The sequence below is a fragment of the Cetorhinus maximus genome, unplaced genomic scaffold (genome assembly GCF_964194155.1).
Source record: "Cetorhinus maximus unplaced genomic scaffold, sCetMax3.hap1.1 HAP1_SCAFFOLD_44, whole genome shotgun sequence".
Lineage (NCBI taxonomy): Eukaryota > Metazoa > Chordata > Chondrichthyes > Lamniformes > Cetorhinidae > Cetorhinus > Cetorhinus maximus.
The window spans coordinates 3040113-3112201 of record NW_027596099.1 but is presented as its reverse complement, the minus strand read 5'-3'; positions in this window follow the sequence as shown (position 1 = coordinate 3112201).

Genomic DNA, 72089 nt, shown 5'->3' with positions numbered 1-72089 from the left:
TTTTTTTTTGAGTGCTCACCTGTTGAAGCACCGGGAGGATCAACCACGATGATCGTTAGGTAGACAAACGGTCTGCCGCATTGACAGACAGATAAAATGGACAGAGATTGACATGTGGACAGATTGATTGGAACAGAGAGATAACATGCGAGAGAGAGAGCGAGACAATGCGAGTGAGAAAGAGAGCGAGTGAGTGAAAGAGCAAGATATATATATGTATATATATATATATATATATATATATAGAGAGAGAGAGAGAGAGAGAGAGAGAGAGAGAGAGAGAGAGAGAGAGAGAGAGAGAGAGAGATAGATAGATAGATAGATAGATAGATAGATAGATAGATAGATAGATAGATAGATAGATAGATAGATAGATAGATAGATAGATAGATAGATAGATAGATAGATAGATAGATAGATAGATAGATAGATAGATAGATAGATAGATAGATAGATAGATAGATAGATAGATAGATAGATAGATAGATAGATAGAAAAAAAATAAAGATTGATAGATAGGACTATAGTCAGGAAGCTATGAACATGATGGGATGCTATACATCGGCTTCATGCAACAAATATCCGTCAACGGATGCTAGGTAATGGCAACTGTGAGGCTGAAAGAGGTGCTTGTGATGGACACAAAAGAAAAGAAACGAAATTAACTTGCACATGCGAGTATTGCGCTCGCATAGAACTGGATATTTCGCCTGACAAATCCCCTTTAATATGGAATCAGAAATAACGACCTAGAATCAGTTCCCTGCCATTCTCTCCAGGTCGCAAATAATACATTTTGAGATGCAACAGTTGCCTCGCGACAGGAACAAAAGTGTCACCAAGTTTCCTGGAAGAGAGAATAACCAGAAAAAAAGCCAGAAATGTTTCACGAGACCTGGAGACAAGGGAACAGTTTGCCTCGAACTGTCCTAAAATCCTCCATACTTTGCGGCATTTAACATGTAAACTGATAATTGGCCTGGACAACACATTCAGTCACAAAAATGTATCTAAATCCTATTATCAAAAATTGCTCGAACAATCACAAACATAAAGTGAACAATGTTTGCACGCAATGCACTGGTAGTTCTGAGTGAGTGCACTCTGATCAATAAACGAAGTCAAGTGAACCCAAATATACGGATGCAAATGAGACTTAGCTCCACACTCAATATTGGGATGTAGCAACCCAGTCGGAGCTGCGGCTGGTTGCTCCCTATGCGTTACAAGCCTCAAAACTGGGTTTTTGAAAACGGGAACAGCCTGATAGCCACGGCCGGGAGCTTCAGTTTCCAGATGGAGTTAGATGCGGAAGCTGGAGGTCGAGCCAGTGAGTGATCGAGATTGGGGGAAGACAAGGAACGCGGCTTTCAAGAACTTGAGGCGGGTGCGGTGTTGGGAGATGAGGACATGGTTTAGGAACGAGGGCAAACTGAAGTCATGCAGGAGGAAACGATGGATTAAATGCAAGAGGAAGAGATTTTCTCTTTCAAAAGGAGATAAATCTGCACAGGGTAATGGAAAATGATAAATACAAATCAAGAGCAGAATTAGAGAATCCGGCTCCTCGAGCCACTCTCGCCAATCAATAACATTATGGCTCATCTGATTGTGGACGCAACTACGCATTCCGCCCAGCTCCAATAACATTTGACACCCTTGGCACTGAAGAATCTATCTGTCTCTGCCTGAAAAATACCCAATCAGCCTCGCGCCACAGCACTTGCGGGAAGAGAGTTCCAAAGCCGTTCATCCCTATGACTGAAATAAATCGCTTCCACCTCACCTTTAAACGGGAAACCCACAACTTGAAAACTGTTTCCCCTTTGCTCCAACCTCTCCGGCAAGGGAAACATTCTCATTGAATCCAATATGGACAATCCCTCAGGATCCAACCTATTTCAATGAAAGCACCTCTCATTTTCCAGACTCCAATGGATAAAGTTTAGCCAATCTTTCCGAATAGGATAACACCCAAACCACCACCACCCTCCACCAACTCAGCATCCCAGGTATCTGCAGAGTGAACGCTATATCAACTGATTCTAATTAATTGATATCCTTTCTTAAAGTTGGAGACCAAAACTCTGCACAATACTTTAGATGTGATATCGGCAACGTTCTGCTCAACTGTAGTAAAACATCACTACTTCAATAACGTTAGAGTTCCTAATAAATTAGGGTATTAGCAAATAAAAATGAGGAGAATGTTAAGATTGGCATGCACATGTTGTCAGATTTACCGCTAGTAGTTGACCTGGAATTGATACTTAATGCAAAGGGGTTTAAGAACTTCCCGTTTAGTTTTAAACAGTTGAATACGGTTACGCTTGATTGTTAAATTGCACATTACGATCAATATCAACAAAGAAGGATTTACAATTAAGCTTTACTTTCTTCCAACTTCACACGAACGATGCCCTCTATCTGGTTGTGTAGCATTGCCACGAACATATTGACAGAGATGCTGAACAGACCTTGTATATTAAAATTGGGAATCTGGGAGAAGCTGCGGATCTCAAGTATCAGCAGAATTATATTAAATTGCACTCTTTAAGCTCATGCCCCGGCATGTTCCTCATTCCACCATAGTGTCCGACGCGGGATTAACACGGATAAAATGACGAGTGCAGGTAGCAGTACAAGAGCAGCAGCAAATATAACACACAGTGGGAAAGGTCGTGAATCTTCAACACACCGTTACCTGCATTTTAAACAACGGAAGTAAACTGCAGCAATACGAACATCTCCCACAAACAGTGCACCGAATCTAAACCTTGAACTCCTGTCTCATCCAGCGGTTAATGATAGTGCCAGTAAGACAACATTAAGCAGGAGGAGGCTTCAAAAGTATTCCCATTGGCCATGGGAGCCAAATGACATCAGTACAATAGACAAGGATGAAACAATTGTAGCTCGTGTGTGTCAGGATTCTGAATGATTCATCCCTCTAATGTCCCTGACACCACAGACGACAGACTGAATATAAAAACAAAATATTGCTCATAATGGAAATCTGAAAGAAACACAGGTTAGGCTGGAAAACCTGAACAGGTTTGGCAGAATCTGCGGAGAGATGTTTCCATCAGGTTGTAGAAAATGTGATTTACTTGATATAATCGCAAGAAATGGCTCAAAGGACTGGACACAGCAAAAGCTGTAGAGGTGACACAATCCCGGCAGTTTTACTGAAGATTTGTGCTCTATAGCCACCCGAAAGCGCAGACCACAAGCTTCATCGCAGATACACCAAAATCACCAGCTACCGAACATGTGGAAAATATGCCCAAGTGTCTGCTATACGCAAATAGCATGAGAAATATAACCTTGGCAAATAACGGTCCATCAATCTAGCCTGGGACATCAGCAATACAATGGAAGTTGTCATTTTGGTATTAAGCGGCAGTTGCATAACACCACCAGTTCATTGATGCCCGGATGGTGTTCTGCCAGAGCTATTCGGCTAATGGCTTCATTGTAGCTTTATGAGTATCACATACAAAATGGCTGAACTCATGAGCTGCGGCTGACAATGACGTCTCTTGGTATCAACGCAACATTTGTCCCTGAGCGACAGAAAGGGAGCTCCGATGTTACTATCACCGTACAGAATACTTGGATCTTCATGATAGCAAAAGAAAGAATCTGAACGTCAATATTTATCTTTAAAAAAATATATATATTGCAACGATCGAACCAAACTCAACATAATTCAAAAATTAATAGGTCAATGGTACTTCAGGTGAGATGTAGATTTCAATGTTGGATAGTTACAAGAACAGAAGATATTGGAACATGTGGTATATCAAATGCCCCTGTCAGCCTGCACCGCCATTTATTACTAGGGTGGCTTATCTTGGGGTTAGATTCCATTCCCTGCCCTTTCCAGGCACCAATTTTGTGAAACTTCTCTCTACCACCTCCGAAGATAGTGTAACTTCTCTTCAATGTGAAGACAAAAACTCTGTACAATACTCCAGGTGTCGTCACACCAAAACATTATGCAGACCACTTAAGTTTTCTTCATCCATCTACTCCAATTCCCGATGCATCAAATACACCCACTGCTCTCAGTGTGTAAGTTATAACTCCACTTTTAGAGCGTTTCACATCAATCCCTATTTCTCCAGTGTAGACCAAATAGCTTTAGTCAGTACTGGTCGGCCTGGGGTCCCTTCAGACAACAGGCATATTGCATCCGATTTCCAGCAGCAATCCAAATGCGAAATCCCCTTCTCAATTGTCACTGTTCTATCCAGAATCCACCTAGCTTGTTCTCCCTATCTGGTTCTGTTACGAATTCTCACCTTGACTTCCTTTAATCCACCGATTCAAAGTTCCTGTCATGTTTTCAAACAATTATCCCCACGGCTTCATGCTGAGATATGTGTTTGTTGTCTGGAATTGTGTCCTTGTTCCAGCAGCAGGGCACGAGCTGCAATTAAAATCCCAATTCGATTAATTTGCAGTTTTAGCTTCCACCGCCTTGTAACTTGAGCCTGAGTTTAACATCTCAGAACTGTAATGACATCATAATGATGAATTCAATTGTTCTTCCTTCTAAAAGACTTTCATACTTTCACTTAGGATTTAAAGTGTCCTTTACAAAATTAAAATGCAGGCGTTGCAATAAAGCACCAAGTTTTATTTCCAAATAGTGGTTTAGCATTTGCGTGTGCCAGGCTGTGTGTTAATTGGATTAAGACCAAGAACTCTCGGTGCTTTGATGTATAATAGTGTTGAGAAGTAAACAGAGGCAGAGGTAAATTTGCATTTTTCTTGAATGGAGCATTCAAGAGGGGAGTGGACTCTTTCACCTAGCTAGGAGAAACCAATCAATGTTTATATTACTAATACATTTGGTGCATTGAAATGGGTTTTATTGTTGGAAGAGATCATGCCCAAAGCGCCTGGTAATTCACTAGCGCCTGGTAATTCACTGAGATTTTACATTCAAAGAGACGGGTTGTGTATAATAGAAGGGAACTTGGGTGTGAAAGGTAGAGGCAGCTAACATCAAAGCAGTTGTAAGCCTCCAACAGTCTGCAATGGAAAGAGATTGAAAGGAAACTCGTGTTGAATTTGTAAGGAGAAAATGCTTTACCTGGTGTCTGCTTAAGTCTATTAGATATTGCTGCCTTAGTGGAGAATTCCTTGGTATTTTTCAAAAATGTGAGGATGATAGTAATTTCTAGTGTTTAATCTATTGCAAAGTAATAAATGTCTCATTTAGTTTGATAGCGGACCTGTACAGAAGCGGTGGTTTTAAACCTGAATTTAGAGCAAGAACTCAAAACATACGAATTGAAAATACAGGTTATGATAGTGTTTAAATTTCCCCTCCAGGACTTTAACTAGCTCAGCTTTTAAATAACGTTGAATCATAACACATATTAAGTTAAAAACCTGATGTTCGTATTCCGTTAACCTAAACTAAAAGGTTAGTTAGAATTGGCCAATCTGCTTGCTGGTGAACCTCTTTTTAAACTTGTCACAGCTCGCGGAACAGTGAGGCTTGTTATTACTGCGCTATTCCTAGTATTTCGAGACAATATTTAATGACCTAGAGTCTACTGTTGTTTTATTTTTGGAACACAGAATTCCAAATAGCGACGGCCCCCTGAGAAAAGAAATACACCCTATTCTCTGGTTTGGAAGGTAGACTCTTAAACATGCAACATTTCCCCTAGTTTTAGATCCCCCACTAAATAATCATCCTCTCAACATCTACCCTGAAAAAAATGCCCTAGAGCCTGATAGGCTTCAAGAATATCTCTTCCCACCCACCCTTCCAAATTCTAATTTCTAGTTTCCTGTTAAGCCACCCTATAGATATGATGCAATGTTACCATAAAACCATGACGATGTAACATGTGTAATAACCTTTTTTTTAACGTGCACACGTATCGGATACATTTTGTGATTCAAAATAAAATTGCATCTAATAGTCCTTCTTTCCTCATCCTGCTTGTTACATCCTGAAATAACTGGAATAAATTTGTGCACGATTGTTATTTCAGAAAATCATTTTCACTCTGTCTGATTGGATCATAAATTCCTACATTTTCTGCTATCAGTTCCTTAAAAATGCCTTCCTGCTGGGGTATAGAACAAGGGAACAAACAGAAATAAAAAAATTCATCCGCCTCGGTAACTGCTCAAACTGGGCGCAGAACGATTTCTGTGGGCACCACAAGAAGGGACCTTGCACTGAGAGAAAAAAAAAATCAGACGAAAAAAATCAAGATTAACGATAAATTAATTGTAAATGTAACAAATAACATTTTATTTGAAAAGAATGAAACGTTTAAGACATTTAGAATTTCGTCGCTCGCTAAAGTCAAGAGTTCAGTAATTTTTTCCAATATGTCTTTTCGGCCGTGCAGACCTCCGGGCCACTTTTCCAGCGGACAGTTAAATGTTAATGGCACTATTGTGGGCCTTGAGGTACATGTCACCTAGGCCTGTTAAAGTCTCCCATAAAAATCGTCAGAGAACTCGATGGATTTATATAATTCATGATTATTTTAAAGTAAACAAACAACTTGCTACTTATTCCAGATATGTAACCTTAAAAGTAAAGCCTGGTTGACTTTTAGTATTCGTTTCCTTTGTATTTCAACTTTGGACTCATCCAGGCCTGTGAAGCACAGACTTCCATAATGTTCTTTCCAATGTTTATGGTCAGTGTTACAATTTAGGCAGATTGAATGTTTAGCACTACCAGGTTGATAATTATTTATTAAGTCTGTAAGGTTCCACAAGCTGGAATAATATAACGATCAGCATTTCTGTTTTTAGTGTTGGTCACCAGAAGTGACTAGCGTTGACTGCGCGGGGTTGGATAATTATACTTTGCCCTCTCCGTTCATCGGCGGTGACCATCACAGCCAAGACCTGCTTTTGTTGCGGATCTTTAATTGCACGAGAGAAGCGGGTGCTGAGCAGTCCCTCGGTTCAAGCTGGGTGGTCAGTTCGAATTCATCCTTATTCGACATTTCTGCAGCGTGCTTTTAAAGCTGATTATTTGCTCGGCCATTTCAAAGGACAGATAAGACTCAACCACGTTACCGTGCGACTGGAATAACTTGTTAGCCGGGATTTTTAAAGACAATCCAATTGTTCCATTGTCACAATTAGTGGGGATATTATGCCAGGATTTTCTTTCAATATTTCGTTTAATTGGAAGCTTTCTGGGCTTATCAAAACTTTCATGTTTCTGAGAGTGTCGAAATGTGCGAGTACTCTCCGAGTCAACTCCACTGCTTCATTTATGAATTGTTACCTGCCTTTCACTGCCTGGAGAACGGTACGGCCTGACACCGAGCATCAGCTCCCTGTGTCTGCAGACATTTCTGTGTTATGCTCTCCAAACAGAGCCATAAGGCCTCCCGTGGTGTAGTCCTTCTCTGTGTTTGTAAATACTTCAGTTCCCTTGGTTAGAATTGGCTTTATCCCGTCTTTTTGAATTGACCACTGGGTCAGGGCAAACTTCCTTCTTTAAAAACTCCAGTCCCGAGAATACTGCGCAGGAAATATGGATGAGTTGGATTCGGGAACATAGAAAAACGTGAAGGCGATGTTATTAACGTGAAAACAAACGAGACAAAACGAGAGAGAGAGAAATGAGAAAGAGAGAGAGAGAGAGAGAGAGTGAGATGAGATAAGTGTCTGTGGGAAAACGAGAGAGAAAGAGAAATAAAGAGAGGCCGAGAGAGAGAGAAGCTGCTGATTTTTTTTTTACCAGACTTTAACTAACGTGATTAAGTCTCTGCTCGGCAAACATCTGAAGAGTTTTTGCGCTGTATTGTAAACAAAGGCTCAAACCCCTCTCCTGCCCTCTCCATTTCACTCTCCTTTCACTGAGGGTATGTGTTGGTGAATTTAAAAATAACGATGCTATCAATGCTGTCTGTCTAAATCAGTCACCTCCTGGCAGATTAATGTTCCCATCCGCGCTCCTCCTCGCATTGATCAGAGCAACAAGATTAAAACAATAATTAGATTTAGACAAAAATAAGCAGAGGGTAATAGGCATCTATTTAAATACACTGACTCCTGTCAGCTTCACTGGGGGAGTGGAAAGTGTGAAATAATCACTCTTACCACTAAAGGTTAAATAAAGATCCAGCCCACATAGGTATTCACATTAAACAAGATGGATGGAATATCGCGCTTTTTAACTTTTGAAGCAAAAACAAGCAAATGCTGTTGGGAAAGCTGTTTTTTCTGCTTGTTTACTGATCCCTCCCATCTCTTTTTTTCTCTGAAAGGCGAGCATTGTTTTTAGAAAAAACATGGTGTTCTTATTCGGACTTTCTGTACTTTGAGCCCTCACCTGGATCTGATAACCTGTGACACCTCCAGTTCTTGCTTCACTAAAAGTCAATAACATTTGAGCAAACAGACAGGAGGCGAGGGAGACAATCTCATATTTGGCTCGTTGGTCATTTGCGAAAAAAAGTCACAATTACGTCTGTGACGTCTGTTCATGGCATTCCCTTCCCTAACTCTGTAATTTCATCCTCCCCCCGCAAGTCACCATGATAACTGTGGTCGCCTAATTCCGGCTGCATGAACCTCCCCGACTCTGATTTTCCACCATTGCTGAACTTGCCTTCAGTTGCCTACAGTCCAGGATCTGGAATTCCCCCCCCCCAGCACCGCTCCAAATCACTGCCTCCCTTTCCTCCTTTAAGATAATTCTTCAAACCGACCCGTTTGTCTAAATCTTTGATCTGTTGTCAAACTGTGTTGTGTGGAGCTAATGTGAAGCAGCCTCGGCCACGTGATTGTGTTAAATGTGTAATATGAATATGAGTTGTTGTTGTCGCTTTGCCATATAATGCTCTCTGCAGCATCTTTGGTTGTTTTACAATGTTTATATTCGATACTAATACGTGCGGGTTTCCATTGCCTGCATTTCGGACTCTGCGTCATGTTATATGTGCGGTTGTCAGGATTACTGCATGAATCCCGTAATCCCCTACCTCCATCACTCATCCGACAATGTGACAGGAGATCCTGTGCCGATCTTGACAGAGGTAAAACCATGATGGGGCCTGAGATCTCCCTGCTCCATGTTTGGTGCTCAGTGAGAATTTCTTTGTCGAATTTCCATAAACAGTGAAATAAATGTTACAGAGTCCTGACTACTTAGAGATTAAATAACCATCAAGGAGGTTTATAAAGCAGTTTGTCAGTTGTCAGTTTGTCAGTTGAAGTTAGCAAAATGCTGAAACGTAGGAACAATATCCATTATTATAGGCATTCGACTGACTATTTAAGACGTTGAACATATATGTATGAGAGATAGAGAGAATGAGAGAGAGCGAAAGAGCGAGAGAGATAGAGAGAGAGAGAGAGAGAGAGAAAATTTATTATGTCCGTCACCGCCATGGCCTTGCCCTCCACCGAGAAGCGGTTCATGGCGCTCCCTCCAGAGAGAAATTTGGTCATTCCCGGTCGTCTGGTGTGAATCTCATACTCCCCCAGTGTGGCCGGAATATATTCCCCTACTCGCTGCTTTCTTTGGGTACCACTCTACGTTCATCCAATGGAACTTCTGCAACTGCCCCTCCCCCGGTGTTCATGGTATATAACTACTCCTCCCTGCTTTTCTAGTAATATATCCCCAAAGCCCCCAGTTGTAGCTGATATACATCCTCTTCGCGGATTTACCTGGCATATTACACCCATTCCCGGGTCAAACCGAACAAAGCACCCCCCGTCCATTGCACCTGGTATATTCCCATACTCCGCCACCCCCAGCCCCCGCAGCGTACCTGGTATACATCTCCTTCTTCCCTGGAAAATCGTGTTTCTCGTTGCCTGCCCTGCAGCACGTAATATATATTTACCCCTCCGCCAGTTTACCTTTTATATCAACACACCCATTGCATCACGTATAGCCTACTCCCCCACTTTGTGCACGAAAAAAAAACCATGCCCGACGTCTGCTCTATCTCTCGATCTGTTCTGCAATCAGACTTAACCCACTGTACAAGTATATGTACACATCCCATTATTCCCATTATACCTCTCCCTGTGTACATGGCTTTCCTCCCTAACCACACCTGCACCAGTATGCTGGCTCACGATCCCCCTCTCCTGGTGCTGCTGGTATATATCACGCTCCACGGATTGTGCTTCGTGATCTCTTTCCTCTACTACTTTCTACCTGATATATCGCCCCATCTTACCTGTTTACGTGACATATCAGTCGGTCCATCTGGAGAACCTCCTTATTTTGAGCATTTGTTGTATCCACACTTTTCCACTCTACATTAGAAATCAAAAGCCTCATCTGGTCTGTCAGGTACATCAGCCATCAGCCAGGAAATCATTTTGTATCATCCCATGTTTGCTTGTCAACCAATATAAGATATGCCCCATTATACCATTAGCACCACTATGCTCGTTGCTTGTACCTGACATATCAAAACCAAACCCCTGTCGTCAATGTAATTTTTTTACATCCTGCAATGTACTTGGCGCAAAACTCAACCACCCCCACCCCGGTGCGCCCGTTAGTCATGGAGACAGCTTTTGGGCAGTCAGGTGTTGTGGCAATGGATGAGCACGTTTGTGGCGACCAGTGACATTCACAAATCAGTCAGGACCCACCACTGCTGTGGAAGCGAGAGGACACGTGAATGTTTGGTGACTGTAGTGGCAGGTTTTGCCACCTGCACTGTCATCATAGTTACTAGCCCAGATCCTCATCTGGTCTCCAAAAAGAGAGGGCCGCTCCACCCTATCACCATTGCAAGGCAACCAACACCCACTCTATCATTATTGTTACAGGTGCCTCCGATGATCTTTTCCCAAAGTGCAAGAGCAAATTCCAGGCTAGAAATGTCGAATAAACTCAGCAAATCTGGGAAACACTCAGTGAGTAAGTTATGTGCCGTGTTCTGTACTTGTGGAAGAATAAAATACATTTACAGGGAAACTACGGATTAAACGGTTAAAAACCATACTGGAATACTACAGCACAGTTCCCTCTTTTGTTCTAGCAGGCACACCTGCAGCTGCCAGCTAATTGAGCAGAAAAGGAGAAAAGGAGTATCATAAACATGCTTCCTAAAATGCTTGAGACAAGGCTAGGATGTCTGCCCCAACACAAAGTGACAGGATCAAGCAATGGTCATCTGTTCTCTAGAGTGTCCACCCCCTAGCACTAAAGATAAGGTCAAGCATCTTTATCTATTCTCTGTCGCACTTTTTATCACCAGATGGACTCCCACAATATCCTGTGTAGTCATAAACTAGAATAGACTAATTGTGTGTTGCATGCCAAAGATAATGATTCTCAATGTAATTAATTATTGAAGGTTAGGCTGTTTTATCACCTTCAAGCTCTTTGATATGTTACACTTTTACTATAACTTTGTGTGTACTCTGATGCCTCCTCAGAGTGTCAGCTAGCTACCTTGTATGCTATTGGGCTCTCCGTGATATCTTGATTAATAAAGGCTTCCGAGACAAACCTCCTGGATCTGAGTGTTCACTCCGATTTCTGCGACAAATTGGCGACGAGGGTGGGATCCGACTGAAGTCCAGTAGCCTCTTAAGTTGAAGAGGTGTTTGAAATCCTGGGCAGTCGGATCTCTAAAAAAAAGAACCCTCGCGGAACAAAGAGAGGAATACCTCTCCCAAGTTAGGGAGAGTGCGAACTGCATCCTAGCTGAAAGGGGATTGCAGTGAATTAGCGTCCCAGATGAGAAGGGGACGGCGAGTAAAAGGGTAGCTACGGATCAAAGAGACTTGAGTGACCCAAAGAATCGGAGGACTTGTTAAGGAACTCTTAAACACCGGTGAGCGCATAGGGTAGGAAACGCGCCGCGCTGCGAATTGTGTTTCCTTTTCAGAAAAATGGGAGGTCTCAGCAGCAGAGCGGCATATGCCGCCTCCCTGGTTCCACGTGGTTCCGAAAACAAACCAAAGCCAGAGCCCAAGTCAGGAACTTTGAAGATGGGCAAGAAAACGGAAAAAAAACATATGAAAATGGTAACCAGGGCTCGACAAAAGGTAAGAGGCCCGCTCGTCCCTCCGGGGTCGCCAGCCGACATTGTTGTAAAAGAGACGGGTGATGACAGGTATGCGGTGCCTTTTAGCAGTGACTTATATGGCTGGACACAAGGGGACTGGCTGTATGGTAGGAATTTTAAAATACCCCTCATCCAGGCCTGGTGGGATGGAGTGGCTAATGGGGCCAGGGATCCTACTTGGGATTTTGATTATATGATGGGGTGTTTTGAAATATGGATGGAGGTAAAAAAAGTAGTAGTAGTATACCCAGGGGTTCGAGTGCCCTGGAGGTGAAAAGTAAGTAATTTCTGTGATTTCTTTTCTGTCCATTACGGTCCTGAAATTGTCCATTATGTGTCTGATTGGGTTAAACGGACTCAAAGTAAAGGAGAGAGCTTCCCAACAGCTGGAACTTCTAATCGGGACAAATTGAGCACTTATAACATGTTTTTAGGGAAGTAGATAGTCCGATACTGAATTTTCTGTAACTTAAAAAAAAATGAATTGTTCCATGTTACAAGAGCTGTTTGTGCTGAGGAGAGAGAGAGAGAGAGAGAGAGGGAACCGCTAGGGGGTTAATGAGCAATTTACAAGCAGCAGCAGAGAAAATGTGAGCTTTCGTCAGTTTGAAGGTCCCTATAGGTGGAGCCTTCAAGATCCCTTTATTCTCCCACTGCTACTCGAAGCTTCGTTTAGATTTAAGTTCAATATTATAGGAGTATCGATACATACCTTTATATATGTGTTTTTTTGTGCGCAATGAAGCATTTGTATGTGAGCTTTAATGTGTTTTCTTCTCTGAATTGTCTTTTGTGTGTGTAGTTGAGCACTTTAGAGTCGAAAGCCCCAAATTAGATTAAAGGAAAAGTTTATTCAAATATTCCAAAGTTTTGAGTATAAGGTTTGAGTTGAGATTTCTGGCAAAAATCGTAATTTGAAGTTAGTGTAAAGATAAAACAGGGCGTGCCTTTGTTTGAGATGAACCAACCCTTGTACCACCCCCTTGCAGACTAGTAGGGAATAACCCTCATCATCAGCTTCCAAGCTGAATGGGATTAATACATAAGAGTTAGTATTCTAAAATTCTGAGAAAAAGAAATTGCTTGAAATTCAGAAGGATCCTAGGAAAACGAAAAGACATAAACATAAGATCTAGATGGTTCCAATGGATAAAAAGGGGTTTCTTAAGAAGAGGCGAATTAAATATTGAAGGAAATTTGCTTTCCAAAAGCACTGGAATTTGAATTTGGGTCAATCTTGAGATGTAAAGTGCAGTGTAATTTAAGAGGTTACCTTTGAATCACTAGGATGCTATCTAAGATAAAAAATGGGTCGATAAATATACTTAAATTATAACTTGGATACAAATCATTAAACATGAAAAAGAGGTTGTTTTAATTTTGATAGTGTAAATTACAATTCTTACAAAGTTTAAAAATTTGCGGTTTGGTTCTTGATAAAGTTCTCAAAGGGAATTTTCATTTTAAAAGTTCTGACACCAATTGGCACTAATTCAAATGCTGCAAGCTTTTGTGTTTGTAAGTCTGTTCCCAAAAATATGAAGCTAAGCTCAAGACCTTGGCAAAGTTTGGCAGAAATCCAATTTTTGGCCGAGTTAATGAATCTGGGATAATTCTAAAAGAAAAGGGTCAGACACAATTTAGTCGGTTTCTTTTAAGACAATAAAATCTTTGAGAAGAAGAAAAGGAATCAAAACATGTCAATACCTCATTTCTGTTTTTAAAACTGTTATGAAAATATTTTAAAGTCTCTCCAGGCAACATGAACAAGATAAGATAATCTGGCCATCAACTTAGGCATTAGAACTGCAGAGGGGGAGATATGCAAAGTTCTAGAGACAGAGATCCCCGTTTAAATGGAATAGTTAATATGGCCTAAAGAGTAAGGAAACATTTTAAACAATCAAGCCAATAGAGAAACTGAACTCCAGAGAACCTAAGGATGATCATGGTCAGGAAAGAAAACTTAGAGGTAAAGGGAAAGCTGGAAAAATGCTAAATAGATGTATTACTGACTATATTCATGTGCCTGCAAGCTACAAAAAGTAAAACCATAGGATTAACACCTTGATGACAGGCAGAGTTAAGTGGTTCCCAGAGAGAACCATCACTGGAAGTGAAAATACTGAGCCATTGAAAGATAAGATAAGAAGGTGCATTGTAGAGTTGTTTATGGAATTGAAGTCTGACATGAGACAGCTGCAGGAGGGAGTAAACTGGAAGGACAATACCCAAATGTATTCAGATCAGGGAACTCATTTCACAGGGAGAGTCATTAAAGAAATGTGTAATCTTATGGAGATTAAACAGAAATTCCATATTCCTTACCACCCTCAGAGTCCAGGGATGGTGGAAAGGATGAACTGAACTTAAAAAAAAAAAATCAATCAAGAGAGAGGCAACAGCCCAATATTCTAATGAACTGTGGGCTACCCCAAGCAGGACCGCCAGGTACACCCCATTTGAAATGATAACAGGAAGGGCCATGCATTTACCTGAAGGTATTATAGTAGGAGATGAAGGGCCACAGAAAGGAAAAATACAGGACAATGTAAGGGAATTAAGTAGGCAATTACATGAGTGGAGAGAGGAAGTCAGAGACCGACAGGTGATTAAGGATATGGAAACAGGCAAATCCAAAGAGCAGCAATGGACCATATCAGGTAATTATGGAGGTGATACATGCACACTTGTAGATATGAGAACGGGAAGTAAATGAAGGCATTACACACAGTTAAAGATACATGACAATTGACCAAGCGGTAACCCAGTGAACGGGAGCCAATTTTAATGTCTCCACAGATTTACGATCCTGGTCGTGGGCCTATCAGTACTGGCAACAAGGTCGGGGAACATCACTGCCCATCCTGCACAGCAGGAGGAACCTTGGTACAGCATGGACAGTGCCGATTGACTCGCAACGGGGAATGATAAATCTATCAGTAGGAGAACAAGTGCTTTCAAATTGTAGTAAGGTTTTGCTTCAGATAGAGCATGGGAGGTCCGCCAATACCCAGCCACACCCCACCTCTACTTTCACAGTCTGAGTAGAGATAATTGAAGCCCCTCAAACCACACCAACTAATCCATCTTGTCCGACTATGCATTCAGGACCGACGAATGGTTTGGTACTGGTTAATCAGAAGTATTGTATGATAATGTACACCATGAGCTGGTACCCATAGTCTTGAATGTATCCGGTTTCGTCATCCCCAATAGTGCTCAACCCATACCCAAGCACTCTATAGGGCTCTGACGCGCCAGTTGATGACTGAAGCAGTTCAGTTCAGTGGCGAGATGCGATCAGGCTTGTGAGGGAACTGCGTTAAGCGCAGCCTCATAAATGATGCCACTATGATATTCAATATAGGGACATCATTGGTTAACCCAAAGTCTGGCTACCGTGCTCGAAAGTCATGCGGGGACTATCAATAAATTAATTGAAATAGGGAACAATATTTCAGACAAAGGCGAGCAGAAATGATGTATGCAACACCTATGGATCTTGGGCACTGGAATAAGCCCGAGAAAATTTAAGACAGACTAAAGAAGGGGTAGTCCCTTCATGGGTAACTAATGAGCATCTATTGAATCTGTTACGACAAAAGAATCATGACTTGACCGGTTGCCAGCTCAGGGGTTTAACACGTGTGTGTAGAATGAATGTTGAATGTATAGTGAATATTAATATGCTAATAGGCATTGTATTAGTAATACCTGTCATACCTATGTCAATGACATAACCCAGGAATGACGCCCACAGTGACTGCTGGTACGGGACCCCAGCCATGGGGCCCATTTGTATACCTACAAATGGACTTTATACAAATGCCTAAATGTATGGAATATAATTATGTTTTAGTTCAAGTATGTTTGTTCTCGCGATGGGGGGAGGCGTATCCCACCCGAAGAAATTATGCTGTTGTTGTTGTAAAATTGCAGTTCATTTTACTGCTAAAGTGATAAAGGAACTGTGGAAGGCCTTACAATGCAACCATCACCTTTCTTGCCCATACCACTCCCAGTCTACTGGAGCGGTAGAAAGACAAAATTGTATTCTGAAAAACAAACTAAATTATGTGAAGAAACTGGTTTGAAATGGCCTGAAGGTCTACCCTTGGCGCTCATGGCTATGCACTCTCACCCTAAACGTACCACCTCCCTCTCTCCTTATGAAGTTGTAAGGGGATTTCCTATGCGCCTCCCAGTGACCCCACCCTTGTCTGCAAGGGAAATGGACATCCACGCTATGGATGAGGAAATGATTACATACTGTATAGTGCTCACTAAATCTCTGAAGTGCTTGCATATACAGGTAGTAGAAGCTCAGAAAAAGCCCACCATTGAAGACTGCCATCAATACCAGCCCGGGGACCTAGTCCCAGTGAAGACCTTCAAGAGAAAGAACTGTTTGGAACCTCGATGGGAAGGGTCTTTCCAAGTGCTGCTCACCACCCATATGGCCGTGAATGTTGATGGACGCCCTTGTGGATCCTCGCATCGCACGTCAAGTGAACGCTGACCTTGGACGGAAGGGCTTGTGCAAGAAATTTAACTGAGCCGTCAGAATGCTGACTCCGATTTGGATCCTGTGCTGCGTGGTCCTTGCGGGAGCATGGAATACCAATTCTGCGGTTCAACGAATGCAGGCCGTAGCCTCGCAAGTTCATCAGACTAAATGTTGGATTTTTACTCATTTTCCTCTATGCAAAACAGCGGCTGAATTGCATGAGAGGGTGGAAAGTACCCTATCTTGTGCTGCTAATAACTCGAACGGCCTTGAAGGTTAAAGAGAAGGAAGACTGGGTCAACGCCACTCGTTGTTAAATACATTGTCCGGCAACAATATAGCAGCTGTTACCAAGTGATCTAACTTGTATTATGTATTGAAACGGAAAGTTTGAGTAATTTTTGTCAAAAAGATTCTTGGTGGTCTGTAATACTAGGCTGGTTCTCCGGTTGGGGAAGTTGGCTGCTATACGTTTTAATTGGGTTGGTCATACCATGTGTTATAGGGTGTTGTGCATGTGTTGCTCTGCGAATTTGCTGTTCCGAGGTTATTAACAGTGTCTCTACTGGATTAGGAGGAGCTCCAGGTTGTCCCTCAATTGACATGCACTGGCCCCAGCGAAATACACTGGTGGGGAGAAAAAGTTTACCCTGCCAGGGCTCAGCCTTTTCCTTATGGTTATGAGCCAACTTATGATGATGAAGATACTATTCCTCATTGGTATTAATCTGAAAGATTAACAAGGAGGGAATGTGGAAGAATAAAATATATCTACAGGACAACTAAGGGTTAAACAGTTAAAACCGTAGTGGAATACTACAGCACAGTTCCCTCTTTTGATCTAGCAGGCACACCTGCAGCTGCCAGCTAATTGAGCAGGAAAGGAGAAAAGGAGTATCATAAACAAGCTTCCTAGAATCTTTGAGACAAGGCGAGAATGTCTGCCCCCAACACAAAGAGACAGGATCAAGCATTGGTCATCTGTTCTGTAGATTGTACACCCCCAAGCACTAAAGATAAGGTCAAGCATGGTTATCTATTCTCTGTCTCACGTTTCTATTACCAGATGGGCTTCCCCCAATATCCTGTATAGTCATAAATTAGAATATACTAATTGTGTGTTGCATGCCAAAGACAATGATTCTCAATGTATTTAATTATTGAAGGTTAGACAGTCTTATCACCTTCAAGCTCTTTGATATGTACGACTTTTACTATAAATATGTGTGTACTCTGATGCTTCCTCAGAGAGTCAGCTAGCTCCATTGTATGCCACTGGGCTCTCCGTGATATCACGATTTAATAAACGCTTCTGAGACAAACCTCCTGGGTCTGAGTGTTCACTCCGTTTTCCGCGACAATACCTGAGATTGGTTTCTGTTGAGGAGTTGCTAAGAGTAGTTTCTGAGAGGAGTTCCTGAGAGTAGATCCTGATAGGGAATCCTGAGACGGGTTCCTGAGTGTAGTTGGTGAGTGGTGTTCTTGAGAGGGGATCCTGGGGGGTGTTTCTGACAGGGATTCCTGAGAGATGCTCCTGATAGGGGCTCCTGAGAAGTTTTCCCGAGAGAAGTTGCTGAGAGTGGTTCCTGAGAGTCATTACTCAGCGGAGGTAATGAGAGGAGTTGCTAATATGAGTTGCTGAGAGAAGTTACAGAGGGAGTAACAGAGTTGAGTTACTGAAAATCATTCCTGAGTTGGGTTCCTGTGAGAGGTTCCTGACAGGGGTTCCTGTGAGGGGTTACTAAGAGGGGTTCCCAAGAGGAGTTCCTGACTGTCGTCCCTGACAGGAGATCGTGAGAGGGTTTCATGTGAGGGGTTCCTGCGAGGAGTTGCTGAGTAGTGTTTCTGAGAGGGGTTCCTGATAGAAGATCCAGAGAACTGTTTCTGAGAGGAGTTCCTCAGAGTGTTCGCTTAGTGAGAAGAAACATAGTTGTTCCTGAGAGCTGTTCCTCAGAGGGTTTACTGAGAGAAGTTACTGGGAGGAGCTCAAGAGTGATGTTCCTGAATGGAATTCCTGAGAGTGGTTTCTGTGAGGAGTTACTGAGATGGGATGCTGAGCGGAGTTCCTGAGAGAAGTTATGAGAGGAGGTAGGGAGGGTAGTAACAGAAGGGTTCCTGAGACTGATTACTGAGAGGCGTCGCTGAGGGAGTTGTTCCTAAGAGAAGCCCAAGAGTGAAGATGCTGAGCGGAATTCCTGAGAGTGGTTTCTTAGAGGAGCTTCTGAGAGGGGTTCCTGAGAGGAGTTCCTGAGTGGAGTTCTTAATGGCGATCTTGTGAGGCTTTTTGAGAGGGGTTCCTGAGAGAAGTTCAATAGAGAACTTGCTGAGAGGAATTCCTGAGTGGTTTTCGTGAGAGGAGTTCCTGAGATTTGTTCCCGAGTGGAGTCAGTGAGAGCTGTTCCACTGAGGGGTTCCTGAGAGGAAATCCTGAGAGAGGTTCATGAGAGGGGTCCCTGAGAGTAGCTACTGAGAGGACTTCCTGAGAAGAGTCCCCAAGAGGGGATGCTGAGTGGTGATCATGAGAGGTGTTACAGAGTGAGTTTCAGCAGCGAGTTACTCAGAGACGCTCCTGAGTGGGGCTCCTAAGAGTAGATCATGCGGGTGTGTCCTGAGAGGAGTTGCTGAGTGGAGTTCCTAAAGGAGATTATGAGAGAAGTTCTGAAAGGGGTTTCTGAGAAAAGTTCAAGAGAGAAGTTCCTGAGAGGAATTCCTGAGTGGGGTTCCTGAGAGGAGTTCTTGAGAGTTGTTCCCGAGAGGCATTACTGAGAGCAGTTCCTGTGAGGGGTTCCTGAGAGGAGATTCTGAGAGAGGTTATTGACTGGTGTCCCTGAGAGGTGCTGCTGAGAGGACTTCCTGAGGGGAGTCCCCAAGTGGGTTTGCTGAAAGTTGATCCTGAGAGTAGTTACAGAGTAAGTTACAGCGGTGAGTTACTGAGAGGCGTTCCTGAGTGGGGATCCTAAGAGGAGTTCATGAGGGGGGTTCCTGGGAGGAGTTCCTGACAGGAGCTCCTGAGAGTGGTTTCTAAGTGGAGTTACGGAGAGGGGGTCCTGAGAGGAATTCCTGAGAGTTGATCCTGATAGGAGTTAGTAAGAGATGTTTCTGACAGGGGTGCCTGATAGCAGTTGTTGAGCGGAGTTTTTGAGGGCGTTTCCTGAGGGGCGTTCAGTGGAGGGGTTCTTGAGATGGGTTACTGAGAGAAGTCCTTGAGAGAGTTCCTAAGAGGAGCTTCTGAATGCGGTTCCTGGGAGGAGTTTTTGAGAGGAGTTCCAGAAAGGAGTACCTGAGATGGGTTCCTGAGAGGAGTTTATGAATGTGGTTCCTTAGAGGAGATCCCTAGAGCTGTTCCTGAGATGGGTACCTCAGAGGAGTTACTGAGCCCAGTTACTGAGAGGAGTTCCTGAGTACAGCTACTGAGAGGAGTTCCTGAGTTGAGTTCTTGGGAGGGGTTGCTGAGATCATAAGACAATAATACATAGGAGCAGAAGTTTGGCCATTTGGCACATAGAATCTGCTCCGCCATTCAATCATGACTGAGAAAATTCTCAACCCCATTCTTGCGCCTTCTCCCTGTAACCTTTGATCCTCTTACCTGTCAAGAACGTATCTATCTATGTCTTACACACACTCAATGACCTGGCCTGCTCAGACTTCTGTGGCAACGAATTTCATAGATTCACCACTCACTGTCTAAAGACCTTTCTCCTCATCTCTGTAAGATGTTCCTGAGGGGAGTTCCTGAGAGGGGTTCCTGAGAGGAGTTTCTGAGCGTGGTTCCTGAGAGGAGTTCCTGAGAGGGGTTCCGGAAAGGAGTCCCTGAAAGGTGTTCCTGAAAGGAGTTTCAGGGGGAAGTCCCTCAGATGAGTTCCTGAGAGGGGTTCTTGAGTGGAGTTCCTCAAATGAGTTCCTGAGAGAAGTTCCTCAAAGGAGCTCCTGAGAGATGTTACTACGAGGGGCTCCTGAGGGGGTTTCCTGAGAGGAGGTACTGAGAGGAATTCCTGAGAGGGGTTCCTGAGATGAGTTACTGAGACGAGTTGCTGAGAGGAGCTCCTGAGAACAGTTACAGATTTAGTTGCAGAGGTGAGTTACTGAGAGGCGTTCCTGAGTGGGGTTCCTGAGAGGAGATCGTGAAAGGGATTCATCTGAAGGGTACCTGAGAGGAGTTCCTGAGTGGTGTTCCTGAAAGGATTTACTGAGGGTTGTTTCTGACAGGGGTTCCTGTTAGGAGATCCAGAGAGCAGTTACTGAGAGGAGTTCCTGAGAGTGGTTCCTTATAGGTGATACTGAGAGGAGTTCCTGAGACGTGTTCATCAGAGCGTTTACTGAGAGAAGATACTGGGAGGAGTTTGTTAGAATAGACCCTGAGAGGCGTTATGAGCAGAGTTATAGAGGATATTAACTGAGAAAGTTTCCTGAGAGGTGGTCCTGAGCGCGCCCCTGAGATTAATTCCTCATTGTGGTTCCTGAGAGGGATTCCTGTGTGGAGTTACTCAGCAATGATCCGGCGATTGGATCCTGAGATGATTCCCTTACAGGACGTCCTGAGTGTAGTTCTTGAGAGGAGTTCCTGACAGAGGTTCCTGAAAGAGATTTGCTGAGGGTAGTACGGGAGAGGGGTTCCATAGAGGAGATAATGCGAAGAGTACTTGAGAGGGATTCCTGAGATGTGTTCCTGAGAAGAAATCCTGAGAGGGGTTCCTGACAGGGTTTCCTAAGAGAAGTTACTGAGTGGTGTTCCAGAGAGGAGTTCCGGAGAGGGGTTCCTGACAGGTGTTCCGAAGAGGAGTTCGTGAGAGGGGCTCCTGAAAAGAGTTGCTGAGATGGGATCCTGAGAGGGTTTCTTGAGATGGGTTCCTGAGTGGAGTTCCTCCGAGGAAATCCTGAGGGTGGTTCCTGAGATGAGTCGCTGAGGTATGTTCCTAAGGGGGCTTCCTGAGTGGGGTCACTGAATGCAATTCCTGAGAGGATTCCTGAGAGGAGACACTGTGAGCGCTTCATGAGATGCGTTTAACAGAGGAGTTCCTGAGCGCGGATCCTAAGAGAAATTACTGAATGAGTTCCTGACAGGGCATCCTTCGAGAGGATCCTGGGGAGGATTCCTGTGAGGGGGTCCTGAGAATGCTTCCTGAGAGGGGCTCCTGAGAGCATATCCTGAGAGGCATTCCTGAGCGGAGTTACTGAGGCTGGTTCCAGAGATGAGTTCCTGAGAGGAGTTCCTGAAAAGATTTCCTGAGCGGTGTTCCGTAGAGTTGTTACCGAGAGGAGTTCCTGAGCGTAGTTCCTGAGAGAAGTTCCTGAGAGGAGTTCCTGAGAGATGTTCCTGAAAGGAGTCCCTGAGAAGATAGATGGCTGCATAGATGACTATGATGTGGGTAGGATTAGTACGTTTGCGGATGATACAAAGATTGGCCTGGTGGTCAACAGTGGGGTCGAGTGCCTTGGTTTACCGGAAGATATACACGGGATGGTCTAAGGGCCAGAGAATTGGCAGATGGAATTTAATCCTCAATAATGTGAGGTGATACACTTTGGAAGGAACAATTTGACAAGGAAGTAATCTATGAACGGCATGATACGAGGAAGTTCCTGAGAGGAGTTCCGGAGAGGAGTTTCTGAGACGATTTCCTGAGAGGAAGTGAGTGTGTCTGCTTGCGCTCTTGCATCCATCAGCATACAATAATGTCCAGCCTCTGTCCGGATGATTCTGTTAAAAATCAACTGTAAACATAATATTGTCACCCTATGACCTCTGATGCAACAGAGCCATAGAATCATAAATTTGAGGAAGACGCCATGTGGCCCAGCTTGTCCGTTTCGACGCTTTACCAGACCTATCTAATCAACCCTTCGCTCCTCCCCTCCATTAACTGTTCAATTGTCCACTGCAAGTGCTCATCCAATTCTATTTTCACAGTTAATTGATTAATTACATTCGCCAGCCTTTCAGGAAGAACATTCCAGATTTATTTGTACGAAGAACTCTTCAAACGCCCCATGCCTCTTTGTCAATCACTTTAAAACTCACTGTTCTGGTTACTGACTGATTTTACAGAATCGCCAGTTTCTCGTTATTTACTCTGTCAAAAACATTCGTGATTTTAAATGTCTCGATTAAACCTCCCCTTTGCCTGGTCTGCTCGAAGGAAAACAATCCCGGCTTCTCCAGTCTCCCCACGTAATTCCATCTCCTCATCCCTGTTCCAATTCCAGTAAAATTCCTCTGCACCCTCTCCAAGGCCCTCACATCCTTCATGAAAAACGCTGGCCAGGATTAGACACAAGTACTCCAGCTGAGGCTTCACCAATATTTACATATGTGTTGTCTGATTTTCTTACTTTCATAAACTCTAATTCTGTTTAACAATTAAAATATATTGTTATTTTAATACTCTACAAGGCTTGCCCTGCCACCTTCAACGACATGCTTATGTCCACCCGATAGTTTTACGAAACAACTCCGACATTTGCCCGATTTGCTGCTTCACACTATTCTCCTTACAGTATTCAGTCCTCAGAAACCCTCTTACATCCCAGATGGACCAGCTAACTGTTCCAATTTAGTGTGCTGCATGTACAATTGGACTGAAAGGGTTAAATGAGCCTGTTTGTTCAGTGGCTGTAATTAATGTCAGTCTCCATGGATCCTAAATAACTCACTGGGGGGCTTCCCACTGTTGTTAATAAGGGTGTCGCTACATTGTGTTACCTCATATTGTCAGCGGGGGCATCAGCTCCATGCGGAACAAGGACCCGCGGTTATAAAACTGGGAGAGAGGATACCAGAGTCTGAGAACAAAATATTGGAATGTTCCAACAGTGGATCAGAATCTGAGAACAATAGATTGGAATGTTACAACAATGGATCAGAATCCGAGGACAATAGATCGGAATGTTACAACAATGGATCAGAATCTGAGGACAATAGATCGGAATGTTACAACAATGGATCAGTATCTGAGGACAATAGATCGGAATGTTACAACAATGAGTAGGAGTTCATTGGAGGCGCTTTATGTACTTTCTACATTTTTTGATTGGCTGCCAGTGGAAAGCCGGATCTATCATGCACTCCATGTGATTAAGGCCGGTTACTATCCCATCCTCGCTATTATTGGCATCCCTGGTAAGTCTCACTGTATATGGCTATTAATTCTATAAAGCGCGTAGAAATTATTTATATCTTCATCATCAAAATTACAAGTGTTTTGGAGATTGCAACATTTTTATACCAGTTAAAGAATCCATGGGGACAGGATTATGATAACATCCGAGTTCAGCAATTTCAGTAACATATTTATTGCCATCTAATCTCTATTGCCTCCCACCATATCAGAGACAATCATATTATTGCATGTACAACAGTATCAAAACGGCACTGGATGCAGCAACATAGTGGAAAATTTCAGCGTCTTCAAGCAAACTGATACTTGTTATTTACAAGCATTCTGATTGTTTATTAAGAACGGTTTCATTTCCTGTGGGCCATGCGTCTGTGTCATACCAATGCCGTCCTGCTTTATGCAGCCATTGGCCGTTGTGTGTTGTTCAGTGACATTCACATTTGATCGGTTTGTGGCCATGTTTTTTCCAGAAACAGAGAGGTAAATATTGAACCGTGAAAATGGTTCTGAGAAAAATGACTGTGCGGAGTTTTTTACAGAAATTTTCTGGTGTTTCATGTTACCCGATTCTTATTTGCTGATGAACAATCCATGATTTTGTTTTGGAATAATACAATTTCAGACATAGAGTAATAGAGTCAAAGAGGTCTGCAGCACAGAAAAGTCGGCCCATCGAGTCTGCGCCGGTCAAATAAGTACCTAACTATTCTAATCCCATTTTGCAGCAATAGGTCCATAGCCCTGTATGCCAGGTCATTACAAGTGCACATCCAAATACTTCTTAAATGTTATGACGTTTTCTGCCCCGAACACCCTTTCAGGCAGTGAGTTCCAGATGCCCACCACCCTCCGGGTGAAATAATTCTTCCTCATATTTCCTCTAAACCTCCTGCCCCTTACATTAATTCTATGCCCCCTTGTTATTGGTCCCTCCACCAACGGGGAAATTTCCATTCCGCCTACCCTATCTATGCGACTCACATTTTAATACACTTCAATAATGTCACCATTCAATCTCCTCTGCTCCAGCGAAACTAACCCCAGTTTGTTCAATCTCTCCTCATAACTAAAAATATCCAGGCCAGCCAACATCCTGGTAAATCTCCTCTACACTCTGATGCAAACACATCCTTCCTATAATGCGGATTCCAGACTGCACGCAATAGACTAGAAGTTGCCTAACCAGCGTTTCATACAGTTCGGCAGAACATCCCTGCTCTTATATTCTATGCCTCGTCTAATAAAGGCAGGTATCCCATATGTTTTCTTCATCACTTTATCTACCTGCCCCACTACATTCATGGACCGCTGGACATGCACACCATGATCTCTCTGATCCGCGGTACTTCCCAGGATCATAACATTCATCATATTCCCGTGTGTTGTTTGTCCTGCCCAACTGCATCACCTCACCCTTATCTGGATTAAATTACATTTGAAAATGATCATCCCATCTGATCAGCCTGTCTCTATACACCTGTAATCTATGGCTAATATTCTTACTATTTATCAATATTCATCAAGATTCATTAATATTCATCTATATTCGTGCCATCTGCGAACATACTGATCAACCCCCCTACATTCAAATCTAAATAGTTTATATACACCACAAACAGCACGGGACCCAACAACGACCCATGTGGAACCGCACTGCACACAGGCATCCAGTCACAAACCGCCCCCGCCCCCCTAGACCATCACTATCTGCTTCCTGCCACTCAGCCAATTCTGGGCCTAATTCGCCAAATTGTTTTGGTAACTACGGGCTCTTCCCTTCGTTATCAGTCTCCTGGCCATATCAAAAGCCTTGCTGAAGTCCAAGTAGACTACATCAAATGCATTGCCATAATCTACACACCTGGTCACGTCTTCGTAAAATTCAGTCTAATTAGTCAGGCATTACATCTCCTTAAACAAACCAAGCTGACTGTCCTTGATTTTCCCTGCCTCTCCAAGTGTAGATAAACTATCGCGCTCAGAATTACTTCCAATAATTTACCCACTGATGATAGACTGACTGGCCTCTTGTTCCCTAGTAAATCCATTCCTCCCTTCTTGAATAACGGTGCCACATTGGCTCCTCTGGCACCTCTCCTGTGGTCAGAGAAGTGTTGAAAATTATTTCCAGCGCCCCTGTTATCTCCCTGCTTGCCTCATTCAACAGCCTGGGATCAATTTCATCTAGTCCTGCAGATTCATATTATTTTATGCTTGTCAGACTGCTTACAACTTCTTCCCTTTCTGTGCTAATTTATTTAATTATCTCACAGCCCTTCTGCATGATTTCAATCATCCCTCTCACTTGTGAAAACCAATACAAGTCATTCATTTAGAAAATGACCTACGTCTTCCGGCTCCACACACAAATTTCCACCATGGTCCTCAATGGGCTCTATTCTTTCCCTAGTTATCCTCTTATTCTTAATTAAATTGTAAAATAACTTTGTATTTTTCTTTATTTTTCCTGCCAATGATTTTTCATACCCTCTTTTTGCTCTCCTAATTTCCTTATTAAATTGCCCCTTATACATTCTATTCTCTTATAGGCCATCCGCAGTTTTGAGCTCTCGTTAAGTGCCATAAGCCTCCCTTTTTCTCTTTATCCAATCCTGTATATCCCTCGAGATCCAGGTTTCCCTGGATTTATTGGTCCGGCCCTTTATTTTTATTGGAATATGTTAGTCCAGCACTCTCCCTATTTCTATCTTGAATGAGTAACACAGCTCTGAAGCAGATTTACCTAAAATAAGCTGCTCTCAGGCAACTCTTGTAAAATCATACCTGATCTTATTAAAATTGGCCTTTCTTCAATTTAGAACTCTGATTTATTGCACTCTCTTGTCCTTTTCCATAACAACGTTAATCTAACGGAGTTATGACCAGTATGCACATAACGCTCCCCCACTGACACCTCTGCCACATGCCCGGCTTCATTCCCTAAAATTAAGTCCAAGACCGCCCCTACTTTGTAGGACCTTCGATGTACTGGCTTAAAAAGCTCTCCTGGGTGCAATGCAAGAATTGATCTCCCTCTAAAACTACCACACTATGACTAACCCAGTTAATGTTGGGGAAATTGAAATCTCCCACTATTACTACCATTTTATTTTTACACTGCTCTGAAATTTGCCAAGATATCTTCTCTTCCATTTCTCTATGGATGTTTGGTGGCCTGTAGTACAATCCTAGCGATGTGATTGCTCCTTTTTTTGTTTTTTTTTCCAGTTCTATCCATATGGCTTCATTTGAAGAGCCTTCTAGGATGTCAAACCTTCTGACTGCTGTCAGTGATTCCTTGACCAATATTGCGAAACCCCCTTCTCTTTTACCTCATTCCTTGTCTCGCCTGAAGACACTGGGATTTTGAGCTGCCAATCATGCCCCTCTCTCAGCCATGTCTCTGCGGCAGCAAGGACATCATACTTCCATATGTTAACTTATGCCTTTAAATCTGCTTTATTTTCCAGAGTCCTTGCATTAAATTAAATACCATCCAACCTTACCAAACTCGCTTCTGCCTTAACTGGCCTATAAGTTCTTTGCCTTCAAGGCTCACTTGCTCTCTCTTATAATTTTGGCTGTGCACCTCCCCCTGCTGAGCCACCTCTCAGGATCCCATCCCCCTGCGAAGTTCGTTTAAACCCTCACCAACAACACTAGCAAACCTCCCCAAAAGGATGCTGGTCTCATTGCAGTTCAGGTGCTAAATGTTTGCCTTGTACAGGTCCCACTTCCCCCAGAAACCGTCCCATTATGCAAGGAATAGAAAGCCCTCTCCCCTGCACCATCTATCCAGCCACGCACTCATCTTGACTAACACCCTACTTCTATACTCACCAGTGCGTGGCACTGGAAGAATTCCAATGATCACTAACTTTGAGGGCCTGTTTTTTAACCTGATTCCTGGATCCCTAAATTATGTTATGTGCAGCGATGTCGTTGGAACAAATATGTACCACGGTATCTGTCTGTTTGCCCTCCTACTTTAGAATGCCCTTCAGCCGTACAGAGACATCCTTGATCCTGGCACCAGGGAGGCAACATACCATATTGGAGTGACGTCAATGGCCTAACAAACGGTTGTCTGTTCGCATTATTATGGGCCCGCCTGCACCTATTGTACTTCCACTCTTTTTGCTTCCCCGTTGTTCAGCTGAGCCATTCAGTACCATGAGCGTGGCTGCACTCCCCAGTCGAACCGTCACTCTCACCGTTTTCCAACACAGAAATACGGTTCTCGCGCGAGATGTACCCTCGGGATTTCCTGACTACCTGTCTGACACATCTCTTCAGATTGATGGTTACCAATCCAGCTCTGTCTGCTTTGGGGTCACCATGCCTAAAAACGTTCTAGCCACCAAACTCTTAGCCTTGCCGATGCGCTTCAGTCCCTCCAGCTGCCGCTCCAGCTCTGAAACTCGGAGCTCATGTCGCTTCAGTTGACGGCACTTCCTGCACATGTGGTCGGTCAGAGAGTAAGGAGCGTCTAAGACTTCCCACATGTTGAAGGCGGTAAATAACATGGGCCTGAGCTGCCCTGCCGTGCCTCTAGCTTGAAAAAACACTCGTTATTTACTTTAAGTTAAATAAACTAAATAAGACAATTTATGTTATTTATGTATTTTAAACAAAAAAATATAACTTTTACCTTTCCTTAGCTTACCCAGGGGAATACACTTTCCCGTGACTCACCAATCAGCTCTCACCTTTGTGCTGACGTCACTTTTTCAAGCATCCCCGCAATCGCGCTGGTTCTGATGTCTCCATCGCTCTCGCGCTGTTTTTTAATGTCACTATTTTTATTCTCAAAAACAGCTGCAGGATAATCTTTCCAGACTGTTTCACCGCGATGCTGACTGCAGGACACTCTTTCCAAAACCATCTCCCGTCTGGACAGCTGTCGAGTTCCTCCATCACATTCTTATTTCATTCATTCATGGAACGTGGGCGTCGCTGGCTAGTCTGGCATTTATTGCCCATCCCGAATTGCCCTTGTTCAGAGGGTAGTTAAGAGTCAACCACATTGCTGTGGGTCTGTAGGCACATGTTGCCCAGCAGATTTCCTTCTCTAAAGGGCATTAGTAAACCAGGTGGGATTTTGCAAAAGTCAGCAATGGTTTCCTAGTCATCATTGTGCGTTTTATTCCAAATGTTTTATTAAATTCAAATTCTACGATCTGCCAGGGCGGGATTCGAACGCCTGTTCCCAGAGCATGATGCCGGGTTTCACGTCCAGTGACAATCCCTCTACATCATCGCCCCACTTAATTTGTACCCCCTGTCTCCCATTTGTCCTGATTGTGCTGCTCAATGTTCTCACCGTCAGACACATTTTAGTGAACAGCAGAGCCCGCAGGAGACTCCAGCCTCACAGCAGTGGGGAGAGTCCCAGAGACCCAGAGATGGAGCGTCGGAAGAAATCCATGATTTTACTGCTCGTTATCTCAGCCAATTTCAGCCTGTTGTGGGCAATGTTACTACTGTTTTCTATGTGAAGCCGGATATCGTTCTTGGGGAATGTGCAAGTTGATCAAGATTATACTGTGATGGGATTGGGCTTCATGCGGCAGCTCCTGAGTTGCTGACAAACATTGGGATTAACACCGTGACCGAGGTTAAATTCAGGGAGCAGTTGAAGAATGTGCTGAAATATCCCTTTACTCTAATTCTTTAACCCACCTGAGAATTTGAACATTCTCTGACAATGCGGCACTTGCTCAGCAATGAACATCTGATTGTCCTTATCCCACCCCCCGCATTTACGAACCCAACCCCGTCTCCCCCACGCCGCATTTAACGCAAAACATTGAGGTGCGTAGAATAAATTGCTCTCACTTTCAAAAGTTTGGACGCGTGAAGGTAAATTCAGGATCACAGAATGACGGAGCTGCGATGGTGCAGAAGGAGGCCATTCTGCCCAGCGTGACCACGCTGGCTGCCTGAATGAGCATTATTGTTCAGTGCCATTTCCCTGCCGTTTCCCCATAACCCTACTCATTGATTCTATTCAAATTCCATCTAATGCACTTTTTAATGCCTCGATTGAACCTGCATCCACCACAATTCCAGACAGTGCACTCCAGACCAGAACAAGCTGCTATATGAAAGAGGCTTCCTTTCCCCTCAGGCCAAATTTAACAGGCCGGATTAGAAGGGTAAGAGTCATATAGCAGCAGGTACTAAACAATGGGTGAATTCTCCATGGCTTTTTTTTGTGTAGAAATAGCGGTTACTATCATTTCACGCAGGGTCGACGGTCGAGAAGTTTTGATAAAGCATGAGATCTAAATTAGTTCAAGCATAATCCATGAAGATTGAAGGTCATTAAGATCTGTGTATTTCTTCAAATCAGTGAAATGTGTTCCATTTAAGGATACATAAACTAAAGGTCCAGTTGAGAAGACCCCTGAAGATGCCCCTCGGGCATGTGAGCAGTTTTGTGAGAATCTCTGGTTTCTATTGATTTGCCTGTTTTATGAGATTGTTTAGCTGCAACTGGGACAGGTGCCGTCGAAAGTTCACTGTAAGAAATTAACCAGTTGATGACACTTACTTAGGCTTGCGCAGTGAGCAGCAAAAACACTAAAGCCAAGATTCAACACGTGGAATGCAAGTAAGGTTAATCTCAGTCTGGGTTACATGAGGAAAAATAATCTGGAACGTTGTCTGGTTTGAAACTGAAAAAAATCTACAGCGGTCCTCAAAGACCCTTGTGACAAAATATAGCCAATCATGGATTAACATGGAAATATTGAGGAGAAAAGAGAACAAGGGAATGAGTCTCCTAAATACATGTTAATTGAAAGTCCTAAGGCTTAGGATGGCTGGAACTGAGAAGGTATAAAGCCAGCGACATAGCACTGGCATTCTGGGTGATCCCTAAAGAAGTACATAGCTTCAAAAGTTTTTTATGTTCTAAGATAATTATCTGGAGGAAGGATTAAATTTGAGCGTGCAGCATCTCTGATTATAAACTGTAGCATTCAGGCAATTGTGCTTATGTTGCTGAACCATCTGTTACTGTTCCCCAACAAATACCGTAATTGGCACGTGGTCATTCTTTGTCCGTATAGTTAACGAAAAAACATACTTTCATCAACAACCCTACCTGATACTTCATCAACGATGCCAATCGAGTTTGCAAAGGCATTATTTCACTAATGTGTCTCTTCTGGCTGTTTTTTATAAACCCATGTTTTCTAATCAACAAACTCATTTTGCCCCAAATTATTGAATCTCTGATATAACACAACGTTTCACTAACAATTCTTTGATTTATTGGCAGATATAAGGTTTATCCATCTGCCCTTCGAAAAACAGGGAACAACATTGACAACAGTTCGGGAATAGTCCGATATCCAAGGAGGATTGAAGGATAATGTTTAGTGTGTCCACGATTTCCACATTTCTTTAACTCGTAAAATCTCAGACATCCCCACTAAAGCTGCAAAAAAGCTGTTTCATTATGGTGCAATAGAAAGGGGTTAAGTTAAACCTTTTTTCGTGGCATAATAATATCAGTCTCCATGGAACTTCATTGTGCCAATAAAGCAATTAAAATGCAATAAAAATTCAATTAAAATGCGAATCCTTCCAATCAGCCATCTCATCCTATAACACGGATACTCAATGCGGCATTGTCAGGGAGCAGCAGATCCAAAGCGAGGGAGAAGATATATTAGAAACAGAGGACAAGACTTTGGACTATTATAATGATCTGTCCGAATCAAGAGCAGCAGCTTGGAATTTTTCCACAATGGATCAGGATCTGAGAACAATAGATTGGAATGTAACAACAATGGATCAGAATCTGAGAACAATAGATTGGAATATTACAAAAATGGATCAGAACCTGAGGAATATTACAAAGATAGATCAGAATCTGAGAACAATAGATTGGAATTTTACAACAATTGATCAGAATCTGATAACGATAGATTTGGTTTTTACAACAATGGATCAGAATCTGGGAACTGTAGGTTGGAATGTTTGAACAATGGAATAGGACCTGAGAACAGTCGATTGTTATCATACAAGAGGCAGGGGTTTACCCTGGTATGTTCACTATTTGTTGACGATTTATTGTGGAATCGCATTGAAATATCGGTTCCCAATGTTTCTTCAGGTTATTCGATGTTCTTATTATCCAATGCTCGCTTTTGTTGGTGTGCATCGTAAGTCTTTCTCTCTCCAGTTTTTAAGTACGTAAAGAATGTTCAGTTGCAATGATGTGCTTGAAATTCACATTCGTATCTTCGGTTCAGTTGATATCCCTGAATGTCTCTATTATATTTGGAAGCCACAGTTCACTGATTAGCTGCTCCTGTTTCTTATTTTTCAGTTGAGCCATGTAAGGATCGAAGCCAGTGTCACCTGACTGCATCCGAAAATTTGTCCTCCATCCACACATCCTCCACCAGCCACACACCCCACCCCCTCCCCATATCGCGACCTAGCCCAATTCCTCCTGCTCAACCAGAGGGTTTGCTGATGGCCTTAGCTCAGTTCCTACACAATATACAGCTTTCTGAAATACGGCCCACGACCTCCCTCATAATATGACATATATCCAATCCTACCTCGACACATCTGCTTCATAAACACACAATCTGGGCATTTATTTTTTTCAAATTAAGACCCATCCATTACAAGGTCAACCTAGCCAGAATCGTCCTCTCACTCCACACCCACCACCTTGCTCAAACTTCACCTCCTGTTTACAAACCTTTATAAAACTCAACAGATACCACGTTCTGCTGCCTAACTAACTGTAATCTAACTGGAATCAATCCCGCTTAACCACCGTTCCTGTGCTCAGAGAGTTACATGGGCTGGTAGGCCGAAAGCGAATATTTTCATTCTTATATTGTTGCCCCTCACCACTTTAGAGAGGTTTTCGCCTTCGAATGTTTAACAAATGCACGTTTGAAATGCAATATCATAACAGGCAGCACCGCATTAGTGGCCTGTGTATTTCAAATGAGACGACTGCTCCTTCTGCCAATCAGATTATATCTGAGCCATCCGTTTATCACCCTTTCAGCAAACGGAAAATCAACTGAATCTTTCTTCAATTTCTCTCAACTGGACAAAATGTTGAACACCTTAATGTTAATTTCTCAGCACACAATTCTGACATTGGTGCAGGAGCAGAGTGATCTTTATGTACATGCGCGTGAATCAGTGAAAGTGGGAGGATGGGTTGAGACAGTGGTTCATTAACCTACCCGCATCCTGGGCATTATGAGGAGGCACATAGAGTATGAAAGGAAGATGGAGATGATGAACCTCCATAAAACGCAATTTCGTCCTCAGCTGGAGCATTGTGCCCACCTCTGGAAATCTCATTTTAACAAGAATGTTAAGGTACCAAAGATGGTACAGAAAATACAGACGGCAATTTGCTCTGACATGATTAATCCAAGTTGTGTAGATGAATTGGAAAAGTTGTGGCTGTTCTCCTTGGAAAACACACGATTGAGGGGCGACTTGAACAGATATTTAAAATTAAAAACTGTCTGGAAAAAGTAGGCATGGAGAAACCCTTCCATTGTTGGAAGGATCGAGAATCAGAGGGCATCCTGCCTCGGTAATTGGAAAAAGATGCGATGTCCCCCTGAGGAAAACCTTTATTACAAAACTGGATGCGGTGGCTGAGAATGTGGTAGAGCCAGGCCCAACCGAGGAAAAGGGGCATTGGTTTAGTACCTGAAAAGGGGATAAGTGTAGAACAAAGGGGAGATGGCTGTGGAAGTGACACCAGCGAATTGCTCCGTCAGTGGACCAGCATGGATAAGATGTACTGAATATCAACCTTCCATGCTGCACCCTTTCTGTGATTGCACTCTTCATGATAATAAAGAAGCTTCTCCAATTTATCCATGTCATTGTAATGACTCACCTGCGGTGCCATTCAGCCTGTCTCCTCTCTACACTCTAGACATTATTCACATTATTTCTAAAGTGACCTGCACATTATTCGGTACAGTACATTACGTTTGGCCAAACTAGTGTTTTGAATAGTTCTAGAGTAGCTTTCTGGAGTTTGCATCCATTCATCAAGCTGAAGGTCCTTGCTGCTTTATTAACTGCTTTTGTTAACTCGCCTGACGTGTTCAAATATTGGGAACAGGCACCCAATGCCGCTGTCCTCCTCCAATCTCCAATAAAATTGAGTTCTACAATATCAGTGTTGTACTTTGAATATTTAATCTATCCAGACATACAATATTTTAAACCTCCACCATTTGTTATTTCAGGTAAAATGATGTAAATGTATTAATGGTTAGAGTGGCACAATCAAAAATGACAATAAGTTATCAACTAAACTTTTCTGCTAACCTAATGTATTATTTTCCTGTTTATTTCCCTTGCCCGCAGTTATATCGGTGACACTTCTGATCATTTCCCGGGGAAATTGTGGTCTTTCCAAATGTGTGACTTACTACCTGTTGGCTATGGCATCGGCGGATCTAATGGTGATTATACTCGACATGGTATTGAGGCAAATTCCAATTGTTCATCGGGAGCAGTTTCGTTTCCTGTCGTTCCTTCGTATCTGTAATATCCATGCCGTGCTGCTTTATGCAGCCACTGATTGCTCAGTCTGGTTCACCGTCACTTTCACTTTTGACCGATTTGTAGCCATATCTTGCCGAACTCTGAAATGTAGATATTGTACCGAAAAGACAGTAGCTGTGGTTCTTGGAACAGTGTCTGTGCTGAGCTTTTTAAAGAATCTTTTCTGGTATTTCATGTTGACCGAACGGTATCAAATGATGAACCTGCCCTGGTTTTGTTCTGTAACGCTAGATGTTTACTACTCTACGGTTTGGGTAACAATCGAGTTTGTCCATTACATTCTTACACCCTGTGTCCCATTTCTCCTGATTCTGCTGCTCAATGTTTTCACCATCAGACACATTTTAGTGAGCAGCAGAGCCCGCAGGAGACTCTGGGGTCAGTGCAGTGGAGAGGGGCTCAGAGATCCGGAGATGGAGAGTCGAAGGAAATCCATGATTTTACTCTTTACTATCTCGGCAAATTTCCTGCTGTTGTGGGCGACAATTATGTTGTATTCTGTATGGATCCGGATGCAAAGTTTGGGTTATGATTCCATATTTCTGCATCCTTATGTACAGGAACTGGGCTTCATGTTGCAGCTCCTGAGCTGCTCCACAAATTCTTGTATTTATGCCCTGACCCTGAGAAAACTCAGGGAGCAATTGAAGCAGGTGCTGAAATGTCCCTTTGCACCAATCGTGGAATTCATTCAAAAAGGAGAGAGGAAATGAATGAGGGAAAGTCCAGCATTTTCTCATTTTCATTCACGTTTCCAGTGGGTGGGGCTGCTGTGCCGTTCGACAGAGTGACTGGAGGAGTTGGATAGCTCCGCCAAGGGCATTGGGTGTGGGGACGGTGCCTGATGCCCATGGTGACATTATTGACGTAAGGCACCTAATCCGCACAGTTCCCGGGGAGTAGGTGGGCGGTGGGGTGGAGGGGAGGGGCTGAGGTGGGTGGGGGGGGGGGGGTGGTGCTGTTTCCCATGAAGAGGGCATAACGGGATTTGCAGCACCTGTGACTGCACAATTCCTAGGGGGTGAGATCTGTTCCCCATGACAACGGAATAATATGGCAGTTGGGTCATGTGACGGCACAATGGACAGTGGGTGGGACTGTTCTTCATAACGACTGCATAATAGAAAGAGCCGGAACTGTGGCGGCATCGTAAGAAGGGCCTGCTCGCATTGTTAACAGCTTAATTGGAGGGATGGGTCCTCCGGCTGCCCAACAGAAATGGGGGCAGGACCTAGTCCCATGATGACGTCATAACAAAGAGTGGAGGGCCCTGAGATTGTACAATGAACGGGGGAGTGATTTTGGCCCATTGATGACGGCACAATGGAAAGGGCCTGGTCCTGCTTCCTTTGTCGGGCACAATGGACGGAGTTGCAGAGAAGGTTCCCGCTGGCTCCGCCCATTACGCTCACCCATTGGCGCAGGGAGAACAGGTGAGAGAGCAAAGGTTCACCGCCAAGCCCCTCCACATGTGCTCTCCTGAACATCCAAGGGAACAGCAAGAATATGAATAAAACTGGCGTTTGAAACTTCGTGCTAAATATTTCACCTGCACCGCCTTCCATTGGGCTCTTTAATTGTACCCTTTAGGACTTTAATAATGCTGAGGAGAATCAATAAATTGTAATGTGATTAATGAAAATCTAAATGTTCGCCAGTAAAAGCACAACAATGTCTCTGAAATCTCTCTATCATTTACACCGAGAGACACTCACCAACATCAGACAGCAGCCAGTTAGAAACCACTGATTATAAATGATGAACATTAGCACAGGGAGGAATTGTGAGCCCCTCGACCCACACTCACGCAGACATACTCACAGGCACACACACAGTCACACACACACAGACGCACACACATGCACAGACACAAAGGCGCAGACACACACATACACAGACACACACAAATATAGACAGACACACACGCAGGCTCACAGGCACTCAAGCACATAGATACACACACTCGCGCACACACATACACACAGGCACAGACACACACTCACAAATACTACACAGATAGGCATACACACACACAGCTACACACACACAGGCACGCACACACACACACAGACCAACACGCATATACAAACGCACACATACACAGAGATGCAAACACCGACACGCAGACACGCACACATACACAGACACATTGGATGGAACTAAAATGCAATTTGAAATAACGTGATCCGGTTTTCAGGATTCACACAGTGACTGGGAAATGAAAAGGACCCACTGACAGAGCTCACTTCCATCCACAGCTCACACTTCATCTTAATTCATTTTAGTTCAATCTGTCTCTATCTCTCTCTCTCTCTGCTTCTCCCTGTGACCTAAATATTCCCGCGAGCTTCGGAACCATGAATTGTGGATCCAATCAGAGTCCCGAGTACTGATGTTGGGATTGTGAGATGAGGGAACAATCTTTCCTGGAGGCCGTCTCCTAATTGTCCATTGCGAAGCTCAATGTGAGATGCAGAATAGTGGGAACTCCCCATGTAGCCTCATTATTAAGAGTGCCGGTAGTCCTGGCACTTGTGCAGCCCAACCGGAAAAGTTGCACAGCCCTGGTAGTCGGTGGCTACGAAGCTGCCACAACATGGAGGCTCCCTCATTGTTATTTACATCAGTAACGAAATAACCATTTCTATATTGATGAAGAGGTAACCAGCCGCTCTGTTTGTCTGCACACTCTCACAAGAGTAGTACCCTTCTTTGGGTCCTAATGGGACCAGGAACATTCAGCCCCCACACTCACTCCCTGTTTGTGACTCTCTCAAACCATCTTTTTTCGCACTCCTTCAATTTTAAACTCACTCCCTGTTGTCACTCGCTATCAGACCATCATTTTTTCCCTCACATTTTTTTCACACTGACTCCCTGTTTGTCACTCTCCCTGAAACCATCTCTCTTTCTCGCACATTGCTTCACTCTCACTCCGACCCACTGATTGTTACTGTCTCTCACACTATCTCTGTTCCTCTCACATTCTTTCACTCTCACGCCATGTTTGTCAATCTCGCACACAACTTCTCTCTTTCACTCACATTCCTTCACTCTCACTCTGACTCCCTGTTGTCACTCTCTCTCTCAAACCATTTTTTACTCCCATACCTTCACCCTCACTGTAAATCCCTGTTTGTTTCTCTCTGTCACAGACCATTACTCTATTTATATCTGTCTCTCTCCCCCTCTATTTTCACATATTTGTCAATCTCTTTCCCATTCACTGCCGGAATCTCCTTCATTTTGTTTGTCACTCTCTCACTTTCCACGTCCCTGTGTCTGTTCCAGATTATGGTTCCCTGACACTTGCTGCGACATTGACCCTCTCTGTCTCCATCAGCAGGTTCCCTCCAATAAACGCTCTCCGACTTTGTATAAGTTTCACGGATTGTTTTAGTTTCAGGATGTATACTAGTTTCAAGATATGTATTAGTTTCAGGGTCTGCATTATTGTCGGGGCTTGTATTGTTTTCAGGATCTGTATTAGTTTCAGAGTTTGTATTAGTTTCAGGGTCTGTATTGATTTCAGGTCTGATTTAGTTTCTGAGTCTGTATTAAATACAGGGTTTGTATTAGATTCAGAGTTTGTGTTAGTTTCAGGGTCTATATTAATTTCAGGGCCTGTATTAGTTTCAGGATCTGTATTGGTTTCAGGGTATATATTAGTTACAGATTCAGTATTAGTTTCAGGGTCGGTAATAATTTCAGGATCTGCATTTATTTCAGGGTCTCCTTTTAGTTTCAGTGTCTGTATGAGTTTCAGGATCTTTATTATTTTTTAGGGTCGGCATTAGTTTCAGGATGTGCAATTAGTTTCAGATACTGCAATTATTTATGCGTCTGTATGAGTATCAGGGCCTGTATTATTAACAGGATGTGTATTAGCTTCGTAATCTGAATTATTGTAAGGTCTGTATTAGCTTCAGGATCTGTATTATTTTCAAGATCTGTATTATCTACATGATCTGATCCGTTTCAGAATTTGCATTAATTTCAGGATTTATATAAATTTCTGGTTCTACTTCATTTTCAAGGGCTGTATTAGTTTCAGGGGCTTTATTAGTTTCACGATCTGTACTAGATAAACAGTCTCTATTAGTCTCTATTAGTTTCATGATCTGTATTTTTATCAGGACCTTAATTAGTTTCTGAACTAGTATTAATTTCGCACTCCATATTAATTTCAGGGTCTGTATTAGTTTCAGGCTCTATATATTTGTTTCAGGGGTCTACATTATTGGCAGGACCTGCATTAGTTTCAGCATCTTATGAACAACCATCAATGGGAGAGCAGCAACAAGCAATCAAAGGGAAGAGAAACAGCAGAGCTTTTGGCTGCCATGGTCTTCCAGCTGAGGCTTTCAAAGCTGTGTCCGATTACTCACATCAAGGGCCCATGGGCTCATCCTACCTATTTGACAGGAACAGGAACTTAGCTCTGACTCCAGGGATGTGACTAATGTAACTATGTTCAGGAAGGGAGATACATTCAGCTGTGAGGGCTTTCGAGGTCTTCCCCTCCTGCCCAATGTTTCAAGGCCTGTAGCGCTTGAAGGGTCAGCAGTCGCTGCAGGGCCTGCATTCGTTTTAGGGTCCAGGTTATCTTCGGTTGAATTTTTGTTTCAGGGCCTGGCAGGTTTTCAGGACGTGTACTGTCTTTGGTTTCACACAGTACAAGACTAGGCCATTTGGCACACATTGCCAAACCGAATTCTTGATTTGGCCAGTGCCTCTGCTATTTCCATTGTTCCTTCCCTCAGCAACCGTCATACATCTTATCGATCACATGTAAGTGTTCGACATTATTGTGCATCAAACGTTTTTGATTGAAATGATTTTACTAAACCTGTTTTTTCACTGACTGTAATTAATGTCATTCTCCATGGATGGTAATTGTGTCACTGGAAAGTTTTTTTCTTCTTCTATTAATAACGGATTCCTTTCAGTGAGCCTAAAATGACAGTGGGAGCATCAGCTGTACGAACAGGGATCGAAGCCTCCAGAGAGAGCGAGAGAGAGAGGAGGAGGAGAGTTCAAAATCTGGGAGCAATATGTTCGACTGTTTCAACAATGGATCAGAATATGTGAGCAATAGTTTCGAATGTTACAACAATGGATCAGACTCTGAGAACAGTAGACTGGAATGTTACAACAATGGATCAGACTCTGAGAACAATAGACTGGAATGTTACAACAATGGATCAGACTCTGAGAACAATAGACTGGAATGTTACAACAATGGATCAGACTCTGAGAACAATAGACTGGAATGTTACAACAATGGATCAGACTCTGAGAACAATAGACTGGAATGATACAACAATGGATCAGAATCTGAGAACAGTAGACTGGAATGATACAACAATGGGCAGGAGTTTCTTGGTGGTGCTTTACGTTCTTTCTGAAAATTATCATTTGCTACATTAGAAGATGGGATCTATTTGATACTTGTCGTTATTGAAAGGTTTTACTACCCCATCCTCGCGGCTGTTGGTGTCCCTGGTAAGCAACTCTTTTAGGCTATTATTTTTGAGAACCAAAATGAGCTGTGCCAATGTTAATGTTATTGTGATGTTCGGATCACCGACCTCATTGTCTTCAGTTCAGTTCAGTCAAACGATATTCTCTAGATATTGAGTCCAGAACACCTCTCTGGCCAGTATCTGAGGCTGAACCGGATTGTTTCCAACCTCTTTGATTCCTTTAAACTTGGACTAACTTCCGAACACATATCCTCCATTTTCCAAACCTGCCCACTGTGACCACCGTAATCTCACCAGCCTCCCCATCGGAATCAGTGCATCAGCGGCATAAGCTCTCATCTGTACCGGGGTCATTGTGAATCGACCAATCGAATGCTTTTCATAAACGTTCCCAGATACAAACCTTCATAAACCACAGCCCTTCTGAAATTCTGCTGCCCGTCTCCTAAATCAGAACAAACCCCATTCGCCCATCAGCAGTTGTCTCACGAACCAGCATCGCTTCTCGGTCTGGCAGCTCCTGAGTTTGAATTTTCTCATCCTTGTGTTTGACACACTCCGGGGTCCCGCCCCTGCAGTGACTTCGCTCCCCGTGGGTGTTATCCCTTTTGCTGAAAACCTTGCTTTTCCCTTTTTTACTCGCCTTCAAGTTTCTATTCAATTCGACACTTTAGAGTTAATTAATTTGCTTTCCCTTCCCTTACCAATGCCTGGCCACAATTTCCGGCTCTCCAGCCTCGCTTATTCCTGTGCCTGGAAGTTTGGATCTATCACCTCGTGCCGCCCACAATGGCGGCCAATTTCATGCTGGACATGAATCAAGCCCGGGTGGACTTTCCGTGTGGCGGGAGGGTGAGGGAGGGTCTGAAGGTGACGCCAATCAGCCCTCTGACCAGCTTTAACCCGCCGCCTTTGAAACTTGGCCTGTGGAAGTCCGATGTCCTCCTGTGTTAGTCACCCTCAGCTGTCCCATTGCTGAGCTGCGCGGGGAACCAGCCCTGGGCTTATTTCTAATGAAAAGGCGCGCACGTGGCCTGTGACAGGGGATGAGGGCTTTCTAGTATGTGAAATTTAATGGAAGTGCTGTGGGTGCTTCGCTGGGGGTTGCTATGAGCTGCTGCATGCACTCTTGGAGTTCAGAGGATTCGGGTTCCATCCATGGACAAGGTATGGGGACTGAATTGAGAGTTTATCTGTTTCTTTAACATGAGCAACAAATGGAGCGGAGGTAGATTCGATTCACCAAGTTGGTGGTCACAGAGCTGGACGAATGTCCAGGGTTTTGAGCCGGCGACAGTGAAGGAACGGACAATATACGTCCAAGTCAGGATGGTGAGTGGCTTGTAGGGGAACTTCCTGGGGTCGGTGTTCCCATGTGTCTGCTGCAATTATCTTTCTAGTTGGTAGTGGTCGCGGGATTGGAAGGTGCTGTCGAAGGAGCCTTGATGAGTTGCAGCAGTACATCTTGTTGTACACTGCTGCTCCTGTGCGTCGGTGGTGGAGAGAGTGAATGTTTGTGGATGTGGTGCCAATCAAGCGGGGCTGCTTTGTCCTGGATGGTGTCCATCGTCTTGAGTGTTGAGGGAGCTGCACTCGTCCAGTCAAGTGGCGAGTGTTCCATCATACTCCTGACTTGTGCCTTGTAGATGAAGGAAAGTCCTTGCCTCTTGACCTCATTTAGCAGCAGTATTAATTTGCCTGGTCGAGTTCAGTCTCTGGTTGATGGTGGCTCAAAGGATGTTGATTGTGGGGGATTCAGCGATGGCAATTATGCTGAATGTCAAGGAGAGATATTAACATTCTCTCCCGTTTGACATGTTCTTTACTGGCACTTGGTGTCGAATGTTAACTGCCACTTTTCAGCCCACGCCCGGATATTTTCCAGGGCTTGCTGTATTTGGACATGGACTGCTTCAGCGTCTGAGGAACTGTTTATGGTGCTGACCATTGTGCAATCATCAGCGAACACCCCCACTTCTGATATTATAATGAAGGAAAGGTCATTGGTAAAACAGCTGAAGATGGTTGAGCCGAGGACACTACCCTGTGGAACTCCTGCAGTGATATCCCTGTAATAAGATGATTAGCCCCAATAACCACTACCATCGTCCTCTGTGATAGGTATCATTCCAAAATGTCTGGCGTTCCCCCCCGCAACCACCATCTCCCCATTCCATCATCACCCTCCCACCACCAACCCTGCCCCCTACCGCACCATCCCTCCCACCGCCCAATACCGCCATCCGGCCCACTACCCCCACAAGACCAAACCCCCACCCCACAAACTCCCCCCAACCCCCTACCTTCCCGTAAACCCCCAAACAATCCTCCCTCCCAATTTCACCCACAAACCTTCCCCGCTCACCCATTCCACCCGAATCCCCCGCATTCCCATTGAGACAACATTTCTAAGTCTCCTTGATGCCTCACTCCGTTAAATGCTGCCTCGTTGCCAAGGGCCTTCAACATCACCTCAAAACTCGATCTCAGCTCGTTTGTCCACCTCTGGATCTAAGCTGTGACGAGGTTGTGTGATTAGAGGAGAGAAAACCCATCATCTCCTGTCTATCTGTGTAACATATCATCCCCTTAAGCATTCTAGCAAATTCCTTCTGTATTCCTACAAACCCTTCAGACCCGTTCAGTGTGCACTGACGGGATTGTGCACAATACTGCAGTAGAGTATAAATCAAAGTTTTATAAGTTTATCATAACGCTCTGCAATTTATCATTTATGCACCTATTTATAAAACTGACGATCCCATTTGCTTTATTAAATGTTTGTTTAACCATTCGTGCTAATTCCATAGGTTTGTTATATTTATCATCTCCCAGGGTCTCTCTATTCTTGCACCAGCTTTAAAATTGTACAGAGAGTTTTGCCATGCCTCTACTCCGCCATCGTCCCAAAATATATTACCTCACACATCTGCCAGCCAGTCACATGCCGGGAAGACTGAAACGTTTGCTTTCCATCCCCGCCCCAAACGCTGTTCCACAGGTCGACACTCAATCCCTCACTCCGTCAACAGCCTGAGTCTTCCCCAGTCTGTTCACAAGCCTGGTGTCATATGTTAAACTGAGATGTGCTTCCCTCCACACATTCACACCATGACTCAGGACGGCTATTTCCACGTGTATTCTACCGCCTGACTTAGCTCCTGTCTCAATTCAACTTCTGCTGATACCCTTCTTGCTTCGTGTGTTACCTCCAGTCTCAACTGTACCAATGCACTCCAAACGTGACATGATCCTGAATTCTGCTGTCCTCGCCTTAACTCTCACCGAGTCCCCATCCCCAATCACCCCTGTGCTCGCTGAGCTAATTTGACTCCTGATCAAAGGCTTTCTTTTAAAATGATCATACCTCCGCAGTCTGGCCGCATGGGACTCGCCCCTCCAAATCGTTGTCATATCCTCTCAATTCACAAACTCTGAGATATCTGCACTGTTCTAACTTGGACCTCAGATCCCAGACTTTAATCGCTGAGACCTTGGTGGCCCGGACTTCAGTTCCAAGACCACAAGCCTTGCAATATGCTCTCTAAACACCTCATTGTCTCTGGCTCGCTTTCCTGATTTCCAACACTCCTCAAACAGATCTATTTCAGCAAGGACATTGTCAGCTTTCCTAATATCTCCTGATATAGGTCAGCATTATATCTTATTTTATGTAGCTCCTGTGAATCACGGTGACCTGCTTCATGGGATATTTTAAGTTCTACATAAATATAAGTCGTTTCTGCACAAACACTGCAGGCTGCAAGTCTGAGAGAGAAGCAGAGTTAATATTTCAGTTCAGGGAGCCTTGGCCATTGACGCATTGCGGTTCAGTCAGGATCCACACCTGGCTCTGGGTCACAAGGTCGGCATGGGGAACAATTCCTGGCCCTGCTGTCCGCTCCAGAAGCCAGCCAATAATGCAGGAAATCCGGATTGCATGCTGCCGTTCATCAGACCCGATAAATGGGGAGGGGAAGCGGCTGGAGGGGTGTCCGGCCTTTTAGTCAGCCGCAGAATCCAAAAATGATGTTTGATGTATAACCTTAGAAAAGCCAGAAGTAAGGTGGTACTTCATTAGAACTGTCAGTGTTCAGATGGCGAGCAGCGTTTCAGTCAGACTTGGCGCCAATGGGAGTATTAGGATCAACACTGAGTTCAAACGTCACCATTTTCTCACTTCATCTTTCCTCTGTACCTTCAGGTACAATCATATCAGTGTGTCACTGCAATAAACTAGGTCAGTACAATAGACACTAAATAAAGCTGATTACGCCTGATTTCTAATCTCTACGATTATTTTCCCTTCCTAACAGTTAACTTACTTACAATTGTGATCCTGAAAAAAGGAAAATGCGATCTCTCCAAATGTGTCACTCGTTACCTGGTGGGCAGGGCAGTGGCAGATCTACTGGTCATTATCCTTGACCTAATAATGAAACACGTTCCGATTGTTTATCCGGATGAGTTTATTTTCGTCGAGTATATCCCCCTGTCTAATATCCACGCTGTCCTGATTTATGCAGCCACTGACTGTTCAGTCTGGTTCAGTGTCACGTTCACCTTTGATCGATTTGTAGCTATTTGTACCCAGAAGCTGAAAATAAAATATTGTATTGAGGAAAAAGCAGCTGCGGCTCAGGGAACTGTGACTAAGCTGAGCTGTTTAAAGAACATCGCCTGGTATTTCATGTTTTTAGGGAAGTATTTGGTTTTCTATTTCACCTGGTTTTGTGATATAACAGTCGAGGCTCAGCATTCTCCTGTCTGGGGAGCAATTGAGCTCCTCCATTACATTGTAAACCCGGCGGCCCCATTTGTCCAGATTCTGCTGCTCAATGTTCTCATCGTCAGACACATTTTAATGAGCAGCAGAGCCCGCAGGAGACTCCGGGCTTACAGTAGTGGGGAGAGACCCAGAGACCCAGAGATGGAGAGCGGAGGAAATCCATCATTTTACTGGTTGTTATCTCAGTCAATTTCATCCTGTTGTGGATGTTGTTTATGGTGTATTCAATATCATTGCGGATATCGTATATTCAAAAAAAATAATGGAGAATTGCCACGGTTTGTGCAGGAATTGGGCTTCATGATGCAGCTCCTGAACTGCTGACCAAAACACTGGGATTTACACCGTGACCCAAATGAAGTTCAAGAAGCAGTTGACGAATGTGCTGAAATATCCCTTTACTCGAATTCTTCAATTCATTCGTCGATGCAAGAAACTGAATAACTGAGAGTTTTCCCGAGTTCCTCCTCCAGCCCCTCTCCTCCTACAAACACCCTGCTAATATTCGAATACAATTCAATTACTGAGCCCTGTATGCGGACAGGACAAGGAGCACACACCCCACTGAACAAATACCCAGTAGGTGACAAATTCCTGATTATAAGGGTCCATTAATAGCTGAATGTTTGCCAGAGCCTTCAGATGAATGTTGCTGTGAGAGATGCAGTGGGGTCACCACTTGCTTCCCTCTCACTCTCCGGTACAATCTGCCGTGAGCGTGTCAGTCTCTGCAACAACACATCCAACGGCGTTCATCACATGGGATTCACCTGCGACCATTGGCAGTGCGGGTTGGCTGAAACAGTATCATTCATCAATGATGCAGATTGTGACAACATTTGTGCAAATTAAAGATAATTAATAAAAGGAGCTGCGATAACGAAACAAGGAAACATCTCACCTGATATTTGGAACAGTTTTTTCCGCTACATCAGAAGCTGCCTCCAGTTACTGACCATGAATGATTAAGGGAGGGATTTAAATTGACAACAGGTCTGAACATTTTATAGTCAACATTGTGTAATGGCCGGAGTATATATTTCCATTGCCTCTTCGGATGTGGGCTTCGCTGGCTAGGCCAGCTTTTATTCACCATCCGTAATTGTCCTTGAGAAGTTGGCGATGAGCTGCCTTCTTGATCCACTGCCTCCATGTGGTGTTGGTACACCCACATTGCTGGTAGGGAGGACGATCCAGGAGGTTGACCCAGCGATAGTCAAAGAACGGCCGATTGGGTTCCAAGTCAGGTTGGTGTGAGGCTTGGAGGGGAAATTCCAGGCCGTGTCGTTCCCATGAGCCAGCTGCCCTTATCCTTCTACTTGGTTTGTTTGATGAGATTGTGAGTTGCTGTCAAGGGAGCCTTGGAAAGCTGTAAAGTGGAATCTTAACGGACACTGTTTTAGAGAGAGAAAATTCACTGTATAAATCTTTGCAATTTTCACAATCTGCCAGTGGTTTTATCTGCTCCAGGCTGTGTGTATACAGGGTTGCTTTTAAATTCAAATTCTCAAACCCCAGGGGTGAAATTTGATGTCACACTCTCTGGATTAGTAGCCCTGTGACCTACTGATTTTCCATCTCACTCCCAACTGTCCTTGGCCTGGAGCTTAATAATCTTCATCAATCACCATTCTCATCAAATTTACAATATATACCAATGGTTTAATGAGGGGACATAGTGTTCTGTGTCCAAGATTGGTCACATCACCAAGCTGGATAGTAAATTGTCCTCAGCTTCGGCTGTCCCTCGATTTGATGATGATGTCTCCTCGTGCTGCCAACTTCCTGCTGTGGGTCTTCACGGGGATGAACAGGCCAATTCTCCAGCCACAGAGCTTCAGGCACATTGGGCAGGATGACCCACCAGGTAGTGGGATTCGCAGAGCAGGAATTGCTTACTTCCCATTCCTTCCCTGCGGCCGCTCTGCCTCATCATTAAGATATGGCGACTCAAAGCGTGATGGAGAATGATGGACACGGTGTCGCCATTTTGACTGATTGGTTGCGAGCTCCTCCCAGTCATTGACGTCAATGTGTTAACACTTCAAGTGTGAGACCTGTAGGGTTTCGTGGATAAGCAGACTTTTCCCTTTGCCTTCCCTTATTAAATATGTGATAAATTTGATTTCACTTAAAACATAGATTGATGAGACTTTGATAAGTGCATGGTTGTTTGATTTTGCTTCTGTTCCATAAAAATCAGTGTTATTGGCGAATTCAGTGCCTGAGGCTCTGCCTGTTGGTTCTGCCTCTATATAAGCTGAGTCAGAGGAGTGGGATGAAGTGACTGAGGGGAGTGGGATGAAGTGACTGAGGGGAGTGGGATGAAGTGACTGAGGGCAGTGGGATGAAGTAACTGAGGGGAGAGGGATGAAGTGACTGAGGGGAGTGGGATGTCGTGACTGAGGGGAGTGGGATGGAGTGAATGAGGGGTGCAGTGACTGAGGGGAGTGGGATGTCGTGAATGACGGCAGTGGGATTTCGTGACAGACGGCAGTGGGATGTAGTGACTGATGGGAGTAGCATGCGGAGTGTGAGGAGAGTGGGATGTACTGACTGAGGGGAGTGGGCTGCAGTGAGTGAGGGGTGTGGGGTGCAGCGTGAGGGGTGGGGTGCAGTGAGTACGGGATTGGGATGTAGGGACTGACGGGAGTGGGATGTAGGGACTGACGGGAGTGGGATGTAGGGACTGACGGGAGTGTGATGCAGGGACTGACGGGAGTGGGATGTAGGGACTGACGGGAGTGGGATGTAGGGACTGACGGGAGTGGGATGTAGGGTCTGACGGGAGTGAGATGTCGGGACTGACGGGAGTGGGATGAAGTGACTGAGGGGGGTAAGATGAAGTGACTGAGGGGAGTGGGATGAAGTGACTAAGGGGAGTGGAATGAACTGACTGAGGGGACTGGGATGAAGTGACTGAGGGGTTTGGGATGAAGTGACTGAGGGGAGTGGGATGACGTGACTGAGGGAAGTGGGATGAAGTGACTGAGGTGGGTGGGATGAAGTCACTGAGGGGATGGGATGAAGTGACTGAGGGGGGTGGGATGAAGTGACTGAGGGTAGTGGGATGAAGTGAATGAGGGGAGTGGGATGCAGGAACTGAGTGGGGTGGGATGCAGGGACTGAGGGGAGTTGCTATTAGTGACTGAGGGGAGTGGGGCGCAAGGACTGAGGGGGGTTGAACGTCAGGACTGAGGGGGGCGGTACGTCGGGACTGAGGGGGGTGGGATGTCGGGACTGAGGGGGGTGGGATGTCGGGACTGAGGGAGTTGGGACGTCGGGACAGAGGGGGTGGGTTGTAGGGACTGAGGAGAGCGGAGTAAGTGAGGGAGGAGACCAGGAGGTAGTGACAGGTGTTCATTGAGGGCTTACAGAACAGACTGGCATTGGTGGATTTCAGATTGCATGAAAGATGAAGTGAATCATTTTCTGAACTTCGCAACCAAGTAAATGATCTCTTGAGATGAAACGCACTCTGATATCTTCCATGTCTCCTTACCTCATTGTAGATCCAGAGAGAACACCAACTCTGGAATCTCAGGAACAGTTGCTTCGAGAATACACTGTCCCTGCATCATCGACCCCAACAGGATCTGAAATAACAGGGACAAGTCTGGAGGGGATATTCTGCAAAAAAATCTTCACACAACATAATCACTGCAATCTCATACTGAAGGGAGTGGGAATTAGTAACTATGTGGGGTGGAACTGGGACTGATGGGAGTGTAAATCAGTGAGCGAGGGGATTGGGGTTTATTGAGTGAGGGGAGTGGGATAGAGTGAGTGAGGAGACTGGGAGTTACTGACTGTGGTACAGACAGGAGCGTCATTGATGGGGTTCAGACTTTGGTGGTCTTCATACTTTGGTGGGATTCAGACTGTATAAATGTTGAAGTGAATCATTTTCTAAACTTTCCTACCAAGTTAAACCTCTCTTGCGGTGATCCACCCTCTGCAATCCCCCATGTCTTCTTACTTCATTTCAGATCTAGGGACTCTGGAACCTCAAGAACACTCAACTCGAGAATCCGCAGTCGCTGTATCATCTGTCCCAAAAGGATAAAAAAAAACAGATATCAGCCTGGAGTGAATATTCTACTAAAAATCTTCACACAATCCGGTCGCTGTAAACTCACACCTAAGGGAGTGAGATGGAGAGGCTGAGGGGACAGGGGTGGCGTGCCTAAGTGTAAACTTGAAACAATGTTCAGTGTTTTGGCGTTTGAGTTTTCAGTGTTTTGGTGTTCAGTCTTAATTGTTGTTTAGGGGTTTCAATGTCAGTGGAGTTTTGGGACTCAGAGTTTTTGGGTTTTGCAGTTCAGTGGTTTTCGGGTTCAGTGTTTCGGAGTTTCATGACTCAGAATTTTGGGGGTTTGAGGGGATCAAAGTTTTTGGGGTTTTGGTGTACAGCACTTTGGGGATTTGGGGATTCAGCAAGCACTTGAGTAACATTCCTTTTTGCTATCACGGACCGGGAGACATCACACAACGAGGGATCTGAGGAACAAAGTAGTCGAGACTCCACTCGGCGTCCATCCTTTGTCAGAGTCGGAACATCAGACTCAGGTACGTGACTTGTCAACTCAATTTGAGGACAACCTTCTCCCAATACAACTTCATCACGGAGATTCATTCAGTCTCTCAGCGAGGGGAGTGGACAGAGTCTGACCCTCGAGCCTTTGCCCACCCCTCTCTCCCACCCCTACACAACCCCTCCCTCCAATCCACCTCCGTACCCAGTTCTCACTCCCACCCCTAACCCTGCCCAGGGGCTTTGTGTGGGTGTGCCTGAAGCATTGTCCTCTCGATGTTACAGCGGTCCTGGACCTCAGCAACGAGGACTGAGACCAGGTCAATGCCGAAGTCCAAGTGAAGTACATCGGGAAGAACAAACTGGACACTCGTGAGGAAAAGGAAGCCCATCTCCAGCAGGTGAGGGGGTTCATCCTGCAGTCATTCTCAGGCTGTGGGCATCACCCATTTAATAACCCGAGTCTGCATCATTTTACCATTTCATTGATTGAACATCTCCAATTGGCACTGACTCGAGGGCAGGGATAAGATTTCCCTTCCTCTCTCTCTGGTAGATGTTTAATTGAACTGATGGGGGGTGGGGGGGTGAATTTCCCAGACGCTGAATTGGCAGAGCGTGAGCTGGTGTGGAGGGGGCAGGGATTGTTCGTGTGTAGAGAGGGATCACGTTCCCCCCTCGTACTCAGGGAAGGAATTTCCCTCATGCTAAGTGGCCCGGCGATGTCTCCTGAGATCCCCTTGTCAGTTGCTCAGTAACAGCGTTCCCGTTCTCTCCGACCTAACTCCTCAATTGTCCATTCCCAGGTACACGAAATGCTGAAAAAATATCTTCACTGCAAGAAGCGTGTGCCAAAATTAGAAGAGAATCCCGGTGAGGAGAAGAAGAAATGACTCGGAAGATCCAGGTTGGTCAGCGAGTGGGTTGCAACCAGATTTCTGGACTGAGGGACAGTCTCTGGGAGCATGAGGGTGTGGGTTGTTTGGTGGTGGTTATTATTTGATTTTTTGTATGGGGTGGGCTTGAGGCTGTATCACCATCTGTGATAGCTTTTGTTATAACTCGGGAAGAATTTTTTTTGATTTAAGACCATAAGAGGAAATAGACCATTCGGCCCATCGAGTCTGCTCCGCCATTCAATGAGATCACGCCTGACCTGATAATCCTCAGCTCCGCTTTCCTGCCTTTGCCCCTTACCCCTTGATTATCTTACTGATTAAAAATCTGTCTGTCTATCTCAGTTTTGAATATACTCAACGACCCAGCCTCTACAGTCCTCTGCGGTAAAGAATTCCACAGATTGACTACCCTCCGAGAGAAGAGATTCCTCCTCATCTCTATTTTAAATGTGGGCCCCCTTACTCTGAGATTATGCCCTCTGGTCCTAGACTCTCCCACAAGGGGAAACAGCCCCTCAGCATCTACTCTCTAAAGCCCCCTAAGAATCTTATGTTTCAGTGAGGTTGCATGACATTCGTCTAAACTCGTGAGTACAGGCACAACCTACTCGACCTCTCCTCATAAGGAAATCCCTCCATCCCCGGGATCAACCTAGTGAATCTTCTCTGGACTGCCACCAATGCCAGTACATCTACCCTTCGATAAGCGGATCAAAACTGTTCACAGTATTCTAGGTGTGGTCTTACTAGTGCTTTGTACAGTTGAGAGAATAAGACGACTGAAAGGTTGGGTATTGCAACTGGTAGTTAGCAATTCAGTTACTATACGTTTTGTCCTGTTCAATTCAGAAAGGGGCGGATCACAGGAGAAGCCGTTGAGTGAGGATTCACTGGGCTGATACCTGGGATGAATGGGGCTGCCTTATGGAGGAATGGTTGGCCAGGTTGCGCCTGTGACCATTGGAGGTTAGAAGAATGAGAGGCGACCTTTTTGAATCACAGATACTGAGAGGATGTTTCCCCGTCGCGTGGGGTGGCGTTTCTGAACAAGGGGTCTCCCATTGAAGACGGAGAAGGAATTTCTTCTCTCAGAGAATTGTTAGTCTGAGGAATGGATTTCTCTCCCCCACAGAGCAGTGGAGGCCGGGTCATTGAATATATTGAAGGCTGAGTTAGACAGATTTCTGATCGACAAGAGGATCAAATTGTTATTTGGTTGGCGGGGGGGCAGAGGAAGGAAAGTGGAGATGAGGCCACAAGCAGTTCAGCCACGATCTTGTTGAAAGGTGGAGCAGGCTCGAGGGGCTGAATGGCCTAATCCTGCTCCTCACTCCCATGTCCGTATGGTCCAATTGATCTGTCTCCGGAACTGCAGACTAACCCGTTTGAATTCTCATCCAAAAATTGGCAGCTTTTTGTCTGAAGCTTTGCCTCTTGTGTTTTATTCATTGAGTAATGTTTGCTGAATAAATCTGTGACATCTGGCACCCAGCGCTGTGAATCTATTTGATTTGAGAGGTGTGTTATCAGTGAAAGAAAGATTTAGCCCTCCTATTAGATGGGAGTTGGCCAGACTGCAAAATCACGATGTATGATATGGAACTGCACCCTGATCTCCTAATCCACACATGGAGGTTTCATGGCCTGAATCACCCTCTGACCACCAGCTCGGCAGGTCCCCCACCATTGCCTCATTATCCTTGCCACCCTCACCCAGGAGTGGCAGCAGCCAATGGCAGTCTCAACTTCAATCATCGAAGGACACATTGGTCAGCAGCCTAGTTCAACAGGCAACTGACATTTTGGCACTTCACTGTCAATCACCCTTGGCTGAATATTTTTTGATGACAGCAGTAGGAAGCTCAGCTAGAGAGTGACTCTTCACAGCTCAATATAAGACAGGGTCTTTTAAAGTGCACAACCAGTAATGGGCACACAGTCAGTGAGGGGAGACATGAGCCTGAGTGAGACAGACACTGAAATGAGTATTTTTGTGAATCTGTTTTAAAGTGAGAAAGCGAACAGTAAATCTGATCCAAGTATAATTTTAGAATGAGAGTAATTTTAGATTAAGTGTCTGATTGTGACCTAGAGATAACCAGTTGAACAGGCAACTGCCATAAAAATTAAGAGAGGAGATTTCTGAGACAGAGCCACGGGTGAGTATAGTTGCCATGTGAGCATTTAAATGGTAAAGCTGGTTCAAGTTTAGCTTTGGTGTGAGAGTCAGTTTCAGACCGTGAGCTAGCAGAATTTTAAGTGAGTTAAATAGTTAAACCAGCAACTCCTAAAGAGAGTGACTCGTCACAGCTCGATAGAAGACAGGGTCTTTTAAAGTGTACAGTTAAAGCACACAAAGATTACATATGATTTTTAAATATTCAACAAAATCCTTAACTATGTACCTAAGATGTTAAATATTAGGCTTGTTTACTGACTGACAATTGATAATTACACACAGAATAATGAATGTATTATTACACACAGGGGGAAATGCACACAGCAGGGATTGTGAATGCACACACAGTGGGGATTGGTAAAGGTCTGTGTGGTGTGTGTGAGAGATTCAGGCAGTATCCAGCAGAGGGTATATTGGTAAAGTTGTGTGTTTCTATGTCATTCTGACAGTAATCCTGCAAAGGGTAGTTTGTTAAAGGTGTGTGTTTTCCTGAGTGTGTGTGGGTTTAGGTAATTCTGACTGTAACTAGCATAGGCATGATTGGAAAAGGAGTGTATGTGTGTGCGAGTGAGAGTGCATGTCTGAGTGTATGATTCTGACAGTATCCAGCAGAGGGTAGATTGCTCAAGGCAGCTCACCAGCACCTTCTCAAAGACAATTAGGGATGGGCTACAAATGCTGCCAGAGGCAGCAACACCCACATCCAGAGAATGAATAAAAAATAAGTAGGTACCTGAGCTGCTGACCAAGACACACACACAGACACACAGAGACACAGACACACACACTCCAGCACTTAATCTTTTCTATGTTATTGCAACACCTCCCCTGACCACCCCTCTTTGTGTGAAACTTAATTTTCTGTCTCTCACCTTCAGCATCCTCTGTGCTTCCTCCGTGCTGTGGTTTTTTGCATTGTATCGTAAGAAAATGTTGTTCACCTCCTTGTGGAATGTGCCTTTGCAAAGTTCAGGAGAGAGATGCAGTGTTTTTTGTTGGGGTTCATCCCGAGCAGTTCTGTGACACAGGACTCTGTGCTCCATGGGCTTTTCCCAGGGACAAAGAGTGAGGCAAAGGTCAGCTGCAGCTGGAGAATCACCAACTTGATGAAAGCCACTCTTTGCTCTGCCTGAAACCTGCTGGTCCTCCAGTGCAAATACTTGTTCTCGAACGAAAGTTGCATACTGCCAAATTCCAGGGTCCAGGACTACGTGCTGAGTGCTGCACTCTACATTTTTAACAGATAAAAGCAATGGAAATTGTTAGACTGCCAAAGGACAGGAAGTGATATTTGCTCTCTCTCTCTCTCTCTATTTTTTTTAATTGTTCGCTCTTTCTACTTTATTATTTGCATTCCTCTATTTGCGCACTGAGTTACTTTCACTCTCTATCTATCTAATTTAGTAATTCTATTCCACCTCTATTTGTACACTGGTTGCTCTCTCTCCATTTTATTAATCACATTCCCGCTCCATTTGCACAATGTGTTTCTCCCTCTAATTGATTAATTACATTGATCGTCTATTTACACACTAGGTTTCAATCTGTCCGCTCTAATTTTTTAATCAATTTCCTCCTGAATTTGGACATTATGGTGCTCTGTCTCTCTCTCTCTAATTTATTAATTACATTCCCCTTATATTTATGCACTGGGTTGCTTTCTCTCTCTCACTATTCATTTTTACACCTCTATTAGCACACCGCATTGATCTCCCTCCCTCGCTCTAATTTATAACTTACATTCCTCCTATCTTTGCACACTGGGTTGCTGTCTCTGTCTCTGTCTAATTCATTATTTGCATTTTTCCTCTAGTTTTGCACTGGGTTCCTCTCTCTTTCCCCAATTCATTAATGCATTCTTTGCAAATTGGGTAACTCTCTCTCTCAAATTTATGAATTGCATTCCTCCTCTATTTGCACACTGGGTTACTCTCTCTCATTTATTATTTATATTCCACTATTTGCACACTGGGTTGAACTCTCGCTCTAATTTATTAATTATATCCCTCCACTATGTTCACACTGGGTTGTTCTCTCTCTCTCTCTTATTTATTAATTACATTCCTTCTGTATTTTCACACTGGGTTGCTCTCTGTCTTATTTATTAATTGCATTCCTTCTCTATATTCACACTGGGTTACTCTCTCTCTCTAATTTATTAATTAATTTCCTCCTCTATTTTCAGACTGGGTTACTCTCTCTCTCTAATTTATTAATGAATTTCCTCCTCTATTTTCACACTGGGTTCTTGCTCTCTCTCTCTAAATTATTAATGAATTTATTCCTCTATTTTCACACTGGGTTACTCTCTCTCTCTCTAATTTATTAATTAATTTCCTCCTCTATTTTCACACTGGGTTACTCACTCTCTCTAATTTATTAATGAATTTTCTCCTGTATTTTCACAATGGGTAACTCTCCCTCTCTCTAATTTATTAATGAATTTCCTCTACTTTCACACTGGGTTCTCGCTCTCTCTCTAATTTATTAATTAATTTCCTCCTCTATTTTCACACTAGGTTACTCTCTCTCTAATTTATTAATTAATTTCCTCCTCTATTTTCACACTGGGTTACTCTCTCTCTAATTTATTAATTCATTTCCTCCTCTATGTTCACACTGGGTTATTCACTCTCTAATTTATTAATTAATTTCCTCCTCTATTTTCACACTGGGTTACTCTCTCTCTCTCTAATTTATTAATTAATTTCCTCCTCTATTTTCACACTGGGTTACTCTCTCTCTCTAATTTATTAATTAATTTCCTCCTCTATTTTCAGTCTGGGTTGTTCGCTCCCTCTGGGTTCCCTGGGAATCTTGGCTGCGCGCGCACCTCCCTCCCTCTCGGGATGGCAGCGCATCAGTCGCTCGCCCTAACGTCATATGTGCCCGAAGCCCCGCCCTTTTTTTGCCGTCGCCCCTGGAGATCGCCTCTTCCGGTCCCAGCCTTACCTAAGATGGCGGCGGTGGTGATCCGCTTTGGAGCCGGGCGGCGCGTGCAGGGTGTGGCCTAACTCCCCCTGGCACCGCGGGGAGTGGCCCAGGCTCTTTTTGCGGCCTGGTCCCGGAGGCAGCTTCTGTCGGGGCCTCAGAGGGAGGATTATCCAATAAGTGATAGAAATTAGCCGGAGGGCAACCGAAAATCGTCAATTAACCATTAACATCCCCTAAACTCAAATGTTCAAAAATACTAATTAATTCCCCCAAATATTAACATAATCCAACATTCAGCAATTTCCCTGAGGAATCCTGATACTTTCTATCAGATAATTACAATTCAAAGCTTCAATTCATCATTTGGCGGGTTTAATTTCAATATTAAATTCATATCAATTCAATATCTATTGAATTCCAATCACATTTAAACAGATTTAATGTTAATATTTGTATAAAACTTACACTTACCTCAATTGAACAGTTTTAATTATCATATTTAGTTTAAATTTGTGTTTGTTCTGTGAATTAACCTATTAATTTAACTGCAACATTTAAGGCTCATTGATCAGTTTGTCCAAACTGGTGTTTTTTTCACTCTGTCGATTAACACATTTAATCATCTCATTGAAACATGTTTGTTTGATCTGTCAATTGAGATTTTTAATGTTTATATTTACTTCGTCCAATATTGTGTTAATATCAGTTCACACATTCAGCCTAAACTCGAGTTTGTTCAATCAGTTAACTTGTTAAATAAAATGTTTTCCTTTTTCTAAACTGACATTAGTCCTGTCAGTTAACATATTTAATAATTAGATTTAATTTACCTAAACTGACTTTGGTGGTTCTGTTATTGAACCTCTTTCGCTTTTGTGTTCAAGTTGTCTAAACGTGTGTCTCTTCTGCCAATTAATATAGTTGTTAGCAGAATTAAATTAATCTAAACTCGTTCTGTTTCCACAAAGATTAACACAGTCATCACATTTGAAACGTGCTTGTTGTGTCAATTAACGTACCTGATCTTAATATTTAATTTAGCTAAACTTGCGTTTGAATCAATTGGCAGATTTAATAATCATATTTCAATTAAACTTGCATTTCTTCTGTTCATTTAATTTAATATCTGTTGATAGGTTGTTTAATGTTCATAAATATAAAAACATATCCCATCTCTTGTGACACAGTCACATGAGGAGACATGTTTAAATAAATTTTGAAACCTTTAGTTCATTAATTACAATTACTTCATTTTCAAATTCAACATTGTGGCTGATTTAATTAATCTTCATATTTCTGTCAATTAAAAAAAATAATAACCACTTTTACTTCTTAAAAAATTGTGGTTGTTCTGCCCCTTAACACATGGTAATAATATTCCATTTGCCTAAACTTGTGTGCCTTCTGCCAATTAATAATCTTTCAGCAGATTTATTCAATTTTGATATTGAATTTAATATATTTTGCTATTCATCTATATTTATCAGTAAACAACAGCTCATTCTAAATAAAAAAAAGTTTGCATTTAATAATAACTTGGATTAATATTTAAAAGCATTTAATTTTTCTAAACATGTGTTTGTTCTGTCAATCACAAATTCTCAAATAGCTGATCTGTTAGTCTTGATACGATTGTAATGGTTTGTAAGAATTATCATACCTTAAATAATAACTCGACTGCAATTTTAATAACCGTAGTTATGTAAATTTGTGTTGTTCCAATAAATTAGCACAAGTTACTGTTTATTATCCTGGCTAAATCTTTAGTAATCAGAAAACATTTGCTAAATATATGGAATAACTTAGCTTAATCGTAATAACATAACTGATGTAAACTTGCCTTTTTTCTGCCTAAGTAATACGTCAGGTATTCACTATTTATAATTAATTGATCAAAATTCGCGTTTGTTCTCTAAATCAACATATTCATTAAATAGTCCATCATTAGTCTTTCCCTGTATGTAACTATCAATAGTCAAGCAGCAATCTAAATATTTAATGCTTTATGTACATGTTTATGAATCGTATTGAATACTTAATAATCATATTTAACCTTTGTGTTCATGAAATATTTATTATTCATCATAGACCTGTGCTAATCACTAAATAATCTGGAAATATTTGTGCAGTCTAAATAATAATTTCCCTTGTTATTTAATAATCATAGTTAATTTCTTTAAACTTGTGTTCCTTTCATATATTAACACATGCAAATTAACTCTGTACTACAGTGATTACTTTGGAATAATTAATCATCACCCGCGCTAACTAAATATTCAATGTTTGTACCATCAAACGTTTTGGCTAAATATTTAATAATTAATCATCCTATTTAGGAATATGGGTGTTCAATAAAGTATTCCGAATCAATCAGTAATAATAATCTAACAAACAAAATACTTTAATATTTCAGTGAACGTTTAATAATTTAGCGAAAAGTTTAAAATTCAATCTCCACCTTTGTTGAGGTATGTTTAAAAATTCTCTTAATGATCCGGCAATGATGCGGAAGAATTTTTCTGTATTTACTTAACATAGTTAATTCAGAAATAAATAATTAATCTCTTTATCCTTTAAAAGATCTCGGAAAACCAAATCCAATCATATCATAATTGTAACTATTAATTATTAAATCCAATTACAGGATAATCAGTGAATAATCTTAGTATTTTCAGTGATTATCTTGAATTGGTAATTAATAACCAATGGTTAACCTAAATAACCATCCTCCAATGAGCGTCATTCCACCAAATTGTAATTAAAATTTGTTATTCTAATTCGTTAAGAAGCTCATTAAATAAGCATCAATTAAGAGAAATCGGCTTTCAATGATAGCAAATAATTCATGAATTGTAGAGACAATTATTGAGCGAATGATTAATTTGAAAAGCTGCACTTCAAGCGAAGTCGTGAATTAAAAGCCATCGTTGTCCAATCGATGTGAAATTCATTTCAATTACATTGGCAGCGATAATCCTTCATTGCAAAGTGAGGCACAGGGCTTGGTTCAGTCGAAACTCGATTTAGTCCAGGCGATTGCAGATATCGATCAATAATCCCCTCCTTTGCTTTGGACTAATTTATATTTCTATCAAACAGGGAGTGTAGGTGAGGCAAAGAAAACTGGAGTGAAGAATGTGGAGCCAATTGTAAAAGGAGCCCTGGGACAATCGGTCTGAACTGATTGGAATATCAGCCCAGCGGGTGTTGCAGAGGAGGAGAGTTATCCCTACATGGCGGATGATGATGTTTGGTATAGACGGAGGCAGCGGGAGGACGACAGCTCGCTGGAGGAGCGCTCACGGGGTCAGCCGAGAGGCAGGTTCAGTTGGAGAGACAGGAACACGCGGCCGGAGCTGGATGATGACCAGATGAGTGCAGAGGAGACCAATGACTCACCGACCGAGAGCCAGGAAGGTATGGACACCAGTCGAGGGTGTGTGGCTTCACTCTGTATCTAAAGCCGTGCAGTACCTGTCCTGGGAGTGTTTGATCGGGACAAGGTGAATGGAGCTTTATTCTGTATCTAAATCCGTGCTGTACCTGTCCTGGGAGTGTTTGATGGGGACAGTGTAGAAGGAGTTTTATTCTGTATCTAACCCCGGGCTGTACCTGTCGTGGGAGTGTTTGATGGGGACCGGGTGGATGAAGCTTTAACTCTGTATCTAAACCCGTGCTGTACTTGTCCTGGGAGTGTTTGATGGGGACATTGTAGAAGGAGCTTTATTCTGTATCTAACCCCGTGCTGTACCTGTCCTGGGAGTGTTTGATGGGGACAGTGTAGAAAGAGCTTTATTCTGTATCTAACCCGGTGCTGTACCTGTCCTGGGAGTGTTTGATGGGGACAGTGTAGAGGGAGCTTTACGCTGTATCTTACCCCGTGTTGAACTGTCCTGGGAGTGTTAGATGGGGACGGTGTAGAGGGAGCTTTACTCTGTATCTAACACCGTGCTGTACCTGTCCTGGGAGTGTTTGATGGGGACAGTGTAGATCGCTGTTAGTTTTGTGTATTAATTCCATGAAGCAGTTGGCATTCCAATCCTTCCACATCCATCAGTGATGCTCCTATTCCCCTTCCCGGAGCTGAGCTTTCCTTTGACTGTCTGTTTGCAGAGACATCCCGGCAGGTGTTATGTGGGAACGGGGGGAAGAAGCTTGCGATTGGTTCACTAGCTATTGCTGCTGTCTGTGCAATCATCGCCGTTATCTTGTACCGTGAAGGTAAGGCCAGCTATATCACTGAGGCGATAAGGGTGAGCAGGGCAGAGCGAGGGTGCATGAGGCACAGACACACACAGTGATCTGGGCAGGGAGAGAGAACAGGGCAGAGATACAGTCAGTGAGCAGGACAGAGAGAGCAAACGGGACACATATGGTGAATGAATGGGTCAGAGATACAGAATAAGCAAGCGGGACACGGAGAGAGATGGAAAGTTGGGTAGATATTTTCTTCTTAACGCTATTATGGGATGTGGGTATCGCTGGCCAGATCCAGCATTTATTGCGCACCCCTCATTGCCCTAGAGAAGGTGGTACTGAGCAGCCTTGTTGAACCACTGCAGTCCATGTGGTCTAGGTACCCCCACAATGCTGTTAGGGATTGAGTTCTAGGTATTTGACCCAGCGACAGTGAAGGAGGGAGTGATATATTTCCAAGTCAGGTTGATGAGTGTCTTATAGGGGAACTTCCAGTTGTTGGTGTTCCCATGTATCTGCTGCCCTTGTCTTTCTAGATGGTTGTGGGTTTGGAAGGTGCTGTCTAAGGAGCCTCGGTGAGTTTCTGCAGTGCATCTTCTACATGGTACACACTGCTGTGCGTCGGCAGAGGAGGGAGTGAATGATTGTGGACGTGGTGCCAATCAATTGGGCTGTTTTTTCATGGATGATGTTTAGCTTCTTGAGTGTTGTGGGAGCTGCACTCATCCAGGCAAGTGGAGAGTATTCCATCACACCCCTGACTTAGATGGTGGACTGGCATTGGGGAGTCAGGAAGTGAGTTACTCGCTGCAGGATTCCCAGCCTCTGACCTACACTTTTAACCACTGTGTTTTTCTGGCTAGTCCAGCTCAGTTTCTGCTCAATCTTAGCCCCCAGGATGTTGATAGTGGGGGATTCAGCAATGCTGATGCCAGTGAAGACAAGGGGCAATGATTGGTTTCTCTCTTGTTGGAGATGGTTATTGCCTGACACTTGTGTGGCATGAATGATACTTGCTACTTGTCAGCCCAAGGCTGGATATTGTCCAAGTCTTGCTGCATTCGGACATGGACTGCTTCATTATCTGAGGAGTCGCGAATGGTTCTGAACATTGTGCAATCATCAGCGTACATCCCCACTTCTGAACTGATGATGGAAGGAAGGTCATTGATGAAGCAGCTGAAGATGGTTGGACTGAGGACACGACCCTGAGGAACTCCTGCACTGTTGTCTTGGAGCTGAGATGACTGACCACCAATAACCACAAGCATCTTCCTTTGTGCTCGGTATGACTCCAACCAGCAGAGATTTTCCCCCTGATTACAGTTGACATCAGTTTTGCAAGGAGCCCTTGATGCCAGACTCAGTCAAATGCTGTCTTGATATCAAGGACAGTCACTCTCACACCACCTCGGGAGTTCAGCTCTTGGGTGTATGTCTGAACCGAGCTGTCATGAGGTCAGGAGCTGTGTGACCCTGGCGGAAACCTAACTGACTGTCAGTGAGAAGGTTATTGCTAAGCAAGTGCCGCTTGATAGCACTGCTGATGACCCCTTCCATCATTTTACTGATGATGGAGAGTAGACTAATTGGGCGTTAATTGTCTGGTTTGGATTTGTCCTGCTTTTTGTATACAGGAAACATCTGGGCATTTTTCCACAAAGCTGGGTAGGAGCCAGTGTTATAGCTGAACTGGAACAGCTTGTCTAAGGGCGCGTCGAGTTCTGGAGCACAAGCCTCCAGTACTATTACCAGAATATTGTCATGGCCCATAGCCTTTGCACTATCCATTGCCTTCAGCCGTTTCTTTATATCACGTGGAGTGAATCGAATTGGCCGAAGTCTGACATCTGTGATGCTGGGGAACTCCGGAGGAGGAAAAGGTGGATCATCGACTCCTGGCTGAAGATTGTAGCAAATACTTCAGCCTTATCTTTTGCACTGATGTGCTGGGCTCCCACAGCATTAAGCATGGGGATATTTTTGGAGCTCTCTTCCATGTATGACCTGATGCCATGAGACTTCATGGAGTCCGGAGTTGATGGTGAGGACTCCCAGGGCAACTCCCTCCCGACTGTATACCACTGTGCCCCCACCTCTGCTGGGCCTGTCGTGCTAGTATCCAGGATGGTGATGGTTGTGTCTGGGTCATTATCTCTAAGGTATGATTTTGTGAGGATGGCTATGTCAGGCTATTGCTTGACTCGTCTGTGAGACAATTCCCCCAATGTTGGGAATAGGACCCAGATGTTAGGAAGGAGGATTTTTCAGGGTCAACAGGGCTGGCATTCCCGTTGTTGTTTCCAGTGCCGATTGTCGCTCCAGTGGTCCATCCGGTTTCCTTCCCTATTTGTGACTTTGTAGTGGTTTGGTACAACTGAGTGGATTGCTAGGCCATTTCAGAGAGTAGTTAAGAATCAGCCACATTGCTGGGAGTCTGGAGTCACATGTAGGCCAGAACAGGTGAGGGCAGCTGATTTCCTTCATTTGACTTTTAATTCCAGATTTTATTTAATTAAAATTCTACCATCCCTACCTGTGATTCGAGCCCTGCTCCCTTGAACATTTACTTGGGTCTTGAGGATACCAGGGACAAAACCACTACGCGTGAGTCGGTGGTACACAGAGAGACAGAGAGAGAGACAATGGAGAAGAGGGAGTGAGCGGGAGAGAGAATGGGGCAGAGACATTGCAGAGGTGAAAGGGAGATTGAGCCTTCTGGCAGTACATGGTGTGAATACTGTCACTAATGAGGGAGCGCTGCTCTGTTGGAAGGTCATTGCTGAGGGAGCGTCGCACTGTCAGACGGTCAGTACTGAGGGAGCGCCGCACTGTCGGACGGTCAGTTCTGAGGGAGCGCCGCACTGTCGGACGGTCAGTTCTGAGGGAGCGCCGCACTGTCGGACGGTCAGTTCTGAGGGAGCGCCGCACTGTCGGACTGTCAGTTCTGAGGGAGCGCCACACTGTCGGACGGTCAGTTCTGAGGGAGCGCTGCACTGTCGGACGATCAGTTCTGAGGGAGCGCCGCACTGTCGGACAGTCAGTTCCGAGGGAGCGCCGCACTGTCGGACGGTCAGTTCTGAGGGAGTGCTGGTTTAGATATTATACTGATGCTGCCATGTTCCTCCTGGGGTGAAATTGAAATATCCCATGCCAACTAGTGCCAGAACAGGGCATGAGATCTCCCCACCTGTCTTGAGGCCAACAATTATCCACCCAGCAGGTCAGAGACTGGGAATCCTGTGGAGAGTAACTCACCTACTGGCTCTCCAAAGACTGTCTGCCATCTGCAAGGCTCAATTCCGGAGTGTGACGGAATATTCTCCACTTGCCTGGATGAGTGCCGCTCCCACAACAATCAGGAAGCTCAACACCATTTTGGGACAAAGCAGCCCCGCTTGATCGGCACCACATCCACAAACATTCACTCCCTCCACCACTGACGCACAGTGGCAGCAGTGTGTGTACCAACTACAAGATGCACTGCAGCAACTCACCAAGGCTCCTTCGACAGCGCCGTACAATCTAACAGCACTGTGGGTGTACCTACACCACATGGACTGCAGCGGTAGAAGGTAGCTCACCACCACATTCTCAAGGGGGCAATTCAGGATTGGCAATAAATGCTGGCCCAGCCAGCGAAGCCCACACCCCATGGAAGGAGGGAGAAAAGAGACTGAGCAAACAGGTTGTCTTTTCATGATCACCAAGCTGTTCTGGTGATTTTTGCCGTGCAGAAACTCTGCTTCCTCGATGCCCCCTGTCCCAGCGCTGAACACGTTCCTGAAGCAGTTCGGCAGGGCTGGGGGTTGGGGGTGGGGCCTGTATCCCATGGTGGTGGTGGGGTGGGGTGGGGGGGGTGCGGTGTTCCACGTTGTGGGGAGGGGCGTGTGTTGCCCGGGGCTAGAGATACCTGCAGTCCTTTCATTCCCTCGGCTGCTCTGTCAACAGGTGCGCGGATCAAAAGGGAGACCTTGTTGAAAGAAACAGACCTGGACGCCATCCTCAACAGTTATAGCAAGGTCAGTGACTCCATGAAGCTGGAGCTCACACCATCTGACTGTGCTCATTACCAAGACACCTTGAAGAATTGGCTCCGCTCCTTCTGCAAGATTATCAGTAAGTTTTGGGCCTCTAGTTGCTCACAACGAGACAGCAGGAAGTTCCCTCCCTCTCTCCCTCTGCAACCATTTCGCCCCCACCCCATTTCCACAACCCCCACCCCATTTCCACAGCCCCCACCACTTTCCAAAGAAACGACTCCTCACTCCCTTGGTTTCTGCTTCCCACCCCACCCCCAGTTCTCTGCCTGTGCTGTTATTTGGAGGGGGCGGGTAGGGTGAGTCACTCAGCTGCACATCCTGTTCGGAGCTCATCCAACATGTGCAGCACACTTTTTTTTGGCCAAAAATATACTTTATTCACAATATATCTTCAACAACATTTCAAAATCACCATCACCAAAAACAATCAGGTTCAACTTTTACAACGTGTATCACGAAATGCATCAATACAATAAATGAATATTACAATCATTTGTAGACATTCATTTTCAGCTGGACAGCCCGGGGGGATTTAAACAGTTCCCAGTCCCTCGGTGCATGAAAACGCTCACACCTCCGCACACTCACATGCACACACATATGCACACACACAGACGCAGAGATGAACTCACACCTTCTCTCACACTCACTCATACTCGCTCCCTTACTCCTCACACACACTAAGAATCGCTCCCTGCCTCTCATACACATTGGACAAACTCGCTCCCTGTCTCTCACTCACATTGGACACACGCGCTCTCTGTCCCTCACTCACATTGGACACACTCGCTCTCTGTCTCTCACTCTCATTGGACACGCTCGCTCTCTGTCTCACTCACATTGGACACACTTGTTCTCTGTCTCACTCACATTGGACATACTCGTTCTCTGTCTCACTCACATTGGACATACTCGTTCTCTGACTCTCACTCACATTGGACACACTCGCTCTCTGTCTCTCACTCACATTGGACACACTCGCGCTCTCTCTCTCACTCACATTGGACACGCTCGCTCTCTCTCTCACTCACATTGGACACACTCGCTCTCTGTCTCTCACTCACATTGGACACACTCGCTCTCTGTCTCTCACTCACATTGGACACGCTCGCTCTCTGTCCCTCACTCACATTGGACACGCTCGCTCTCTGTCTCTCACTCACATTGGACACACTCGCTCTCTGTCTCTCACGCGCGTTGGACACGCTCGCTCTCTGTCTCTCACTCACGTTGGACACGCTCGCTCTCTGTCTCCCACTCACGTTGGACACGCTCGCTCTCTGTCTCTCACTCACATTGGACACGCTCGCTCTCTGTCTCTCACTAATGTTTTACACGCTCGCTCTCTGTCTCTCACTCACGTTGGATACGCTCGCTCTCTGTCTCTCACTCACGTTGGACACCCTCGCTCTCTGTCTCTCTCTCACATTGGACACACTCGCTCTCTGTCTCACACACACACACACACACACACACAGACACTCGTTTTGTCTCACACACACACACTGACAGTCGCTTTGTCCCACACACACACTGACAGTCGCTTTGTCTCACACACACACATTGACAGTCGCTTTGTCTCACACACACACTGACACGCTCTCTTTGTCTCACACACACGCTGACACTCGCTTTGTCTGACAAACGCACACACGCTGATACTCGCTTTGTCTGACAAACGCACACACGCTGACACGCGCTTTGTCTGACAAACGCACACACGCTGACACGCGCTTCGTCTGACAAATGCACACACGCGGACACGCGCTTTGTCTGAGAAACGCACACACGCTGACACGCGCTTTGTCTGACAAACGCACACACGCTGACACGCGCTTTGTCTGACAAACGCACACTCGCTTTGTCTGACAAACGCACACATGCTGACACTCGCTTTGTCTGACAAACGCACCCACGCTGACACTCGCTTTGTCTGACAAACGCACACACGCTGACACTCGCTTTGTCTGAAAAACACACACACGCTGACACGCGCTTTGTCTGACAAACGCACACTCGCTTTGTCTGACAAACGCACACATGCTGACACGCGCTTTGACAAACGCACACTCGCTTTGTCTGACAAACGCACACACGCTGACACTCGCTTTGTCTGACAAACGCACCCACGCTGACACGCGCTTTGTCTGACAAATGCACACTCGCTTTGTCTGACAAACGCACACACGCTGACACTCGCTTTGTCTGACAAACGCACACACGCTGACACTCGCTTTGTCTTAATACACACACACACACTGACACACTCACTTTGTCTCACACACAGACTGACACACTCACTTTGTCTCACACACACACTGGCACACTCGCTTTGTCTCACACACACACAATGGCACACTCGTTTTGTCACACACACACAATGACACACTCACTTTGTCTCACACACAGACTGACACACTCACTTTGTCTCACACACACACTGGCACACTCGCTTTGTCTCACACACACACAATGGCACACTCGTTTTGTCACACACACACAATGACACACTCACTTTGTCTCACACACAGACTGACACACTCACTTTGTCTCACACACACACTGGCACACTCGCTTTGTCTCACACACACACAATGGCACACTCGTTTTGTCACACACACACAATGGCACACTCACTTTGTCTCACACACACACACTGACACATTCGCTTTGTCTCACACACACACACTGACACACTCGCTTTGTCTCACACACACACTTACACACTCGCTTTGTCTCACACACACTGACACATTCGCTTTGTTTCACACACACACACACTGACACACTCGCTTTTTCTCACACACACACACTGACACACTCGCTTTGTCTCACACACACACACTGACACACTCGCTTTGTCTCACACACACACTGACACAATCGCTTTGTCTCACACAAACACACACACTGACACACTCGCTTTGTCTCTCACACACACACTGGCACACTCGTTTTGTCTCACACACACCCACACACACACTGACACACTCGCTTTGTCTCACACACACACACACACACACTCGCTTTGTCTCACACACACACACACACACACTGACACACTCGCTTTGTCTCATGTACACACTGGCACACTCGCTTTGTCTCTCACACACACACACTGACGCATTCGCTTTGTCTCATGTACACACACACACTGATACACCAAACTCACTGACACACTCACTTTGTCTCTCACAAACATACACACACAGAAAAAGTATTTCTCACACACACAGACTCCTTCTCTCTCATACACAAACATTGACACTCACTCCCTATATCACACACCAACATACTTTCTCGCTCTCTCTCATCAATACACACTCTATCTATCTTGCACCCACTCTCTCAGGTATTACGATTAATACAATGTCACGCACTCAAAAACCGTGACTGTCTCTCCTATGCACAATCCCACACTCTCACTCTCCACTGTCCTCTCCCCCATGTGCTCAGACGCCATCATTCCCTCTCCACCGCCCAGATTGAGAGCCATTGGTCGGTGTATGATGAAGAGTCCGTAGTGCCGCCATGGTGATGGTTTGTCCTCCTACATTCAGCACTTGTAATGTCGGTCTTTTCCTCATCATGCCTGGTTTAATTCTCTCCCTGGCATCCCCAGATTGTACCAGTGAACTGTGCCATAAGTACTGGGCCCCTTACAAAGGCAACTGCTACTACTTCTCAAAGACCATCCTGGACTGGGAGGAAAGCCGACAGAACTGCATATCGCAGGGCTCTGAGCTCTTGGTGATTCGCAGCAAGGAGGAACAGGTAAGAAAAACCTGACCCTGTGTGTACCTGTCCTGGGAGTGTTTGATGGGGAGCGTGTAGATAGAGCTTTACTCTGTATCTAACCCCGTGCTGTACCTGTCCTGGGAGTGTTTGATGGGGACAGTGTAGAGCGAGCTTTACTCTGTATCTAACCCCGTGCTGTACCTGTCCTGGGAGTGTTTGATGGGGATGGTGTAGAGGGAGCTTTATTCTGTATCTAACCCCATGCGGTACCTGTCCTGGGAGTGTTTGATGGGGCAGTGTAGAGGGAGATTTACTCTGTATCTAACCCCGTGCTGTACCTGTCCTGGGAGTGTTTGATGGGGACAGTGTAGAGGGAGCTTTACTCTGTATCTAACCCCGTGCTTTACCTGTTCTGGGAGTGTTTGATGGGGCCAGTGCAGAGGGAGCTTTACTCTGTATCTAACCCCGTGTTGTACCTGTCCTGGGAGTGTTTGATCGGCACAATGCAGAGGGAGATTTTCCCCACTGTAGAATAATTGAATATAACAGTGTAGAATGTAGCCATTCGGCCGCCGTGCCTGTCCTGGCTGTTTGAAAGCGCTATCTAATTCAATTGTCTAACCATCTTTGTATTATGATTCCTCTATCTCTACACCCGCCTGTCCTCTCACCCACCCAATTATTTGGCCAATTAGATTCTGCCTGTGGCTTCACCCCAGCGAGAGAAATTTTCACTATGACGAGCCATATTCTTTACAATCCTTTCATGTGATGTGGGCATCGCTGGCTAGGCCAGCATTTACTGCCCATCCTTAATTGCCCTTGTTCAAAGGGCCATTCAGAGCCAACCACATAGCTTTGGGTCTGGAGTCATATGTAGACCAGACCAGGTAAGGGCGACATATTTCCTCCCTAAAGGGCAATAGTGAACCAGATAGGTTTTCATGGCCATCATGAGACTTTAATTCCTGATTTATTTTGTTAGATTCATATTTCACCATCTGCCATGGTGGGATTTGAACCCAGGACCCCGCAGCACGACTCTGGGTCTCTGAGTGACAAGTCCAGTGACAATGCTACTGCACCACTGCCTCCCCATTACCCCTTGAGAAGGTGGTGGTGAGCTGCCTTCTTGAACTGCTGCAGTCCATGTTGTGTAGGCACACCCACAGTGCTGTTAGAAGGGGAGTTCCAGCATTTTGGACCAGTAACAGTGAAGGATCGGCCAATATATTTCCAATTCAGGATGGTCAGTGGCTTGGAGGGGACCTTCCATGTGGTGGTGTTGCCTTTGTCCTTCTAGATGGTAGCGGCAGTGGGTTTGGAAGGTGCTGTCTAAGGATAATTCTTGCAGTGCCTCTTGTAGATGGTACACACTGCTGCTACTGCGTGTCTGTGGTGGAGGGGGTGAATGTTTGTGGAAGGGGTGCTGATCAAGCCAGCTGCTTTCTCCAGGATGGTGTGAAGCTTCTTGAGTGTTGTGGGAACTGCACTCGTGCAAGAAAGTGGGGAGAATTCCACCACACCCCTGACTTCTGCGTTGTAGACAGTGGACAGGCTTGGGGAGTCAGAAGGTGAGTTGCTCTCGATAGAGTCCAAGCCTCTGACCGGCTCGTGTAGCCACAGTATTTTTCTGGATTTTCCAGATCATATTCTGGTCAATGGTAAACTCCAAGGTGTTGATAGTGGCGGATTCAGTGATGGCGATGCCATTGAACGTGAATTGGGGGTTTGGATGGATTCTGACTCATTGGAGATGGTCATTACCTGGCACGTGATGTGAATGCTTTTCACTGACTAATTGCCCTTCCAGGAATTTGTGGCCCAGTTCAACCTGAGCCGTGCATATTGGATTGGAATCAAGCACAATCCGCTGGAATCTGCTTGGATGTGGGTGGATGGGACACCTGGACAAGACGACCTAATGTGAGTACCGGGCGAGGCCAAAGTGTGGGCAGCAGGGGGGAAGTAGCTGTGCAGGTGAAGCTGGGATCAAACCGAGAACAACGGCAATCTTAACCCAGGCAGCGGAGAATAAGGCCGGAAGTCCGGTTTGACTGCGTCTAACCCCGTGTTCTCCCACTCCTGGGAGTGTTTGATGGGGATGGTGTAGAGGGAGCTTTACTCTGTATCTAAACCCCGTGCTGTACCTGTCCTGGGAGTGTTAAATGGGGACGCTGTAGAGGGAGCTTTACTCTATATCTAACCCCATGCTGTACCAGTCCTGGGAGTGTTTGATTGCGACAGTGTAGAGGGAGCATTACTCTGTATCTCACCCCGTGCTGTACCTGTCCTGGGAGTGTTTGATGGGGACAGTGTAGAGGGAGCTTTACTCTGTATCTCACCCCGTGCTGTACCTGTCCTGGGAGTGTTTGATGGGAAAAGTGTAGAGGGTGATTTACTCTGTATCTAACCCCGTGCTGTCCCTGTCCTGGGAGTGTTTGATGGGGACAGTGTAGAGGGAGCTTTACTCTGTATCTAACCCCGTGCTGTACCTCTTCTGGGAGTGTTTGATGGGGGCAGTGTAGAGGGAGCATTGCTCTGTATCCTAACCCGGTGCTGTACATGTCCTGGGAGTGTTTGATGGGGACAGTGTAGAGGGAGCTTTACTCTGTATCTAACCCCGTGCTGTACCTGTCCTGGGAGTGTTTGATGGGGACAGTTTTGAGGGAGCTTTTCTCTGTATCTAACCCTGTGCTGTACCTGTCCTGTGGGTGCTAGAATGTGTCTCACTTGGGAATTGGGTGGGATTTCTCTCTTTCTCGTCAGCCCCTGATGGTTAATGAACGGGGGGAACGGGGGTGGCAAGGAGCAAGTTTTACTTTCACTCACAAACCTTATTTTATTCCCCCCCCACCCCACCCCAACTCATAGATTCTGGGACCAAGGCAGCCCCGACAATCACTTCGACTACGGGCTGGAGGCTTTCCAGAACTGTGTCTCCCTGCGCCGAGGAGCTTGGGCTAACGCTGTGTGCAGCGCTCCACAGCACTGGATCTGCAAACGGAGGTCGGAGCCGGTCCCGTTCAAATTCTGAGGGTCGGTAATGAGGGAGTGCCGCACTGTCGGAGGGTCAGTACTGAGGGAGTGCCGCACTGTCGGAGGGTCAGTACTGAGGGAGTGCCGCACTGTCGGAGGGTCAGTACTGAGGGAGTGCCGCACTGTCGGAGGGTCAGTACTGAGGGAGTGCCGCACTGTCGGAGGGTCAGTACTGAGGGAGTGCCGCACTGTCGGTGGGTCAGTACTGAGGGAGTGCCGCACTGTCGGAGGGTCAGTACTGAGGGAGTGCCGCACTGTCGGAGTTTCTGTACTGAGGGAGTGCTGCACTGCCAGAGATACATGCTCCCTCTGGGTGGAGATAGCAGCCACCAGTTACATCGCTGGAAAATGGGAGAGGCGGCAATCGCAGGGGCTTTGTGACTGTCGCTATCCAGTCTGCCTGCAAGAAGGCGATAGGCTCTCCTGCATCTACCACAGGATCAGAGGGGAATTCAAGTCTCAAGATCAGTAAAACCTTTCTGGAAACAATATACTTAAATTGAGTGAAATATGTTTGTATTATTTCACTGTTGTGAAGTGTGGGGAATGTTATCTCATAGAATGTGACAATTTTATTCAGATATTAAAGTTTATTTATGCCAGTGAGTTAAGACAATAAGTCTCCAGTTATTATTAATATATTAATATTGTTTCGCTCCCTGTTCTGCTCCATTGAGTCTCCAGCCCAGTCTGTCACGTGATGCCCTGTGTCTCTGTCCCAGTGGTGACCTCCCGGGAATCTTTTCCGGGGTCGGGACCTCATTTCCGGCCGCTTCCCTTCGTTTTCAAGATGGCCGCCCCTGCCTACCGGATGTGCTGAGTCAGGCGGCGCAGCCAGATCCCTGAGGGCGGCTGAAGAGGCTGCGAGAGGTGGAGGCTTCAAACTGGGCCCGTGGAGGAGCAGGAGGCCCCCGGCTGGAGCACATCCCGAACTCATCACCATAGAAACCAGGAAAAATCATCTTCTATTAGTCTTTAATATCTATAATCAATATTAATCCAGAGAATAATAGATCATTAACAAGATTCAATTCAAATAGTATCAGGAATCCATCCAAATCTCTAAATAGCTTTTTATTATCAAACATCCATCCTTTATATAGCTAATCATTTATAAATCTTAATAATCTGTCACTAATCTGTCTGAATATTCAATAATCTCAATAATAATATATCTAATCATTTATAAATCTTAATAATCTGTCAATAATCTGTCTGAATATTCAATAATAATATATCTAATCCTTTAAAAATCTTAATAATCTGTCACTAATCTGTCCGAATATTCAATAATCTCAATAATATATCTAATCATTTATAAATCTTAATAATCTGTCAATAATCTGTCTGAATATTCAATAATAATATATCTAATCCTTTAAAAATCTTAATAATCTGTCACTAATCTGTCCGAATATTCAATAATCTCAATAATTATATATCTAATTATCGATTAATCTTAATAATCTGTCACTAATCTGAGTATTCAATAATCTCAATAATACCATATCTAATACTGTATAAATTTTAATAATCTTTCACTAATCTGTCTGAATATTCAATAATATCAATAATCCTACATCTAATCCGTTATAAATCTTAATTATCTGTCACTAATCTGTCTGAATATTCAATAATCTCAACAATAATATATCTAATCATTTATAAATCTTAATAATCTGTCAGTAACTGTTTGCATATTCAATAATCTCAATGATAATATATATAATTATTGATTAATCTTAATCTTCACTAATCTGTCTGAATATTCAATTATCTCAACATACGTAATAGATTCATTTTAATAATCTATCACTAATCTGACAGAGTATTCAGTCATCTTATTGATAAACTTGACCTATAATTAAATATATTTTTAACCTATCTAAACACTAAACCTCAAACCCCACAAACAAACACAGCCCCCAAACCTCAAAAACATTGAACTCCCAAACGCCTCTAACACTGAACTCACATACGCCAGTA